Raw genomic sequence first — 72089 nt, forward strand, 5'->3', positions numbered from 1 at the left:
GAGCAGTATCTGAACCTGCCTGCTAGGGGATGTATAGACAGCTTTGGGTAAACTTTGGGTTTATTTTATTTGTGGGGTGCATGAGTGTAAGCTCTTAAAAACACATCTAACCATAATGCAACAGGTAGTACCTGCTGGATTGCATGCAGAGAGTGCTGCCAATCCAAATACTCTAGTGTTAAAGTGTTTTACTGCTAAGAAGCCCCATCCATGCATGGTTTGTTTAGTTCCTGTCTTTTCAGCCAAAAGCATCTTTAAGGATTTTTAAGTCCCTGTTAACAATTTTAAAAGCATGAGTAAATGTCCCAGAATCAACTTTCTTTTGGTATAAAACCAGGATAGCAAAAGTTAGCATGGATGACATGGGGCCATGTAGTGGCTATTGAAGTGAATGAAATCTAAAGCCTCTCATCGTTGATCCTACACAGTGCTTATTGGAAAAAGAATGAATTCTGCACAAAAATAGGAACCAGTCCACAAAATCAGTGCTGGTGGCCCTCAACAGAAAACACCAGTTCAAATTAAGCACTTGCTGTACAATTCTGCATTCTTTCCAACTCTTGCATTGACAGCATCGTCTAGATTCAGACAGAGAAACACAGACCTATCTTGCTAAAAACTGTTAATCACTCACTAGGCAAAGGGTCCACATAAAGTCTTCTCAGGGACGTCACAGATTTCTGAAGAAACGGTTAATTTAGCAAATGAGGGAGGAGGATTGATGCATTACCACATGGGCAATTAGACAGGATCTAAAATGTCAAAACAAGAATTGCAACCTGTCAAAACTAAAGGCAGTTAGATACATGCTCTCAGGGGCTACATTTTGAAGGAAACTGTTTAGGTTGTTTTCGAGGTTTTTCAGCTCCAGATTCATCATTAAACCTGTGCTATGTAACCTGGGCGTAGTTCGCGAAGTAGCACTACGCGAAGCTACGCAAAGTGCACTTCGCACTACGCGAGCTACACGAAGCACTTCGCGAACTGCGTAGTACCCTGGTCGCACTGTGCAAGATGTCAGATGTCGTTTTCAATGATTGCACAGTGCGGACAAGCAACCGGCACTGTGCAATCATTGAAAACAGCATCTTGCACAGTGCGAGCTGTAGTTTTCTGCTGGGTACATTATATATATATATATATATATATATATATATATATATATATATATATATATATAAATAGTACAGTCTCCACACTCTCACGAAGTTTCTGCTTCCACTCGCGAAAAAAGGAGAAACGGACCCTCACGGCTCAGGCAGGAAGATTTTATTTCATTTAACTCCCTCTGCGACGCGTTTCGAGCACTGAGTGCCCTTGATCACACACAGGATATTACATCCGCCATTGTTTTTAACCAGTTGCATCATACATCACGTGACCATCACCCAATAAACATAGTAGAGATACTTCGCATCTCACATCATATATTATCACGAGGTTGGTGTTTATACCATTCATGAGCTGAAACAAACTTAATTGCATTTATGTACTGTTATTTTAGACTGCGTAAAATGCAGTATTGTAAAATTCATTTTTGCAGTGGATAATATAAATATAATAAATACATAGAAATATCACTAAGAACATTTTCTGTATAAAAATATATATATATATTTTTTTATAAAAAAATATAAAATCACTTAAAACTGCAATGCGGGGCATAGTTACTTATAAACATTCTTATTTTATATGTAAACAAATCAATTGTGCAAAATAGTTCAAATGTGCAAACTTTCGCAAATTATGTAACTGCCCCTTTCCTATATTTTTCATGCATAAGTTTGGTTCATTTTTCCACATAGGATTTTATATCAACATTAATGCTTGACACCTTTAACCTCATAAATCTATCTGTTGTAGCGAGATCAACTTTCTAGTTTAGTATCTGTGTTTGCTTCTCCTGACTAATCTCAAAAAATTGTGGGGTATTTGATGTGTAATCAAAAAAAACTTTATTGATACACATCCATCACCGTTTAATACCAACTACCATCTCCCTACAGAGAAAAGCAATGAATTAATGAAAAAGAAGTGTATGTGAATTGTGACTGTTTGCACTATATCTAAAACTATAACTATAAAGTGAAAAAAAGATGGTTTTTATGAACGGGAAGTACTAATCTGATATCAGAAATTCCAAAGTTTCCAAAGAAAGGATTTAGAAAAAGAAGTGAAGCTAGTGAGATAAAAAGCACTTAATCCTTAAGCCTACAGAATCTAATCCTCTGAATATTCATCCATTTATCTTGGGTAGCCACATCAATCTTCATGTTATGTTTAGTTTATAAAAAATTATACATATCTTCAGTGGTGTTTAACCCATTTGGATTTTTGCTGTCCAGTTCTAATATCATGCGCGTTTCCAACTTCCTTAGAATTTTTTCTCTGTTGCCTCCCCTTCGTAAGGGACCTACTGCCTTGATGACATAGTATGATAGACAGTTCAAATCATTGTTGTGAACTGACTTGAAATGTCTTGCGACCGGGTATGCACCATCATTGTTTACAATGGCTCTGAGATGCTGCAAGATTCTGACGTGCACCTGCAGCTTGGTGCTACCCACATAGCGTAAGCCGCAAGTGCACGTCAGAACATACACAGCATACTCCGTCTTGCAGCTATAACTACCCTCAATCGCAACTGGAGCATCAGAGAAGGGAGTTGTATAGTGTGTAGTATTCGTGCCAAATTTACAGGCACGGCATGATGGACATTTAAAAAAACCTGTTTTGGGTTTCAGCCATGTAGTTACCACACTGAGTTCAGGACTTGTTTTTACTAACTCAGTTCTCATGGATCGAGATTTTCTATATGTAATGGTAGGTAATTCAGGTAATCTACCGCCCAGGACACCATCTGTCAAAATAATGGGCCAGTTCTTTTTGATGATTGCTTTTACCCTTCTTTCTTGTTTGCTAAATGTGGTGATGAAACGTGGACATTCATCATCATTGTTAGCAATTGGTTCTTTGGGGGCTAGTAGTGATTCTCTGGATCTTTCATCTGTCTTCTTGAGTGCTCTATTGAGGGTGGAATTACTGTATCCTCTTTCTCTTAACCGCCCTATCATGTCTTCTGAGCATTTTGTATATTCCTGTTGGGAACTACAAATACGTTTAAGTCTTAGTAGACTTAAACGTATTTGGCGGTCGCCAGTAGATAGTTATAGATAGGACTGTGTTTCTGTAGGAAATCTGAAAATTCTATTTTGAATAACTTTGGCGCCGGTTGACGAATCTTCGCGAACTTTTCAAAACTAATGGGGCGCTCCGTTCAGCTCCTACCCTGAAAGTCTCTGGGTGATTCGTCAAGCGGGGCCCGAGAAAAAAGGGGGGTCCCAAAACGCGTTTTCCCCATGCATTTTCCCATAGGACATTTAGTCGAAGGTACAGCCCGAACGGCTGAACAGATTTACGTGAAATTTGGCACAGAGGTAGTCCTTAGGTCAAGGAAGTGCCTTTTGCATATCTGGTGTCAATCTGTTCAGTATTTCCTGAGATATTTGCATTTAAAAGTACATATATATCTATAAGCACGCACGGTGCCGTGCGCGAGCGAAATTCTGATTGGCTGTTAGATGTCAGTAAACAATCGAATCGGTCGAAATCAAGAAGTGTCGGCCGCCATTTTGTCTGTCGCATTGTGTGACAGAGGAAAAACAAAGTCGGAGAACGAGAAAAGGATTTTTTTTAAATCGCTGAGTGCACGCACGGTGCGCACACCCCGCGACTTTTACAACAAAAAAAACACTATGAGAACGGTAAAAGGGGGCAGGGTAGAGAGTTCCTGACCCCTTAACCTTTGTCAGGGGGTCCCTGAAGGACAGTGAAAACCCATTAAAAAAAAAAAAATTTAAAAAGTTTTGAATTTTATAGAAGATATTAACTATGTGTTCAACTTTATCCAAGTGCAAAAAAAATATAAAAAAATCTGATACATACATAAATTAGCATTTACAAAACCTTTGAAATTCACTAAAAAACCATAGGTTTCACACACGTTATAGTAACTATAACTCACGCGACCGCAAACCAATGCTGATGACGTCAGATATTACATCACTGATGACATATGTGTTTTTCTGTAAAATATATGTTTGTTATATATATATAGCAAAAGGTTAATGGAAGAATAAATGAGTAAATAAGTGTCTAAATACAGTGATGTAATATCTGACGTCATCAGCATTGGATTGCGGTCGCGTGAGTTATAGTTACCTGAACTAACTATAAAGGGGGAATTTCATTGTTTTTTTACGAGTGAAATGTCCAGCTAACTATAACATGTGTGAAACCTATGGTTTTTTCAGTGAATTTGCAAGGTTTTTTAAATGCTAATTCCTAACTATAACGTGTGTGAAACCTATGGGTTTTTTCAGTGAATATATATATATATATATATATATATATATATTTCTTTACAAAGGACCAGCGCTTCGAAGTGCACTCAATATTCAGTCAATTAACCGCTCGGCGGCTTCCCTTCCCTCAAGGAAACTAGTTCAGCCTTACGCGTTTCAGAGCCATTATGTTCCTTGTTCACAGGCATGCAGGGGAGGTACAGGAAATCAAGAAGGCATCTTACCAGCACGTCTTTTATTTCGCCGTCAGTCGGCACTTGATGACACAGTGGTGCATGCTGGTATTTCAAGTCTTTAGTAATTACCTATAGTAGGTTTGAATGCCCATTGTACAATTTTTCACCATAGTGGGTCCCGCATTTTCTCATGCATTAGTTACTTCATATTAAAACAGCCCTCCAGTGGGCCCCCCAAGGCGAAGGTTCTCCGACATTGACGCTGACTGAATTCTCCAATTAAGACTTCGCACAGTTCAATAGTCTTTGTGGCCCCTAGTACGGGTGGTGCATCTTCGCGACCTTGGACTGCCGCTTAATTTATTTCTTTACAAAGGACCAGCGCTTCGAAGTGCACTCAATATTCAGTCAATTAACCGCTCGGCGGCTTCCCTTCCCTCGAGGAAACTAGTTCAGCCTTACGCGTTTCAGAGCCATTATGCTCTTTGTTCACAGGCATGCAGGGGAGGTACAGGAAATCAATAAGGCATCTTACCAGCACGTCTTTTATTTCGCCGTCAGTCAGCACTTGATGACACAGTGGTGCATGCTGGTATTTCAAGTCTTTAGTAATTACCTATAGTAGGTTTGAATGCCCATTGTACATTTTTTCACCATAGTGGGTCCCGCATTTTCTCATGCATTAGTTACTTCATATTAAAACAGCCCTCCAGTGGGCCCCCCAAGGCGAAGGTTCTCCGACATTGACGCCGACTGAATTCTCCAATTAAGACTTCGCACAGTTCAATAGTCTTTGTGGCCCCTAGTACGGGTGGTGCATCTTCGCGACCTTGGACTGCCGCTTAATTTATTTCTTTACAAAGGACCAGCGCTTCGAAGTGCACTCAATATTCAGTCAATTCCCCCTGTTATAGTTAGTTCAGCTAACTATAACTCGCGACCCCGCAATGCACTGCTGATGACGTCACATATTAAATCACTCATGACAATGTCAGTGACATCACTGATGACATCACTGATGACATCTCAAATGACATCACTGATGACATCACTGATGATGTCATCCATTGAGTATGTGTTTCTGAACAGTTTTAATATGTTTAATATATATAGGGAAAGGCCTGTTGAACAATAAGTGGGTGTACAAGTGTGTGAATGGATGATTTTCTAGATGCGTAGCTGACTCTATAAGTGAGTCATTAAATGTATCTTACTGTAGACTAGTGACTAAACTGTGTGAATGTCTGTATGTGTCTGCGTGTTGGTGTATAAGTGGCTGCATGGTTTTGTGAATAGCTATATGAGTGTCTATATGGGTTATTGATTGGTTGTCTGAGTATCTGTATGGGTGCCTGAGTGTTTGTGTGGGTAGGGTGTGTGTGACTATGCATAGATGTGTGAGTGGGTGATTCTATGGGTGCATGGTTTTAAGAGTGCATCTCTGATGGACTGTATGGTTGGGTGAGTGTATGTATGGGTGTGTTAGGGATTGAATGTATATCTCAGTGGTACATGTGTGACTAACTACATATGTGAAAGACAGTATATATGTGTGTAAGAGTATATAAGTGGGTATATATGAGAGTGTGTGATTGTGAGAGTGGCTGTATGGATGAGTGTGAGCTTGTATCAATGATTGTATAAGAGCGTAAGAATGTGGTACTATTTTTATGAGTAAGTGAACTTGAGTGTGTTTAACTATATAGGTGAGTAAATTGACTGTGTTTAATTACTTGCACGACTGACTAGGTGTGTCAGTACCTCAATGGATGATTGGCGGTGTGTGAGTGTCTATATAGGTGTATAAATGCATATGATAGTCTTGTACGGAGTGACTGTAAGTATGAGTGACTGTACAGGTGAGTGAGTGGAGGTGTATGTAGTCCTAAGAGTTAATGAGTGGGTATGTAGTTATTGGTATTGGAGTATCTATGGTTCTCAAAATAGTCGTCCTCTGAAATTTTGAGTCGGTGTATCAAAGGTTATATTAGGGTGTGAGAAGATGCACTAATTTATCACATGGATGACGTCATCAGTGATGTCATCAGTGATGTCATTTGAGATGTCATCACTGATGTCATCAGTGATGTCACTGACCATGTCATGAGTGATGTAATATGTGACGTCATCAGCAGTGCATTGCGGGGGCGCGAGTTATAGTTAGCTGAACTAACTATAACAGGGGAATTTCTAGAGTTTTGTACGAGGGAAATGTCCAGCTAACTATAACGCCCCTGAAACCTATGGTTTTTTCAGTGAATTTCAAAGGTTTTTTAAATGCCAATTCCTATCTATAACATGCATGAAACCTATGGTTTTTTCAGTGAATTTCAAAGGTTTTTTAAATGCTAATTCCTAACTATAACGTGCCTGAAACCTATTGTTTTTTCAGTGAATATATATATATATATATATATATATACAGTTTTTATTTTTTAAATATATTAATTTGAAATATTTCCAGAAACATTTAAAAAGCATATATACAACCCAAACAAATGTATATCCTGCAATATTTAAAAGTCTTTTGATATAACCATTGTTTTATATCAAAAAGTAAAAAAAAAATATAAACAGCATAGTAATTATTATCTGAAACTTTTTACTTCTTTTACCCTGGCATATAGATAGTGTGTAATGGATGATAAATAGTGGGCACTAGTTACATATCCCTGCTACAGCCAGGTCCATGGTCGCCACTTTTGCACACAGCAGGAGGTTGGATAAAACATTAGTTTTTTTATTGACTGGGTTGTGCTGGGCCCAGAATTCAAACAAATGTATAATCAATCCCCATTGGACTTGCATATTGCAACAAGGTCAAAGGGCTAAACTCTGAGGCCAGGTCTTGAGGCCAAACCCATTGTGCATAGCCAAGGGCCATGCACAGTGAGGCTTGACTGCCTACTGGTCTTGGCCATGAAGCAAAATATTGCTACTCTCAGGATGTGGATGCAGTACACTAAAAACTAAACAAAAGATCAATGACAAAATCATTATTGATGGCCAGCAATTGTTTATTAGATGAGAACTTATGTTATAAAATACAATTAAAGTAAAGTTATGATAATGCAAGTAATCAAAACTCACCATTAAATTGATAAAGTACAGTTAACTCTACAAACTATAACTTATGTCCCCTGAGAGGCACGGTGGAAGCTGTGGACAATATTCATTACTGACATCAGGAGTAGGGGCTGTACATTCAGGATGTTGGTCATCTCTGGTGTCAGCCCCAGTGAGCAGGGGTGAAGGCTGAGAGCAGCGGCGGTTGGAGGTTTAGGAGCCTGATGCAGAATATAAAAAGAAACACCACCAAAAAAATTGTTACATGTGACTTATGGTTTAAAAAATATATTTTTTTTAAATCCCTGCATCAAAGAGAAGTTATGGTTGGGATATAAAACTGAATCCAGGTGATGTGCTCAAATTATGGTTAACCACACAAACTTTGTTTTTTCACCCTTGCCTTTAAATCCATAAATCACAAACCAAATGGCTGCCTATGTCCACACAAAACTAAGGACTTACCAACAAAACATCAAGAAGTAACAATATATTACCAAATTGTACCATATTCATTAATTGTCATGAAATTCATTATGTTAATGATCAGATGATATGGAAAGTCATGAAGTCAATGGCGCGGGCCATAGAGTACAGAGTCAGCGTTGATCGTAGATGATGCACTTAGAATGTTGGACCATAATGAGGCCTGCCTTTTGATCCTTCTCAACCTGTTGTCAGCCTTTGATACGGTCAAACACGATAACCTAACTGACCTCCTGGAACACAGGATGGGGTGGTCTGGGCCTGTACTTATTTGGTTCTCCTCTTTCCTTCACAATAGATCACAATGTTTCAAGGTGAACCAATCCCTGTCTCACCCGGCTCCGGTTACTCTTAGTTTTGTATAGCTCACATAATTTCAAATTTCCTTAATTTGCTGATGGACACGTTTGAATTCTTCAGGTGAAATGATGTTTGTAATTCTCAAGTTAGTTCACTGGTGTGTAAGTTGCTAGTTTTCCTGTTATTATAAAGCTCTGCAGTATTTTTGGATCATATGCACAAGTTTGATTCATTTATGACACTTTTTTTCCTGAGGAATATTTTATACTAAGTTATGGCTATTGTGGTTCATGTTTGTGAAACAAAATGAATAATCCATGTTTATCTTTCCTTTCAGGTGTTGGAAGTAGGTCAGAAATTGCAATATGTTGGAGAAGCAAAGTTCTAAATCAGCAATGTACAGGAGTTAAGAAGATATTTGCATCTTCCAATTCTGTTGGAGGCCAGTCATCTCACTGTGTGGGTATTGATGGCTTGTGAAACAAAACAAAGTTGTGAAGCGAGGTGGCTCATGTACTTCATTACGATGTTCAGGGAAGAAAAATTACATGGTGGACTTGTTGCAGCATTAAGTCATAGTAACAGTAAAGTCTCTTGAGGTATAAAGGCTGTAGGATCCACGGGAGCAGGTTTGTGGGCACCTCGTGGGAGGCTGACACAAATGCTGAGGTCAAGTAGGAGTAAGCCTTAATGCACATCACATGACCGAGTGCATCAGTGAGGGTGACAATGTTTTTCCAAAAATTATGAAAAACATTTGAGTGAGTGCAGGTTTAAAAGAGATATAGTTCCATGCAATAAGAGACGTTTGGAGATTGTACCTGCCTGGTGGTACAGAGGCAAAGGCACCAAGAATGCAATGGGTGAGCAATGCTGCACAGGTTATGCATAGAGACCTTTCTAATGATAGAAAGCCTGCCCTAATGTGGTTGGTTGAGATTTTAAATTTTTAGTAAGCACTGGCACCAATTGAAAGCCATGGACTGTGTACGAAAGCTGGAGACTCACTCCAGTGCACAAAAACCACCAGCACTTCCTGACCATGGAAAAGTGAACTGCGTGCTTCCTCAAGGCTAGGAATGAGACCAATGCCCAGCTTCTGCTGCTGACCTTGCACAGGGAAGAACCAGAGTATCAGGGAAATCCAAAGAGACCTTTCTAATCCTCCCCAGAGACTTGAGCTGGATCCAAGGGTCATGGAAGTCCAGCTTGGCTCTTTGGTATGTTCTTTCCTCCTTTTTGCTCACTCCCATAATTACCTCAGTTCTCTGTGTGACCCCTTTGAGTAGGCCTGGTCTAAAATTTTGTTCCAGTCGTGGAAATTGCGATAATTTGACATTTTTGCGTTCCGCGGAAAGCGCGAAAATGTCAAAATTTCTGCATTCCACATCTTAGCGATAATTTGTTTCTTGCTCGCGCTGTAAAATAATACATTCTCGCGTGCGCGCGATCGCCTTACCTGAATCCCCGCGTTCGCCGACAAGTTTTCCCCATCCGGTCACGTTCTCCATGAGATGTTGGATTGTTGGTAGCCATTTGCGCTGTCTCGCGACAGTTCGCGCCCGGAGTGACGTCATGCGTCGCGCGATCACGTCTTTATTCTCGCGATCATGCACCGCGAGACAACTGAAAACAAGATGGCCGCGCCCGCGAGCAACCGCATGGGTAAGTCGGCGTGCCGCAACCATGCAGAAAATACCGCGAAAGGGCGGGAAAAAAACTTCTGCATCTTCGCAATATTTCTGCGTGTTTGCGGAGATTTTTAACATTTTCGCGATCATTTGCGAAAGTGAATTTCACAAATTCCGCCCACCCCTACCTTTGAGTACTAACATCTGCCCTTCATTTATATGTAGCTGTTGAGCAAGTGTCACCTGCTGTTTGATACACATGATTTGCACATTTAAAGGGACTGTGAATACACTTATTCTGCATTTCTTCTATTTCCTCTTCCTAGAGATTGAGATCAGTTAGTAGCCTCGAACAGTGTAATCGGAGTCACAGTTTTTGGCAGTACGATCATACTCTTTGTGGCCTTCACACAGGACTGAGAGTAGCACAGTGATGATGACCAACATAATGAACGTGAGCAGCTTATTGAGATTCCAACCTAAGTACAGTGTTGGTACTTTTACTAACTGAATATTTTGTGTGTATTGTGCTGACATTTTCTATAATCATGTTTAACTGAGTCCATATCTATGTATTTCCATGGTGTTATTAATGTGGTGTTACGGCGGGGATAACTGGATCTTACTGCATTGAATCTTAACAACGTCATCACTCACTTTAAGATATTTACTGATTTATCAGCTAGACCTGAGAGTCAAGGAGAATTTGGAGGAAAATGTTCTATTATACAACCAGTACCAATCATCCTGGTCAGTATGGAAGACCTACACTCCCACCTCTGATTATAATCTTGCATCCCTGCACCTACAAAGGTATGGAGATAGCCTGATAGTTCTTCTGAATTCTCTACCATTGATAATATTAGGATTGGGAAGTGTATCAGGGAGGTACAGAACTCCTTCCCCTGGAGTTATTTTCATCTTTCCATACATCAATGGGTAAAGGCAAGTAAATGGCCTCTCCCATGTTATGGCAGTGTGAGCTTTGGAGGTCATCTAAGTGAGGCTTTGTCCGGCAACCAAATTGATATGTCACATGGTCATCCAGGGGCTATTAATTTCAAAACCTGTCAAAAAAATGAATGTGTCCCTTATACTCAGGCAATACCGGTGAGACAATTGATACATAATTATTGTAAACATAACCACAGACTTGAAGGACATAATTTGCCTCCTGTCCTGAGAATTGTGCATCAATGACAAGGAAACATCATGCTAATTCTGATAGAAAAATAATGACTATCACATCTGAAATGTTTTGCAGGTGTGGATCTGGCCCTTGTAGCTCCAGGGACGGTGTCTCTGAGGAGCTTCCTGCAGAGTGAATGCTGCCTCAGCTTCATATAAGCGGATGAGAAAAGAAGGGGGAGAGAGGATGGAAAACACATCATGGTGAATGCCATGGATGCTGTCGACCCTCTTCTGTAGTGTGCAAGTTTACAGGTATTGTGGCCTCATAAGAGTATGTTCCTCCTACTCTTCCTCTTCTATGTATGCCTCCTCATCCCTGGAAGATGTACGACTTCCCAATCCTTTGACGACGGTGTTCGCACAGTAAGTTTTTGAAATCAGTTGTAGACAAGACAGTAACCTCAACAACAACATGCATTATGCATTGATTATTTAAAAGTGGTATTCAAAGTAGGTTTAAATGTGTTCCAAGTTATTCAGTGCTGGTCTTTATCATGTCAGCACCCATACACATCAGGCTGATGTCCTCCCACCAACTGCAGGGCATCAATGCCACCAGTAAATTCATGATTAGATTATTTTGGATCAGGTTCCTTTCCAGCAAAGTCACTAATGGCATCAATATGGTGCTTATTAAACTTGAATTCTGCTGAGATCTTCAAACAGGTGCAGCACAACACAGTATTTGCTTATCGGATAGAGCCAAGAAGATGTGTAAAAGGTTTCTTCCAGTGCTGTGATATAGCCGATCTGTAAGCCATGAGACGCTGCAAACCGTGTGCAAGTGACACAGCATATACAATTGCACCTGCAGCTGCTGGTGTGACATTGGCACACCAACAGAACCTGCAGAGAAAATGTTAGCAAGCAAGCAGGTCTCTCTGACACATGTGTTTTCAAAACATAACCAACAATGAACTGGGGACATGTGCACCACTGCGTTCATGCATTGTGCCCAAGTCTTAAGCAACAATCAGGTTCACACCATTCACCGGAGTCACAAAGCATCACTACTCTTAATCTACATTCCAATCATCCCTCTATGCAGGGTTCTGTAGAAAGGAATGTGTACTGGGGAACAGTGTGCATCTGCTGTAGCCCCTGTCACTGGGATTCCTTGATATTCAAGATGTGGGTAAATACATTAGCAGTTATGTGCATGTAGTCAATGCTTTGACCACTTCTCTGTTTGAAGTAGCACAGAAGTGATTGCATTGTAGACAGTCAGCTCATACTTTGACCCTAGTTTTGAGAGACCTCAGCTGGGAAATACTTGTTTGTTGCCTCACTATGTTTTACTGCAGATAATGAGTTAAACTCCCCAGAACGGGGAATAACCCGCTCGATCTATATTTACCAGGTTCTTTAAGGCAGAGTTTCCCTGACATTGGGGAGTTAAACAGAGACATTTACCACCTGCGATGAGTAGGTGATGTATATCTGTGGTAGAGCCGGTACAGTTTTGGGGTGTTTGATCTGGTGACAGAGTCTGTGTGGGTTCCAAGTGGCAAGGGCATGGGTTGGGATGATGCCTTTGAAAGCAGCCCTTGCCCCTCTCTACCCGTGGTTCCACCGTGAGCACATTTAAAACTGGTTAAATTGCTTTTGGTGAATCAAAACTGGACACTTCAGATTTGGAAACACATGAACACTTGCAGCTGCACATGCCATTATCCCCCTTGGGTTCCACTCTGGGCAATTTGTTTTCTGAAACATAACACTATGCTCCTCAGCAAAGACCTATGAGAAAAGGTGCCGGAATGGCATGGTGAGCAAGAAACGATGGATTTAGGCCCAGATCTCTGTACTGGGGTGAATGTATGACATGGTTCTGCATTCTGTCCATCAGCTGTTGTTTTTGCACTCAGTAGCTCTGCAGGTGTTTCTCTCATCAGGCATGCTCTATTCTCCTTGATGTGACAGTTTTAACATCACTCGTATGCATCACATGTTACACTGGGACGCTAATATGTAATTCTGTTTTGACTGTCAAGCCTACAGCTTAGGGGTGGTTAATGTACAAGATACTTATATGCAGACAGGATATTGTCATCATAAAATAAAATGTAATAGCAATGGTTGAACCTGTGCCATTCTCTGGGCTGCAAGAGCTGCCTCTGATGGTTCCTGAATGCAGGAAGGGAACCACATATATGAGGTCCACATGACCTGGCTTCTCACTGCTCCCATATTCGATCATTTGAGGAAAGTGGTAATACGCTCCAGCTGTTTGTCCTGCAAGAATAAATTCCAGATGGTTTATTGGTATTCCCATTTTACCAATGTTGGTTTCTGCTCACCAAGAGTCGAGTTATTCACTCCCCGCCCTTCCATTGTGAGGGCGGCTTTGCCATCCATGGACTATGCATCTCCAAGTTGTAGCGTTCACAGAAGCTACTTGCTTCAGTAACAATTTATTGTCTCTCTGTGAAGTAGAGACGGCCAGGATTTCCATATTTTTGGGAACTGGCATCTGAAAATGATTGAGTCCTGTGACCAGTGGAGTTACACAGGACTCTCTCTCTTGTATGTGTAGGATGGACTCTGTCTCTATCCGTGCATCACTTTCTGCTCGCTGTTTTGCATCATGGGGCATCTTATCTGTGATACCTGCGTGATCCCATGACATGATCCATGATTTTCTAGGCAAAGCCTTATCGACTAGCATATGTAGATAGAGATTTGCTCCAAAAATGGAAACCTCTTCTTTCCCAATCTTTTCAAACGTCGCTTGTGTGCTGTAGTATGTGTTACAGGGACAGTGTTGGAAACATTTAAACTATGTCCCTGCATAGTATGTTGATTTGGAAGGGTACGTTAAAGTGCACCCACGCTTGGGGAGAGCGCAACAGTGCTGTATCTTCGTACAAGTGGCACTGGCCCAGCTCTCCTTTTCATAATGCAGTGCAGCAGCTGTGTTTACTGCATTGTGTGACATTTTAGTAAACTTGCCCCTGTGTTGTCAATGGTCATTGCCCTGGAATTTTGGGCCTGATTTGGAGCTTGGCGCAAGTGATATTCCATCACAAATGTGACGGATAGTCATTCCCAGATATTTCAAGTGCATTATATCCTATGGAACTCGTAATACGGCGGACGAGATATCCATTGTGCTCGTGATGGAGTGACCCATCAGCCGAACTCGAGATCAAGCCCTTATCCTGCTAGATAATGTGACTTTTGATTTCAGGTTGAAGACTACCAAATGCAGATCTGACCGCGCCACACACAGGTATTGTTTCACCACAGTATGCAGAGGCTTGTGTTAATGGATAACCACACAACCAGTCCACCACTCGCTCAACCCATTGATAGTTTGATTGATGGCGACATTGTGTTGGCAATTGGTCTCCAGAGTGTAAAAACATAGGTATTTCATACAGTTAGATTCTCCTTCCTTGGCAACCATCTTGCAATCTTCTCAAACAGATTCCAGATCCTTCTCCCAAGTTCTGCCCTGCCATTCCATCCTGTTTCTCAGGCGCATTGCTCTTTTGTATGATTTAAATACAGTTATGGTCGATTTCAAGGCAATGCACTGACTCTTAATGTGGTAGGCTGCTCTCACTTTGTGGGGCAGCTCCAACCCTCCCAACATGTCCGAGTTGTGGAGGGAAACTCTTGGTGGCAGTGGCATAGCTAGGGGGGCGATCCCTTGATTGCGACGAAGGAGGTGAATTCTGCCCTCGCTGCTCGACTGAATACATTTACAAAGGGCTTAGGAGGTTGAAAGCCGGGCTCTCTCTTCAGGTTCTTAAAGCTGATAATTATGTTTGAAATGATCTCTTCATTCCTGCGACAAGTGAAGAGTTTCTTACCATGTTTTATTTATTTGTAGGGCATCTTTTAAAGGTTTTTAAAGTTCTGACTAATGTGGTGCATGTTTGTAGTTGCGTTTTAATATTACGAATCATTCTTGAATATAAAACATGTATAGCTCTCATTACAAGTTAAATGGCATTGGGTGAGGTATTTTCCACATGAGCATTACCCTGGAGTGAGGTACTTACCACAGGTGGTAAATAGCATTACCCTGGAGTGAGGTATTTACCACATGTGGTAAATAGCATTACCTTGAAGTGAGGTGTTTACCGCATGTGGTAAATAGCATTACCCTGTAGTGAGGTATTTAACACATGTGGTAAATAGCATTACCCTGGAGTGAGGTACTTACCACAGGTGGTAAATAGCATTACCCTGTAGTGAGGTATTTACCACATGTGGTAAATAGCATTACCTTGAAGTGAGGTGTTTACCGCATGTGGTAAATAGCATTACCCTGTAGTGAGGTATTTAACACATGTGGTAAATAGCATTACCCTGGAGTGAGGTATTTACCGCATGTGGTAAATAGCATTACCCTGTAGTGAGGTATTTAACACATGTGGTAAATAGCATTACCTTGAAGTGAGGTGTTTACCGCATGTGGTAAATAGCATTACCCTGTAGTGAGGTATTTAACACATGTGGTAAATAGCATTACCCTGTAGTGAGGTATTCAACACATGTTGTAAATAGCATTACCCTGGAGTGATGTATTTAGTACATGTGGCAAATATTCCAAGGCTTTAGCTTGCAAATGAATAATAAACATTTAACACGCCAAGTTCCCCATATTTGGGGTGTTTAGGGGACTTTGACCTGCCTGAATGTTTAGGGGGAACTGGGAGGATGTAATAGTTTCCACACATCTCCTACACAAGTGTTTGCACAGGGACATGAATGTATCTCTGCACTTGTAATAAGACACAGAGACTAGAACAGAGTGAAGGAACGCCTTCAGATTTTTTCATTTGCCTCAACTATTTTATATTTAAGCCAGCGTAAATTACTTGTTAGTGTATTGTCTTTATGCTTTATCTCAGCTCCTCCCCCATTCAGAACCTGCAAATGGGAACACAGTAAAAAGTTAAACAGATAAGTGCTTTTATGAGATGAAATCGCATAATTTGTAATCGTGTATTGATTATAAAAAGGGCAAGGAGGTGACACGATGCGGGTTAGTGTTTCCAGATCACCATGGCTTCCATTCCCCATAGACTGCTCCTGAATCTTCCATGTGCTCAGGACACTGGGGCTTCGGTGGGGTGGCCAACCGCAGGGAGGCTTACCTGCCGGGGTTTTTGGACCAGTGGTGCAGCCCCGTGCACATTTGGGCTCTTTGGGCTACCTTTTTGGGCTGGAGGAGCAGAGGTTTTATAACCGGACATTTTGTCTGCCATGTCACCATTTTTGTAAGGTGACACGGCAGCTGGTTGTAGGTTGGGGTAGGCAGGACGCTTGATTTATTTTCTGACCTTTACCTTGTGCGTGGAAGGTGGGAAGTTCTGAGGTAATCTGATGTCTCTCCTAATCTTCTGCATTTCCCGTCTGCCGCTCTGACACACACCCCTCCAGGAGTTGTTAGCAATGTGGCACTTACACTTTATTAGTCTTTTGTCTTTTTATCTCTGGGAAATTCAGCCCAGTCCCTAGAGGATAATGATTAATGGGATACGTTTTAATCTCTTTATTATATGGGCTTGCCTGTGCCTGACCAGTGATAAAAATGATTTGGAATTAAAACTTCCCTAACCACTTGGGCTGCAGTGTCGAGGGGTGTGCGGTGCGGCTCGTGAAATGGGGAGCGGGGTGTCCCGAACTCAAGTCCGCGAAGGAGAGGGTGGGGTTACGAGGAAGTAGGCTGGTTGAAGACCACCCCCCAGCGCCAAAGCTTCAGCTGGGGTGGTGAAATGACATGAGCAAAACCCCTGGTGGGGGTGAGGGGAGAGAGGCCCCACAGCGTTAGCTGGGCTAGGATGGCTCCCAGCAGCAAAAGGGGGGGGTCGCAGCCAGCATTAGAGCAGGAAGCCTCAAGGGGAGGGGGACATGTGGGTTTACGGATGGGGTTGGGGGGATAAAGCAAGTCTCAGGGAGGGATAAGGAGCAGGTTGGGCAGGGGTCACCACGATAGGGGGGAAGGCCTGAGGCGGGCCCACGGGGGGATTGAACCCATGGGGGGTGTAGTGAGAGGTGGAATCGGCCGCTGAGTGGGAGAGGGGAGCAAGGGGATCGACCACAGCCCATGAGAGTGGTCAACAGGGGAAGATGAGGAGAAGGCACATGGGGGCCCGACATGGAGAGGGGTGGGGCCACTAACACCGGTTTGCGGGACCTTATGTTTAAAATTACAGGGCAGCAGGCCTGAAAGGTAATGGTCTGGGGTGAGTCGCAAGCGGCTCCATGTGACCGAGAGGAAGAGATGGCAATGGCAGAAGCAGACAGCCGGAGTATCGAGGTAGAGGCAGGACATAATGAAACGGCGATCAGAGGAGTTTGCGGTGGTACAGCAACTCCCAAGAGGTCGATGAGGCCACAGGGATGGTGGCAGGGGATACTGGGCAAAAGCCCAGGATCAGAAGGGCGGTTTGCCCAGAGATATACAAGTTCAAAATTAGAGTAACGATTTAGCAGCAGGAGGAAGGGGAAAGGAAACAGGGGGTTGGGGGGATAGTAACAATGTGCATAGTACATTTCAGGTTGGAAAGAAAAAAACGCAGCTGGCCCAGGACAGCGTGATGGAATCCAGGGACGACTGGTTAGGCGGTGCGATCCAGTGTGGACGCCGACCTTGACGCCAGGCAAAGGCAAAAAAGGGAAAGTATTGTAAGATTTTGCAGCGGCAAAGGTCAGCGGGGATGGGAGGAGTCACAGTGGCTTAGTGGTTAAGGTCTCTGACTCTTACTCCAAATGCTATGTGTTAAAATCCTGGTGTTTCAAGGGTGGTGGAGTTAAAAGTATCAGGGGTAGGTACTGGAACGCAAATGGGGACGGTGAGGGAACAAAAGGTAGGGGGTAGAATGCAACAGGATGAGGAGAGGGCGACAGCGGCTTCTAAGGTCGAGACGAAAACACAAAGAGACACTTGAGGTACAGCGCTACGGGGGATATATGGGGGAGTGACGAAGCTTTGAGGACCTCAAACCAGGGAGGAGGTGAATTTAAAGATTTGGAGAAATGTTTTCATAGAGTCGATGGGGTACAGTACAGGGAGCTTATGATGAAAGAGGGTGCAAAGGGGGAAGAAGTGGAATTGTCAAGGACCTAAGGTAGCCAGGATAGTGGGGAAGGGGCTGGCAGGGGTTTTGAGTTTGCGAGCTAGGAATGCGCAAAGTAGCCAGACGATAGACATGGACGGGTATCAGCAAGTAAAGGGGGGCATTCAGGTAGGAGAAGACTTAGCACACAGCCAGCGGTTTTCCGTTGGTATACTGCCCCCATTTGTTTGTTTTCAGAAGCACCCACCAGAGGGGAATGGGGAGATTACGCATATGAACTCCAGGGGGGAGTACAGGGGTCCTTTGGCGATTTTAATAAAGGGATCATGCACAAGGGAATACAAAGGACTCAGCATAAAACAGGGGCCATAAAACAGAGGATGGCAGGGGAAGAAGAGCCCAGGGAACAGGGCACTATACAGAAAAGGCTTGTACAACCATCAAACAGCCATGTGTAGTCTAATGGCTGGCATACTATCCCTAACGGAAGGATGCTGCCTCATTAAGCATGGGGGCTAAATAAGGGGTCCGGCTGGGTACAAGGGGCCGCGGTATGACAGGGGGTGGACAACTTAAAGTCAGTGAGTTTACACTAGACATCAGTGCGGTGATGAATACAGGCCCCAGCTAGGCCCGCAGAATACAAGGGTTCGCTCTCCTGTAACAAAAGCTAGAAGGAAGTTGGCACGGAAACTGCAAAATACAAAGACAAAGTTTATTAACCCTTAAGGGTGGTCCTACAACCCATACAACACTCTTCAGTATTGCATAGAGTAGCACAAAGAACTTGCGTACACAGTCCCCTTTTATACACAACAGAGGGGCTCATAAGTGGGTGGATACAACATGGAGCAGAATTCATTACCTTTTATGGTCATTTTCGATACAGAATCAATATGTGGGCGGAGTTAACACACTCCTAAGCCCGCGAAAACATGGTTAAGCAAGGACTAACTGATAACAGATGTGGTCAAGTCTGGGCATGCGCTAGACGGACAAAGGAGCTATTTATAGACTGTTACTAGGCAGATTACAAGAGCAACTGACACGAAGATAGGACTCTTTTCATGCTGAGCACGTGGAGACATGACAGTACAAAATGGAGTCCGGACATTAGGCAACATAAGACGGAAAACATGTTTTAACTAGAGAGAATTCATGTCTTTAGTGAATGCTTAATCATATCGCCGTTTTAGTTTTCAACAGACGACCCTTTCAGCATTTACTGAAGACATCCGACTTATTAGAATAATCATCATATATGTCAATTTTCATGATCTCTTCCACCTCTTTGGTTAAATGTTTCTGATAGGTGACATTGGCAATAGCTTTCTTATCAGGAATACAAAATGAAACACATAGAGAACAGAGTAAAGGGCCACACTGGACACAAATGCAACAAGAAAACAGAATTGCTACAATAATACAGAGACCAGTTAAAACCTTCCATCCCCATGTAGTGATCAATGCCCAAAACCATCCAGAAAAGGTCCAAGTGCCATTTTCTGTATGGATTTCTGCTGCAATGTTATGCAATTTATTGATAGCATTATAAACTGATGGCGTATGATCAGGAATAAACACACAACAACTACTTCCGATAATTTTACATGCTCCACCTCGATTCTGTAATGCAACAATTCTAGTAATTTGTAATTCTTCCGTAAGATTCCCAAGAGCAGCAGCGGTTTGATTTGTAACAGCCTCTACAACTGTTGTTAATCTTCGAACTTTCCTACTATTTAGGGCAGCTCCAACAAAGAAAAACAATCCTAAATTAAAATCAATATACTGCTGCAAGCTAGTATCAGTTCGATCAACATCATCAATAGATAGAGTACGTTTATACCTATTTACAGTCACATTATTCAACAAGTTCAAATCTTTATGATAAGATGCAGGTGCCAAGAATACAGGAGGTAATAGGAATGCTACATAACATACTCCGGACTAACCAGCTGGCAAACGATAATAACCCTTATTACCACATACGAAGTATGTGTTATGGGAGGCTAAGAAAGTACTATTATTCAACCCGTCTATGTTCAATACAATAATGCAATCGCTAACACCAACAGGAATATAACCCACACTCTGGACACACAGGTCCGCTTGAGCTTGTGCCACTTGAATCACAAAGTGTTCATTCCTTGTAGTGTCTCTGGTGTTCGTGAAAATGTAGGGGATCGATTCATTGTCTGGTCGATATTCTTCCCATTCCCATATTGTCCCATTCGCTTGTGGATAACCATCTTTACCTTGATGACATTCCTTATTGAGTCTGAAAAGTAGTCGTCCCACTGTAGGTTTCCGAGTGGCAAAAAGCAAAGTGTACCATGCTCTACAAGAGCCATTATGAGAAAAAGGAAGAGGTATGAATGGCGTTCCTCCTTTCTTCTGATGAGCTGGCATCATACCACATATCCAACAGTTCGTAGCATTTGTAGCAACATGGGTATGATGCAACATCTGGATGAAAGTGTTATTCAAATAAGACTGACGATGCTTCAATTCTTGATACGGAAGGGTATAAAAATAGTGCTCCTCAGGCACTGGAGTGGTCAAAACAAGCAACTCACGTGCAGGAGTCACATCCTCAACAAACCATGTGGTTATACCAACAATAGCCACAATGATAATAAAACTTGTCGCACAAAGAATCTTCTTCTTCTCCATGTTGTAGTAAAAAGTCAATATCTTCCTGAAACTAAAAAGGTTGTCAGAACTCTTCCCCTTAGGCAGCCGTTGATTTCTTCACCAGCGGGCCAAGACGGGTGTCACTACACTAATGCAGGGCTGATCCCCCCCCCTTGCCTCATTGGCTCTCCGTTTCACTAACCCAAGGGTCGTTCTGACAACGTCTTTGGATACAAAAATCACTTCCTCGGTCTGAGATGATATCTTCTTCCTCCAGGAATCGATTGGTCCGGGAAGAGCTCCTCAGTGTCATTCGGTTCCACAGCACGGCCTTTCTCCGCAGTCAGGATTTCTCGATGGTCGGTCAACACAGCAGGCTCCACCAATCCAGGCGGCACTTTACGACAGTGCAAGGAGTGGATCCAGTTCTTCTGATTAGAAACCCGCACAGCTGTCCTCGTCGCGAGCAAGACTTGCTCAGGACCAACCCATCTCGGCTCCAGACTGTTCGTCCTTTCGAAGACTTTCAGCATAACCTGGTCTCCAGGTCGGAGATTATGACCTTCACCTGTGGACCGATCAGGGAGCGCTTCTCGGACCTGTTGATGAATAGAAACCAAATTATCCGTTAACTGCGCCAGATAATCATTCATCATTACACAAGGTACATCATACACTGACCTCGGTTTTGGTGGACCCCAAATATTCATTGGGCGTCCGAATACAATCTCGTAAGGTGTGAGACCGGTCCGAGAATGCGGTATCGATCTAATTGACAATAATGCCAGCGGTAAAGCGTCTGGCCAAGTCAAAGAAGTCGAAGCTTGAATCTTCGCGATCTTAAGCTTCAGAGTACCATTATATTTCTCAACCAATCCCGCAGACTGAGGGTGAAACACTGCATGAAATTTTTAGGTAATTCCCAGGCCTTTCAGGACATACTTGATAACGTCTGCTATGAAATGAGGTCCGTTATCACTCCACAACAATCTGCAAACACCATATCGAGGGAAGAACTCCTTCAATAGCATCTTGGCTGTAGTCATTGCAGTATTATCTTTCGTAGGGTATGCCTCAACCCATTTGCTGAAGGCACAAACCACTACTAGAACATACTTCAGATTGTTACAGCGCTCAAGCTGAATGTAATCCATCTGCAAAACCTCAAAGGGTGCAGTAGGTGTCGCAAATCCTCCTGCTGGAGTTCGTGTACCCTTTCCTGGGTTATACCTCAGGCAAATCATGCAAGTCTGCACTACCCTCTTTGCCGTACTATCGATCTCCGGATGCTCCCAAACTCGTGTGAGTAATTTAACAATTGCGGAAGCTCCGACATGCGCTAGTCCATGTGCCATCTGAACCATAGGTTGTACAAAGGCTGTGGGTAACTTCCATTTATCCATCTGCTTACTTCTCCAACACCCTTCATCATCCAATTCTCCATCATTGGACCATTGCTCCCGTTCCTTATCGGAAGCGGTCCTCTGTATTTCCAGCACTTCTCTCCTAGCATCCTAGCATCGTGCCATCTTTCTGCCTGTGACTTCACAACATACATTGCAGTAGCACCAGGCTGCATCGCAGTCTCTCGTGCCACCCGGTCTGCTAAAGCATTCCCTTCTCCAACTTTATCAACCACTTTCTTATGGGCACTACATTTAATTATAGCAATCTTCTTTGGATATGTTAATGCAGTCAAAAGGTTGTGAACTAACTCCCCGTACATTATCTGTGCTCCATGTGACGTTAAAAACCCTCTCTCCTTCCAGAGTAGGCCAAAATCGTGCGCTACTCCGAAGGCATAGCGGCTATCTGTATAAACATTCACACACAATCCTGCACTGAGCTCACATGCTCATGTTAATGCTATCAGTTCCGCTGCTTGGGCTGATTTCTGCGGTATGCGTGCTGTCTCCACTATTGTTTGCAATGTGGTAATTGCATACGCTGCTGAAGTCGTACCATCTGGTAGCTTCAGGCATGATCCGTCCACCCACAATTCTCCATCTACATCTGTAAAGGGCGTATCCTGGAGATCAATACGACCCTTTGTCTGTTCCTCAGTCACAAGAATACAGTCATGTGCTTTTCGTGCTTCAGACTGAGTTTCCGGGAACGGCAACAATGTGGCCGGATTTAACGTTGCACATCTCTTCAACGTAATATGAGGAGCCAAAAGCGTCAACTCATATCCCGTTAAACGAGCACTGGTCAAATGCTGCGTCTTTGTCTGATTAAGCAGGGCATCAACAGCATGGGGAACTAATACCAACAGTTTGTGAGATAACACAATTCCCTCACTCTGACGTATTGACACAGCTGTCGCCGCAACCGAGCGAAAACAACCAGGCAATGCTCGGGCAACAGGATCAAGTACAGCCGAAAAATATGCACAAGGGTGCTGCTTGTCACCGTGCATCTGCACTAAAACTGATAATGCACATCCATCTTTCTCATGCACATACAGTGAAAAGGGCTTCGTATAATCATGGGTACCTAACACTGGTGCTGAACAAAGGGCCTGTCGCAATTGCTGGAAGGCAATTTCACACTCATTTGACCAGGGAAGAGGAATTGGTGTGTCTTTTGTCAAAAGGGCTAACAATGGTTTAGCTATGTGTGAAAATCCCAATATCCATTGCCTACAAAAAGAAGCAAGACCCAAAAATGCACGCACATCCTTCTGTGTGGAAGGCACTGGCGTGTCCAAAATTGCTTGAATACGATCTGGTGTGAGTGCACGCCCCTCCTTAGACAAAAGGTGACCCAAATAAGTCACCTTTGGTCTACAGAATTGCAATTTCTTCTTCGACACTTTGTGATTGTGAGATGCGAAAAAGGAAAGCAAGGATAACGTACTCTTCTCACACAGCTCCGGAGTGTCGGCCGCCAACAAGATGTCATCGACATATTGTATAAGGGCGACACCCTCGGGCAGAACAAAGGAATCCAATTGCCGATTCAATGCTTGATTGTAAATGCTAGGGCTTTCTGTATAGCCCTGGGGGACTCTACAAAATCTATAAGACCTATTATTCAGAGTAAAACCGAAAAGGTATCGGCTATCAGGGTGAATAGGAATCGAAAAGAAGGCATTTTTCAAATCAATAACTGAAAACGTGGTCGCCGTTGGCGGGACCAAAGTGAGTAACGTCGTGATATCAGAAACCACTGGATACTGAGGTATCACTATCTTATTCACTTCCCTTAAATCAATGATAAACCGATAAACCCTGGTATCTGTATCCTTCTTCAAAATGGGTAAGATAGGACTGTTGCAAACATTATAGGGAACTTCTTCCACTACCCCCACCTTAATCAAATCCTGCACAATCTGTATGAGTGCCTCCTCCCCCTCCTGGGAAATGCGATACTGAGGGAGGCGCGGTAACACCGCACCCTCCTGGACACTAATATGGACAGGCGGAATCACCATCTGTCCCACATCAGTATCCGAAGTAGCCCACAAAGAATGAGGGAGGGAAGCTAATACAGTATCCTCTGCAACCACACACATGCGGTCTGTCATAGGGTGATTATCGTTTAAGATCACACGTACTCCAGTAGGGGAGCAGCGGATCGTTGCTCTGAAGTACTTGAGCATATCAAGACCCATAATGTTGTTGGGCGTGTTCGGGGCAAGCAAAAACGGACAGGACGCAGAAAGGTTGTCAACATGGAACGCAAGAGGTCGGGAAAGAGGGCTTCGAGAGAGTGTACCATCAAACCCTACCGATGTAACCATTAAGCCAGATGGGGGAGCCCTCGGAACCAATTGTTTGGACAGTGCACAGCGAGTAGCTCCTGTATCAACTAGGAACCGATCAGTAGAACCCAAAACATTTGCTGAAACATAAGGACCCTTCTGATCAACCGGTACTTCAACTGATTCCAACCCCCATCCGACGCAATCCTATGCATGCTGCGAATCATGATACCCAGAGCGGTCAGTCCCAGACATCTGATACTGATTTTGCCGATCAAACACATTAGGTCTATCTCGTTGCTGTGCGTTAGGTTCAAAGCGAGCACGATCATTAAAATTCCCTCTGAAATTCGAAAAGCCCCCTCTACCTCTCGGTGGTCCCTGACCACGTCCCTGACGAGATGCATACAACACCGGACAATCTCTGGCCCAATGACCCAACTGTTTACAATACGCACATTGATTTCTATTTACATCTGACCGACCCGAAGGGGGACCATAGAATCCTCCCCTACCTCTTTCTACACCCCGACGAGGCGGACCATATTTTTGTGCTAACATCACCTTAGTTTTCAAATCTTTCACTTTCTTCTCCTCATTCCCCTTCGCTTCATGTTCCTGACGCTCATAATACTGAGCCATAGTCAGGAGGGATGCCGGAGACGAGGTGGACCAAGAACTTTCACTCGCTTTTAAACGAGCTGCTATTCCCGGTAATAAATTCGCCACATATTTATCCACAAAAAGATGTCGACCCGTATCATCCGTAAGTGACTGACCACTGAAATCATGAAATGTCTCCTCAAAGCGTGTAAAGAAATCTGAGACTGATTCATCAACCTTCTGTTTACACGATGCTAACATATTCCAGTCAATCTTTTTAGGGGGAATAATCGTTTTCAACTTGGTCAAGATAGCAGCAGGAAGATCTAAAATAATCCGCGGTGGTTTTTGCGCGGGTTTTCTCTCCCTATCCTCATCCTCAATCTCAGACCATTTGGCCTTAAAAGCGTCCTGATCATCCAACTTCCGCACAGATCTCCACATATCCGGTGGTAAAATAAGCCCAAAGAACAGGTCTATATCTGCTAACGTCATAGTACAAGAATTCAAGGCCCCTTCGACCTCTTCATAAAAGGCCGCTGGATTCTTGCGGGGGTCAGGCAATGCATTCTTTAATGCCAAAACATCAGCCCTATGCCAGGGAGTATAGACCCAATTATACACAAAATATCCCTTAGCATCAGCGGAAGTAATATCCGAACTAGTTCCCGCTCCTTTAGGAGGAACATACAAAGGTGCCGCCTCTCGCATCGGTTTAGCATGCACTAATTCGCTCTTATCTGAGTGGGAGGTAGATGATTGGTCATCGCTGACACGTGGATCCGACTGCTCCTCCTCCCCTGCCTTTAGGCGCGCTCTCTCTTTAAGGTCACTCGCCGCATCCCGCAATGCAAACAGCCGTCGGACCGCATCAGGCGCCTTAGAGGGAGAAAAAACACCATTACGTAATGCTTTAGCATCTAATACTACATCATCAGGCTCAAAAACTTCTGAGTATTTCCGAAAGGCAGTAATCACTTCATCAGAAAAGGTTTCCAGAAAATACAACTTCTCTCTATCCCGCCACTGTTCCAAAGAGTCCAATAATTCAGCAAGGGACAACTTGCCCTTAAGTGCACGAAGATAAATTTTCCGAAGCTCACCCATACGCTCAACTGATAACATATACCGCGTATCTACCTTATCCGAAACCAATCCAGACTCCTGTGATCTCGGGGCGGACGCGCCAACATAAGGGGGCGGAGAACGATCTAATAAATAAAAATCATCTTCAAGATTAGTAAGGACAGGATAAAGTGGCTGGCGGACAGCATATTGGCCCGAGACTTGCAACCTACGCTCTTTCTCTTGTCTCTCCGCCAGTTCTCTTTCCTCCCGATGCTTCGCTTCCTGTGCTCGCACATGATCATTTTTCCGTTGCTCTTTATCAAACAGCGCTTTCTCACGTTTCTCTCGCTCACGCACTTCCTTCACCCATAACCGTACACATTCAAACATGTCTTGCCGAGCACGCCGTTTACACACACACTGTTCCACATACTCAATCTTACGCATATCAAACGATCCATACAAAGGCCAGCGCAACTCAGGATCCTTTTTGGTGTATTTCCTCCATACTGTGCTGTACATTATAGAAGAAAGACCATGCTTCACATACATATCCCTATCAGGAGTCCCCTCTGGGGGGGCTGGAGCAGATTCCTCGAGGTTCAACCGGTTTCCAAAGCAGCAGCACCACTTACGGAGTGCGCTAAAAGCAGGCATGCTCAAAAATAATGCAAAATATGCAGTATTATCAAAAAAATGGCACTTAAACTTTGCGCCGTTCAAATTTACACAACTCCGGAGAAATATTTCCACATTACCTGCCTATATGTGTTGCAACGCATATATTCTCACAGTAAGCAATACAAGATATGACCGGTCATCACAAATCAAACTCAAATAGCCAACCCAGGCTTCAAAACTCGGAGCAAGTACCGTACAACGGTTCTTACCAATCAAGAGTGTCCAGATTCCAACTGCCAAGTTCCAAAATTCCCCCAAACGGCTGTCACGGCAAAACCGACAGAAGAGGTCTCAGTCGAGGACCGGCGCCACCCAGAAGGTCAGTTCGGAAGGGAAGGAAGAAAACCTCAGGATGCCAGGACTAAAACGCCACTGGCAGTGATCACATCCCCGGCAAAATTCCTCACCTTCGTCACGACCAGTCCTTCGAGCATCCGAGTCGCCGATGAGCCCCACGTGACGGGCGCCAATTGATGAATACAGGCCCCAGCTAGGCCCGCAGAATACAAGGGTTCGCTCTCCTGTAACAAAAGCTAGAAGGAAGTTGGCACGGAAACTGCAAAATACAAAGACAAAGTTTATTAACCCTTAAGGGTGGTCCTACAACCCATACAACACTCTTCAGTATTGCATAGAGTAGCACAAAGAACTTGCGTACACAGTCCCCTTTTATACACAACAGAGGGGCTCATAAGTGGGTGGATACAACATGAAGCAGAATTCATTACCTTTTATGGTCATTTTCGATACAGAATCAATATGTGGGCGGAGTTAACACACTCCTAAGCCCGCGAAAACATGGTTAAGCAAGGACTAACTGATAACAGATGTGGTCAAGTCTGGGCATGCGCCAGACGGACAAAGGAGCTATTTATAGACTGTTACTAGGCAGATTACAAGAGCAACTGACACGAAGATAGGACTCTTCTCGTGCTGAGCACGTGGAGACATGACAGTACAAAATGGAGTCCGGACATTAGGCAACATAAGACGGAAAACATGTTTTAACTAGAGAGAATTCATGTCTTTAGTGAATGCTTAATCATATCGCCGTTTTAGTTTTCAACAGCGGGGCGAAGGGCGTAAGGAAGTGAAAAGGGGAGAAGGAAGGGCCAGACTTGGAGGGGCATACAAGTGTGGAATAATTTCCCCACTAGGAGTTAAGCCCCAGAAAGGAACCAGGGCAAGATCAATGGAGGCAACAATAGTCACGGCCGAATGGGATGACAATAAAGGTTGATAGCGGAAGAATGGACATCAGGTTCCCATTGGTCAGTAGACATACCAGAGGACTGGTACAGGGTTGGATAAGGGGCCATTAGGGCAAAAGGACATAAAGTCTGCTTACCTTTTACTACCGGTATACCCCGAGAAATTTTAGGGCACAGTAGTCAGTGGAGGGCAAATAAGTGCAGGTATGAGCTTTTCAGCTTCTGTTTGCAGCGGCCCTTTCGGGGTAGATGAGAAAAGAGACGGTGCAACATTACCTTGATAACTTCTTCCTGGGGGGTCTAACCTGGTTCTGCAGGCTGTCAGAAACAGCTCACAAGTTTAAAGAGCTCATGGGGCAGTGGGGAGTCTCCTTGGCACCAGAGAGGACACTAGGTCTGAGCACGGTGTTGTCATTTTGGGTTATTGATTTGGACTCGGAGGTGATGAAGGCACACCTGCCAATGGAGAAGAAGCGGCATATGGTGAAGGGTAAACAAGTGTGAATACAGTGCTAACAATGGGCTGCGCAGTATACTGTGCATGTGATTGAGAGTTTCAGCTTCTTTTGGGCAATGGGCTTTCTGTAGCCAATGGGAAAAGAGGCGGTGACACACTACCTTGATGACTACTTCCTGGTGGGCCAAAGCCGGGTCAATAGGTAGGCAGCAACAACTGACCAGTTTACGAGAGCTTTTGGATCAATCGGTGTCTCCTGTGCACCAGAGAAGACACAGGGTCTTAGTACGGGTTGTCATTTCTAGGTATCGATTCGGACTTGGTGGTGAGGGAGGTACACCTACCGATGGAGAAGAAGTTGCATACAGTGAAGGTCTTAAATAAGGGTAGACAAAGTGCTAGCAAGGGGCTGCACTGCATATTGTGCATGTTTTTAGCATAATAGTTTTTTTGTGAGGGGCTATTCGTGCAGTTGGGAAAAGAGACGGTGACACACTACCTTGATGACGTCTTCCTGGGTGGGCCAACCTTTTTCGGCAGACTGTCCGCAGCAGCTGACAAGTTTACAAGAGAGCAATGGGGGCCCAATTGGCACCAGAGGAGACATGAGATCCGAGTGCGGTGTTATAATTATGGGTAGTGGTTTGTCTCGGAGGTGAGGGAGGCACAACAACCGATAGAGAAGAAGCTGCAGATGGTGATGGTGGTAGGCGACATGCTGACTAGATGGGAAGTGAGGGGTAGAAAGGTAAAGGTGCCTATGGGACAGTTTAAATGAGCAGGTAGGGTGGTACAGACAGGAAGGACACTATGAGTTGATGGGGTAGGTCGTTAAACGGATTTACGTTGACACAACATGAAATGCCCCGGACAGCCGGGATGAAAGGAGGAGTTACACAGGTGGCAAAAAGTTTGCGAGGGGAGGGAGGGGATGCACAAGGGGGTAAAAGCAATATGGCAGTGATGCAAGTGGATGATATTCAATACCTGCAGGTTTTGACAGGCACTCAAGATATATTGAGGGCCGGTAGTAAGATGTCTGAAACACAATATTTGGTGTCAAGCCAAGTAGGGTCTGAGGTGGTAGTACCCGGAGAGCGTGGGGCTAAGCATGGGGAATATTTTTAGAGTGGGGCTCAGTAGTTGCTGCACAGTGTAGGTGTCAACGATTGACAGGTGGTTGGAGGGCACTACTGTAGGCAAGTTGGCAAGGATGGCTTTCACAGGGGAAGTCGTAGTGGGGGTATCCCCCCCTCGGGATGACGGGGCAGGCGCAGGTCAAGGGTGGGGGCAGAGAGAAGGAGACTGGACCTCGAGTGAGGAAACACGTGGCTAAGGTTTTAGGTGAGCCTGTTCGCGCATTCAGATGAGTCACAGGTTTCATGGGGATAATGTATGGCCTCCCTCTTTGGGGCTATGGAGGTTCAAGGGGCTCTCTTGGTTCTAGAATTGCTGGGTAGGAAGGGACAGGCAGGTGAATAAGAGGGTGAGGGGGATCAGGCAGCAGCTGGTGAAGCATGCCGATTGATATGGGGCTGCTCAGCATAAGAAGGGTCCAAAAAGGGGAGTCTTTTTGGCAGGTTTTTGGACAACAGGATGTCTGCAGCGCAGTTATGGTGGGCTATGCATAGAGCATCAGTATTTTAGGGGGGCTTGGGCGATTTTGGATATTCATCCTCGCCGGATCAGTGGATGAATGGATGCAGCAATGAGGGCTGGAAGAAGGGCAGGTTTATGTGTCTAGGGCGAGAGAGAACTGGTGATAGTCATACACATTAACTGGGGAGATCTAGGTGGGGGACAGTTCGTGTGCATATATTTATGCTTGTGTCTTTTCAGGTCCAGTGGCGAGGCCAGCGATGGTGGAAATGTCCACGGGGATAGTGGACTTTCCGTTGTAAATGGGCAGTGCGTTATGAAGTAGAAAAGGAAAAGGTTTGACCTGGGTCAGTACGCAGAGTCAAATAAAGTTTGTTGGCAGATGAAAGGGGGCATGTGTTTGCTTTGATGGTTTACTATATTAATAAGTAATAGATGAAGTTTGCTTATATTTCCCTGGGGGTGTTGGACTTTGAGGTGACTAAGGGGCCTTTCCCTGTTTGGGTAAGAAATGGTAGGGGTCTTTTGGTAGGTAAACACCAGGGATGGGGTGGTGTGTCATCTGGTTGGGAGCTGTTTCTTTCCCAGGCGAGAGGACTACAGCAATAGACAAAGCTGGGGAACAAATTATCAGGGACAAGAGCCTTTTGCGATAAGGAGGGTACTGGGGGAGGAGAACATAAGGAGTCAAGGTACGCTGCAGTAGACTTTTGCAGTAATGATGGGGTACGATAGTCTCTCCTCGGGATAGATATATGCCTGGTACAGAGTGAGGAGATTATAGAGGTAGGTCTGAACATTACAAGGTATCCTATAAAGCCCTAGGTTGGGGGGTCAGCAAAGTCAGACGCAGGTAAGGACTTTTCTGAGTGGCATGTGGTAAATAGTTTTTATGTGTTTACAGGTTAAGTTTATGGCTGGGAACAAGTTACTCTGGGAGCAGACGATAGGGGGAAGTTGGACCAGTGGTGCAGCCCACAGCCCAATTGGGCTCTTTGAGCTACCTTTTTAGGCTAGAGGAGCAGGGGATTTATAACCGGACTTTTGACTGCCGTGCCACTGTTTTTGTAAGGTGACACGGCAGCCGAACGTAGGTTGGGTTAGGCAGGGAGTTCAAAAAATGTTTCCCACCTGCCCTCCATTTCTGCTGGGGGGCTCTGGAGGAGGATTTCGGGGTAGCCATGATAGTAATGGTGAGGTTTGACAGCTTTGCTGGACTTAGCTACGCTGGGGAGGAAGTTGTACTTTGGTTGTCGCTTGAAGAAGGTGCATGGCATGTGGTAAATAGTTTTTAAATGTTTAGAGGTTAAGTTTATGGTTGGGAACAAGTTACTCCAGGAGCAGTCAATAGGGGGAAGTTGACACAGGAAATGGTTAGTTAGGTAGATGTTTTGGGAGGTAAGTAAGAGGTCACAGGGTTATAGTTCAAGAGTCAAAGACTGAGTGGGGGTTTATAAATTGTTACATGGAAAGGAAAAAAGGGAAACCTTAGGGGTGGGGGTAGGAGGCAAGGTAGCTGAACAAATGTGTAACCAAGGAAAATGTTTGTGAAGTGCACCTATCTTTAATAAAGTGGCCTTTTTCACACATATAGAGCATTTTTTGATCTGTGCTGCGCCCCCCCCCACCTCTGGCCCAAATCTTCCTTGCCTGGAGTCTTTCTGTCTGTCAAGGGGTTCGGTGTTATGTTTAGGAGATTCACCAATAGTGCTTTTACTTTAGAACAACAGTGCATTTTTGAACTTGTAGTTTTATTTCTATTTAGATATGGGCTTCAAAACCCAGCAAGCAATGTGCTGAAGGATAAAAAGCTAGGTTTGACTGGAGGTGCCAGACATCACAAGGGTGCAACTGACAGCTGTGAAATGTGAATCATGGGATTTTTAAACCCTTATGTATGAAGGAAGTAGTAGGGGCAAAAGTATTAGGATGCTAATTGTCCTTTGTTACATTCAGAACTAGCTGAAGGTATCACAGAACAGAGAACAGCTTGGCAGCCATGGATATGTAGTACGGAGTTTGCAAGTCTAAGATGTTTGTTGTGATTGTACTACTGCCCACCCTCCTTCCGCGTTCTAGTCATGAGGACACAATGAGCCACAGGCAGCAGCAGGCACTAGGGCACAGGGCCACTGCCAATACTATGTACTTTTCCTGTTGGGTGGAGGCTGTGGTGGCTGCTTTCAGGGCTGGAAGGACTGTCCTCCAAGCCCTGTAAGGAATCCTAGAGAAGAGGTGCTCCCCAGCCTATGCCCAACACACATGAATTACACTCAATAAAGACCTGCACACTGTCAGTCTTTCTCTCCCAGACAGCAAGAGCTGCAACCCAATACCTTTTTTCACATCTGCAGTTCTCATGCTCTGAGTGAGTCAAACGGGCACAAGGGATAGTGAAGGGAGGCTGCAGGATCCCGCAGGTGACAGGTGACATTCTGCACATGGAAAAAGAGTGTAGGTAATGACTAGAGAAAATGTGTGTAGTAAGAGAAAGAGAGGAGGAAAGAAGAGATGCTAAGAGTGACAGAGAATGATTGATGGACAGTGAAAGCTAGGCATTGGCTAGATGTAGGTATGAAAATAATGATGGAGCAACTGAGCCACAAGAGAATCGGGAGCAAAAGGTATGAAATGAGACAGAGTGACATAAAGTAACAGGAAAAAGGAAAAGAGACAAGAGGACTGGAAGAGTAAAGTTAAGTAAAACATGGGTGAGACCGAGAAAAACACAGTAGTATACAAAGTGTGGGAAAGAGAAGTTTGGGTGACAGAGAGAAAGAAGAAGATTGCCTCTGTAAAACAGAAGGCAAGACAGAGTGAGAAAATGAGATACTGGCCTAGCAAGAGTGCTTTCCGTACTGGAGACTATGTGGACTGGCATTTAACCATTGGGGTATTTGAAGATTTCTTTCTTTCTTCTTCACAACTAATTGCAAAATCTATTGCTCTATGGATGTTTAATACTTTGTACATTTTTGCCTCTGTTTGAGTTGTGGGTGCTTTGAGGACGGACCAGGGCAAGGTTGTAGTCCCAGTGCATAAGGCAGGTGTTGTTTCAACAACATTCCTAAAGCTGCCTCTAGGAGAACACACCTTTATCTGAAGTTCCTTATAACGTGTTTGCTGCAGACTCCTCAGAATAATGTGTGTGTGGTGCAGACTCTTCAGAATAACATGTGTTTGCTGCAGGCTCCTAAGAGTACCATGTGTGTTTGCTGCAGGCTCCACACAATACCATGTGTGTTTGCTGTAGGCTCCTCGGCATACCATGTGTATTTGGTGCAGGCTCCTCAGAATAACATGTGTGTTTGGTACAAGCTCCTCAGAATACCATGTGTGTTTGGTGCAGGCTCCTAAGAATAACATGTGTGTTTGATGCAGGCTCCTCAGAATAACATGTGTGTTTGATTCAGGCTCCTCAGAATGGCATGTGTGTTTGGTGCAGGCTTCACAGAATAACATGTGTGTTTGCTGCAAGCTACTCAAAATAACATGTTTGTTTAGTACAGCGTCCTCACAATAACATGTGTGTTTGATGCAGGCTCCTCAGAATAACATGTGTGTGTGTGTTGCTGCAAGCTCCTCAAAATAACATGTGCGTTTGGTACAGGCTCCTCGGAATAACATGTGTGTTTGATGCTGGCTCCTCAGAATGACATGTGTGTCTGGTACAGGCTCCGCAGAATAACATGTGTGTTTGCTGCAGGCTCCTCAGAATAAGGTGTGTTTTCTGCAAGCTCTTCAGAATAATATGTGTGTTTGGTGCAGGATTCTCAGAATAACACTTGCTTGGTGCAGGCTCCTCAGAATAAAATGTGTTTGGTGCAGGCTCCTCAGAATAACATGTGTTTGGTGCTGGCGCCTCACAATAATGTGTGCGTTTGGTACAGGCTCCTAGGAATAACATGTATTTGGTGCTGGCTCCTCAGAATAGCATGTGTGTTTGGTGCAGGCTCCACAGAATAACATGTGTTTGGTTCAGGCTCCTCAAAATAGCATGGGTGTTTGGTGTAGGCTTCACAGAATAACATATGTTGGGTGCAGGCTCCTCAGAGCAACGTGTGTTTTCTGCAAGCTCTTCAGAATAACATGTGTTTGCTGCAGGCTCCTCAGAATAACATGTGTGTTTGGTGCACGCTCCTCAGAATACCATGTTTTTATCATTATAGATGCAGAACTATAATTGCCTGAATGCCAAATGAAAACCAGAACCTAAAAAATGACTGTAATGGGACATTTGGAGACCTGAACTTGTGTGAATTCTTTAGAAGGAAATCTGTGGAGACTGTTCTTCCAAGTCTCTAGATTTTCTTGTTTATTTGGGTGTTTTTCTACTTAGGTGGGTTTTGTGATACAGATTGTATTCATAAACACAAGATGACAATACTGGACATATGTGTCCATGCAGCTTGTGTTGAAATAATGACTATAAATAAAGAACTACTTGAAGATGCAATATTGACACCAGACAATTGGACCAATGTATGTGATGTCATCATTCAGCCAGGCTTTATATATAACACTGAGCAGGCTTAGATTTGTATCCTAATACACCTAATATTAATGATAAATCTACAGTTCCAAAATGTGCCATGCAGTTTTTAGAATGCCAGGAGAGGATGAATGTGTACCATACTGTATTGAACCATTTGAAATAGGAATGTTAATGAAATTGATTTTGTTTGCAGGGTGGGTGGGTGAGGGCAAGCTCCTAAAAGCCCATCTAGACATATTAGAACTGGCAGTACCTTTTGGAGAGCATGCAGAGAGTGCTACCATGACAAGTGCACTGGTAATAAAGTGCTTTGATCATGCATGGCTTGTTCAGTACCTGGCTTTTCAGTCAACAGCTTTGTGCAAGGATCATTCAGTTCATGCAGAAAATCTTTAAAGCAAGACTGCATGTCCCAGACCACAACTTGTTGTTTGTGTAAAGCCTGGACTGGAGAAGCTAGCATGCATGACATGGGGTCATGTAGCATCCTGTGAAATGAGTAAAATCTGGTAAGGCCTCTTGTTGTTCACTCTTCAACTAAACCATCACTCCAACTGATGCGTTGGCTGTATCTTCTGGTGGCATTTTTCCTTCAATTGTTTGTTACTGGATTGATAGAGAGAACCACGGACCCAGAGTTCTAAAAACCCTATACCGCTCTCTAGGCACTGGCACAGAGGTCTAGTCCTAAGGTCTGCTCGATGGATTCACAGAATCCAGAGAAAAAGTTTAATTTTGGAAATGTGGGAGTAGGATTGATGCACAACCACATAGGTAATTATGCAGGACCTCAGTGCACTGCATTAACCGGGCTGCAGTATTAGGAAATCCCTCTTTCCAGGCAGTGCCTCCTACCTGTACCCCTTTTGTAACACTGTAAAACATGGAGTACTCTACTTTCTTCTATACATTTCTCTGATAGGCCCATCTGTACTGCTCAGGGCTTAAAATTAGAGCCGGCACGGAGGACGCAAAGCAGATACACTGATGTCAGAGCATGGAGAAGAGGCATCAGGGCCCTTAAAGGAGGCCAGTCAATTAATTGCTCAATTTGTGAAAACAAAGTCAGTGCCATGGCCCTTGTCAGCAGGTCACTGCATCTTGCACCACCCACATCCTATGCCAGCTATGCCAATAACTAACCCTGTGAAAGTCTGACAATTCAGACTATTTGAGGCTCCCCAAACTTTTAAGAATGGATTTGGCAGCACATATTAGTTGTTGTTATTGCATATTGATTAACCCCTTCGCTGCCAGGCATTCCCCCTCATCCCCGCTGTTCCATGCCCTTTTTTGGCTATTTGGGGTAGTTTACTCTTAGGCAAATACCTTTTTATCCACATAAGGTATCCACGCCAAATTTGCCTACTTTTCTTCCAACATCCTGAGGACTCTAAAGGTTCCAAGGATTTGTGAATTACCCTGGAGGTGACAAAAAAAATATGAAAAATACAGTTAGATTTTGAGAATTTTGGAAAAGATTTGAAAAAAGAAAGCCGCAGAACACAACGCCTGATTTTTTTTCCTGCAAACGGGATCAGCAAAGAATTTATGGTGCTAAAATTATCATCTTCCCAGCTTTCAGTAACAGGCAGACTTTTGTTATAAAACTAAAATTTTATGCACAGTTTTGGCATTTTACTGGGATATAGCCTATTTTTCCTCTAGTTTGTGCTTTCAACCTCCTTCCAGTTAGTGGTAGAAATGGGTGTGAAACCAATAAGGGATCCCGGAAAGCTATACATTTATCAAAAGGAGACAACATTCTGAATTCAGCAAGAAGTTATTTGTGTAGATCTCTCAAAGTTTTTTTATAACAGTTGAAATAAAAAAAATATTGAAACTGAGTTGAAAAAAGCCATCTGTGCTTACATCTTGTCAGGGGAACTTAACGAATCACACAGGAGCAGAATGACGCTAACTCCCAATGCCCTTCTCAGGACCCCCCCTGCTAGGTTTGTTTTAATCCATCGCAGGTAAGTTCTGAGGGGCGAAAGGGGATGGGACAGAGAAGAGACAGCTCCAAAACACTGCTGGTCCTGCTTGGTCTACTTCTTCAGATTGTTAGGCTAGAAACATTAAATAGTCAGATATATTGGTTACCTTAACAACTGCTTTCCTCAATATATATATAATAACTAATCTCACCAGTGAGTAGTTTTGGACGTGCCACTTTTCTTACTTCTCTAGAGCGTTGTGTGCGTTTACCCAGAGAAGCCTTCTCTCTAATCGCTTGTTCTTTTCCTTGTAGGTCGTTCTATTCTAAGGGTCTCTGTCTTGATAGAAGAAAAAAACAAGGTAAGTTATTTTTCTGTTCTGTATGTGTGTAATGTAGTTCTATGTTTCCTTCCCAACTGTATACTCACTGGACAAGTGATTGAGATGATTATGATTAGTTGTCTGAAGTCTGAGAACTTCAATTAAATAGGGACAATATGAACAAATGCACCTGCCTAAGATTTTTCTTAATGGAAGATTTGCTGATTTATGCTTCACAGCCAATTAGAGAAGGTGCTTTTAATCACTTTAGTTTGACTATTAATCACAGTTTTTATGGCAGCTGCCAAAGACGTCTGCAATTTAATTATTTCCTTCTCACGGAAATATGTAATGAAGCGCGAACAGTATTCTCACAGGAAATACAATACTGAATATTATCAATTGGGTAAGTTGATAATAAACTTCTTCTCAGATTTATTTCAATTGTTAGCGCTAGAAAGACTTCAGTCAGAATTATGTTTCTACAGCTTATAGCCCGAAAACTTGGATGTGAAAAGAAATAATACTTAGATGTTGACACTAACCTTTAATCTTGGATATTGGTAGTAACCGACGAAGCTAAACCCGAATATTCCGCCACTACCCTGACTAACTTTCGCGACGCATGAACAACAGGTGCTGCTCAGAAGAATCTTCAGTGAAGTGCACAGTAGAATTTTGGAGCACACCTCACCAACTGTCATTTGCAGAAAGACTAGACTTCTAAACAGCGTTATGCTGTTGCAATGTCAGGATGTTGGCGGCCATGTTGGAGTTTCTACGGTGCCAACTAGCGCTCCAACTAAAGGGATTAGCAACTCTTTGAGTTTGTAAAGAGAGAATAGTAGCTACGGAGGAAGTAGGAGGAGGAAACCTCCTGTGATTCCTGACAGTACCCCCTCTCAAAGGGGTTTCCTCCAATCTGGGTTTGGTAGGAAATTTAGCATGGAAGGCTTTAATTAATTGAGGGGCATGGACATCAGTACTTTTTTCCCAGGAACGTTCATCAGGTCCATAACCCTTCCAATCAATGAGGTAAAAGAGTTCATCACGGATGAGTTTTGAATCTAAGATCCGTTTAACTTCATACGCAGCCTCACCATGCAGGATTAGAGGATAAGGAGGGGAAGACCTACGCAACCCGGGGTGAATTGGTTTCAAGAGAAAAACATGAAAGACCGGGTGAATTTTGGTGGAACCAGGAAGAGATAATCGATAAGTAACTGGATTAATGACCTTCTCAATTGGATAAGAACCCATAAAACGAGGCTGGAATTTATGGGAACCTTTGAGTCTAAGATTTTTTGTACACTGCCAGACAATCTCCCACATGAAGCTCAGGTGCCTTTTTACGTTTTCGATCAGCGAAGTGTTTGTAACAAGCCTTTGCTATCGACAAATTCTGGGTTACAGTGTGGTGGATCCTAGCTAACTGTTGGGCAATATTCTGAACAGCAGGAATGTTAGTATTGTCAAAATTAACATGGGAATTAGGATGCCTGCCTGAATTTATAAAGAAAGGTGAGCAACCTGTGGAAACATTAAGGGCATTATTATAGGCACTATATCAACAAAGGAGGGGGGGACGAGGAGCTATTAGAAAAGGTCCTGTACCAGGGCTCCCAAGTTAAATGCAACAGCAGTATGATGGTAACAGTTCCTAAAGAATAAAGTAAGAGAGATTCAGAAAGCCAGTTAGGCTTTTGAAGAATGTGCAGTGTCTCCAAGATGGTTAGAGTGTGCCGAGAAAGAGTGAAGGTACTCCTATGTGGATCTGTAAGTGCCCTCACACACCCAAACAGGTGTATAGCATCATCATCGGGCTGGTGCTCCTCGTGGGGGTGGCGCTGCAGTCCCTCACGGGCCCGTTTGACGGGGCTCTTTGCCGGAGATCTTCAAGGAGTTTGCCGCATTTGTGCATGGGGGTGTGTGGGGCTAAGTGTAAGTGGTGTGGTGATTGAGTTCTAAAAAGAGCCCAAGGACACTTGCAATTTATTAAGGGTGTCCTCGGGGTCCGGATAAAATATATCACGGGGATGGAGAAGCAATCTCAGTTGCCTGTGTGAGAGGGGAAAATGAAAAAATACAATCCCTCTTCTCTCACCCGTGTAGTGAATAAAGTGAGTGTGTCAAGGGGTCGACATGTTTCGCGCCATAGATAGTCCCTAGTGGATCTGGGGCGCTTCATCAGGACCAAAAGAGTAAGGTATGTCAAATGGGAGTCGGGAAAGAGACACCCTATAAACCCATGAGTCCTAATTGTAGGAAAGGTAGTTGCAAAACAAGAGATAAGAGACACGTCGTCTAGCGTGTCCCTTGTTACGGCCTATAGAGGAGACAAAAAGCACACATAGGGGGAGAGAAGGGAAAGAGAACACAGTCCAAGGCCGTTAATAACAGTCTAAAGTCATGTGGATAGTATATCTCTGCATGCTGGTGTGTCGGAAAGTGCCTCGGTGGGGAACCTAGCTAGACACAAGCATGCAAGTGGATGGAGAGGGGCAAGGATGTCCCTGGAATGCTTAAAACTAAAATAAGTAGTGGTCAAGTGGTCCATGTGTACGGCTAGACTAGGTGGCAAGAATGCTCACTAAAAAGTGACATCGCGGGTCTATGCTGTGACTAGTGTGCATACGGGAGAGGTGTCCAAATATCATTAATCATGACTCATGAGTGTGATCAAAAGTAATCTGCTGTGCTCTTAAAGCCACATGTACTATGAGGGTGAGTATGCCGTAAAACACAACAACGCTGTGCCTACCCTCCCTAGTTCCAGGTCAGGCCTCGTCAGCTTAGCCAAATAGCAGTGAAGGCAGCTGTGAAAAAACGGCCCGCAAATCGGGACCGATGTCGTTAATAATACAGTATGCCAGGAAGAAATAAATAAATACACACAAGCGGTATGGCTCTGATATATAGGCCGCTCAGGATATGGTTAGTGGCTATGATCTTTGGGGCCGGTCGATGTGGAGACGGCTGGTTAACCGGACCGGTACCGGTAACAGTACAGAGAAATACTCAAACTGCCCTGAACAATTAGCAAGAACAGTAACGGTGCTTAAAGCCCCTCGAGATCGAGGCGGTCAGGAAAGGAGGGCCGGTATCGATCATTGTACACTATGACGGATAATGTCATTCTAATTAGAGAAAGTACTCACTGCGTGCTCTTCTTCTGTGCTCCGGAACACCTACCCGGTAGCTTCGGCTGCTGGACGGCAACTCGGGGCAGCGGTATCCATAATATACACGTCCTACGTGATTGGAGCAGGGGGGTGCACGTGACATGCGTAGGAACGTGGTGACGAAGTAGTCGTCTGGCGTTCTATTAGTGCGGCCATGTTGGAACGGGATCAGAAAGTGAGATTCCGGCAGTAACTCGGGGCAGCAGTATCCAAATATAAGCGCCCTACGGTATTGGAGCAGGGGAGTGCACATGACATGTGCTGGAACTACGTGGCGATACTGTTCTCTGGCGTTCTTAAGGGGCAGCCATAATGGACAGGGATCGGATAGTGAGATAGCCAATGTGACGGGGATGGCAATATCGGGGCAGCAAGTTGTATCAAAGTCCTGTTTATGAGCTAGTATTAGAGCCAGACATTAGACAAAGTGGTAAAGATATCTCTCATATATATATATATATATATATATATATATATATATGTGTAGCAGGAGACATAAAGATCTATTGACTGTAATGAAAATTGGAGATATGTGGTCAATATCTCCTGGAAGTTTTGTAAGTGTCTAGTCTTAGTAGTGGAGTAGTACACAAAAGGAGATGGTGGAGTGGAACCGTTATGTGAGGGGGTAATATTTTTTATTGTGTATATTGTATGGTTATAGTAGTAGTAGTCTCAGGGAACATATTATGTCATACATGTTGTGTCTAAGACAGATGATGTGTGTGATGCTCCCACTTAGGGGTTCACCTAGTGAGATCGACCCAGGGTATGTTATCGTTGAGACCACCACTGTCACTTTTAAGTCTGAAGACCCATCGTTGTTCACGTTCAAACAAAGTAGTTATGGACCATTGAGGGTTAGATTCTATAATGGTCCACTTTAGGCTGTCTGGGGGATGATTTTTCTCCAGAAAGTGAGCCTGTAGTCTTGTTGCTGACCGTTTGCAACGGATCGTACTTTTATGTTCTCCTATGCGTATCTTTATTGGTCGAGCTGTCATACCTATGTAATGTGAACCACAGGGACACGTGATCAAGTATACGCAGTTCTTGGTATTGCAATTAGTGTGGCGATTTTGACGCCATGGTCTCGAAAGTCCAAGTTCCAGTTCTTTGGTTGCCGTCGTCTGAGGACAGACTGTACATGTGCCGCATGGGTGATGGCCCAACACGGGAGGTAGTGTCCAGAGGGTTGGTTGCGGATTGTTTTTTTTGTTTTTTGGACGTGTATGTACCAAAATGTCCCTCAGATTTTCAGTCCTTTTGAATGCGAACAGTGGTATTGGTCCTGGTGATACATTGCCTGTTTCTAATATCTTCCAGTGTTTTTTGACAATTTTTGGAATTTTATTGGAGTAGGAGGTGAATGATGTCACACAGGTTAGTTTGTCAGTTTCCTTCTTCTCTTTTACTTCAAGTAGAGCTCCTCTGTGGTTGTTTCTTGCTCTCTTGCGAGCCTGTCTTATGATGTTGGATGGGTAATTCCTTCTGATCAGGTTGGTAGATAGAGTTTCGGCTTCTTTCTCGAATTCTATTCTGGTGTTGCAATTTCTCCGAAGGCGGAGGAACTGGCCTACAGGTAGGTTCTCCCTGAGTGCTTTAGGATGGTGACTTGAAAATAGGAGCAAGCTGTTCCTATCTGTAGGTTTTTTGTAATTGGTAGTTTTTAGAGTACCCTCTTCCAGTGATATCAGAAGATCCAGGAAAGGGATGGAATCCGGTGACAGTGATCCAACAAATTTCAGAAAGGGGTTGATCGTGTTGATCCATGTGAAGAAAGAGCGACAGGCATCCTCATCCCCTTTCCAAAAGATGATAATATCATCTATATACCGGCGCCATAAAAGGATGTTGCCGGTAAACGGATTGGTGTCAGTGAGGATATGTTCTTCTTCGAACCTGGCCATGTAAAGACATGCCAGGCTAGGCGCAAATGTGCTGCCCATACAAGTGCCTTGCACTTGGTGATAGATCTTGTTTTGAAATGCAAAGAAGTTTTCTTTCAATGCAAGTGAGGCACAATCACAGATGAAACTGATTGGAGTAGAGGATGGCCAGGGGTTGAGCTGGCGTAGGGCACTTTCCAAAACCGTCAAGGTAGCATCTTGCGGAATATTGGTATAAAGTGCCTCTACATCTAGGGTGACAAGCAGTGTGATCGATTCTGGTTCCTCAAATTGTTCTATTAAATTGAGTACTTCTGTGGTGTCCCTTAGATATGTTGGAGTCTTAGTGACCAAAGGCCGTAAGAAAACATCACAAAATTTGCTCAGTGGTTCGAGTAGTGAGTTGATGCCTGACACTATAGGGCGTCCAGGTGGAGGGTTAATGCCCTTATGAATTTTGGGTAGGCAATAAAAATATGGCATCCGCGGGTCATCATTTCTGAGGAACACAGCTTCGTCCTTCGTTATCCAACCTTCTGTTTCAGCTTCATACGTTAGACAGCGTATGGCTGCAGCAAGTCGTGAGGTAGGGTCTTCTCCGGTAGGTTCGTAGTATCTTACATTGGATAGTTGTCGTAGACATTCTTCATCATATGCATCTCTGTCTTGTATGACAATTGCACCGCCTTTATCGGCCGGTTTGATAATAATGGAGTCGTCTTCCGCCAGATCTTTGAGCATGGATCTTTCCTCCTTAGAGAGATTGTCAAAGGGGCGGTTGGTTGTGATATTGTCAACATCTTTGAGGATTGCCTGCTCGAACGTCAGAATCTCGTTAGGAGTCATTGCTGCAGTTGGAGTGAATCGGGATCTGTTCTTCAGTCCACTCCCTTCCGGTGGATTGGGAGGTCTGTCATGGAAAAAAGCTCTTAGTCGTACTTTCCGGAAGAACTGATGTAATTCTTGATGTAGTTTGAAGTCATCAACCTTCGGTGTCGGGACAAATCCCAGGCCTCTCTCTAGAAGTTTATTCTCTCCTGTGGTCAGAGGTCTTGATGACAGATTGACCACTAGGGTCTTGTGGTCTTGCTCCGCAGGACCATCTGTTCCGGTTCCTGCCAGTGCACGTTCTTGATCCCTCCTCTTCTTTTGCCTCTTCCTCTGCCCCTCCCTCTGTTGAGAAAAGGGGGGTTCGGGAATGATTGATAATTAGGCAGGGGATTCTGTGCTGGTGGTCCGTTCCACATTGGTTGGGGACCCATCCACGGTCCCTGATAGACTGGTGTGTGAAAAGGATGTGGAGGGAAACCTTGGAACAAGGGTGGTGGCATAGGTTGGTATCGGTATCCTCCTCTGGATCTCTGCTGTCTATTACCAAAGTTGGATTCGCTGCCAGTGGATTCCGATCTTCCCGAGTTGTTACTGCTGGTATCCTCTGATGTGGTGTCATGGTTGGGGAATACATAATCGTCTTTAGTGTACGGGTAGACTTTTTCTTTGTCAAACCTTCTTACATCTTTTTGAAGTTGAGTGATCTTTTGTTTAGTTAGATACTCTTTATGATCTTGCATTTCTTGATTAATTTCTGTCAATCTTGACTTAAATGCTGTCACAGAAATGCCAGTTTTGAGTCTATTTGAGATCACACTCTCCGAGAATAGACTCAAAACTGGCATTTCTGTGACAGCATTTAAGTCAAGATTGACAGAAATTAATCAAGAAATGCAAGATCATAAAGAGTATCTAACTAAACAAAAGATCACTCAACTTCAAAAAGATGTAAGAAGGTTTGACAAAGAAAAAGTCTACCCGTACACTAAAGACGATTATGTATTCCCCAACCATGACACCACATCAGAGGATACCAGCAGTAACAACTCGGGAAGATCGGACTCCACTGGCAGCGAATCCAACTTTGGTAATAGACAGCAGAGATCCAGAGGAGGATACCGATACCAACCTATGCCACCACCCTTGTTCCAAGGTTTCCCTCCACATCCTTTTCACACACCAGTCTATCAGGGACCGTGGATGGGTCCCCAACCAATGTGGAACGGACCACCAGCACAGAATCCCCTGCCTAATTATCAATCATTCCCGAACCCCCCTTTTCTCAACAGAGGGAGGGGCAGAGGAAGAGGCAAAAGAAGAGGAGGGATCAAGAACGTGCACTGGCAGGAACCGGAACAGATGGTCCTGCGGAGCAAGACCACAAGACCCTAGTGGTCAATCTGTCATCAAGACCTCTGACCACAGGAGAGAATAAACTTCTAGAGAGAGGCCTGGGATTTGTCCCGACACCGAAGGTTGATGACTTCAAACTACATCAAGAATTACATCAGTTCTTCCGGAAAGTACGACTAAGAGCTTTTTTCCATGACAGACCTCCCAATCCACCGGAAGGGAGTGGACTGAAGAACAGATCCCGATTCACTCCAACTGCAGCAATGACTCCTAACGAGATTCTGACGTTCGAGCAGGCAATCCTCAAAGATGTTGACAATATCACAACCAACCGCCCCTTTGACAATCTCTCTAAGGAGGAAAGATCCATGCTCAAAGATCTGGCGGAAGACGACTCCATTATTATCAAACCGGCCGATAAAGGCGGTGCAATTGTCATACAAGACAGAGATGCATATGATGAAGAATGTCTACGACAACTATCCAATGTAAGATACTACGAACCTACCGGAGAAGACCCTACCTCACGACTTGCTGCAGCCATACGCTGTCTAACGTATGAAGCTGAAACAGAAGGTTGGATAACGAAGGACGAAGCTGTGTTCCTCAGAAATGATGACCCGCGGATGCCATATTTTTATTGCCTACCCAAAATTCATAAGGGCATTAACCCTCCACCTGGACGCCCTATAGTGTCAGGCATCAACTCACTACTCGAACCACTGAGCAAATTTTGTGATGTTTTCTTACGGCCTTTGGTCACTAAGACTCCAACATATCTAAGGGACACCACAGAAGTACTCAATTTAATAGAACAATTTGAGGAACCAGAATCGATCACACTGCTTGTCACCCTAGATGTAGAGGCACTTTATACCAATATTCCGCAAGATGCTACCTTGACGGTTTTGGAAAGTGCCCTACGCCAGCTCAACCCCTGGCCATCCTCTACTCCAATCAGTTTCATCTGTGATTGTGCCTCACTTGCATTGAAAGAAAACTTCTTTGCATTTCAAAACAAGATCTATCACCAAGTGCAAGGCACTTGTATGGGCAGCACATTTGCGCCTAGCCTGGCATGTCTTTACATGGCCAGGTTCGAAGAAGAACATATCCTCACTGACACCAATCCTTTTACCGGCAACATCCTTTTATGGCGCCGGTATATAGATGATATTATCATCTTTTGGAAAGGGGATGAGGATGCCTGTCGCTCTTTCTTCACATGGATCAACACGATCAACCCCTTTCTGAAATTTGTTGGATCACTGTCACCGGATTCCATCCCTTTCCTGGATCTTCTGATATCACTGGAAGAGGGTACTCTAAAAACTACCAATTACAAAAAACCTACAGATAGGAACAGCTTGCTCCTATTTTCAAGTCACCATCCTAAAGCACTCAGGGAGAACCTACCTGTAGGCCAGTTCCTCCGCCTTCGGAGAAATTGCAACACCAGAATAGAATTCGAGAAAGAAGCCGAAACTCTATCTACCAACCTGATCAGAAGGAATTACCCATCCAACATCATAAGACAGGCTCGCAAGAGAGCAAGAAACAACCACAGAGGAGCTCTACTTGAAGTAAAAGAGAAGAAGGAAACTGACAAACTAACCTGTGTGACATCATTCACCTCCTACTCCAATAAAATTCAAAAAATTGTCAAAAAACACTGGAAGATATTAGAAACAGGCAATGTATCACCAGGACCAATACCACTGTTCGCATTCAAAAGGACTGAAAATCTGAGGGACATTTTGGTACATACACGTCCAAAAAACAAAAAAACCAATCCGCAACCAACCCTCTGGACACTACCTCCCGTGTTGGGCCATCACCCATGCGGCACATGTACAGTCTGTCCTCAGACGACGGCAACCAAAGAACTGGAACTTGGACTTTCGAGACCATGGCGTCAAAATCGCCACACTAATTGCAATACCAAGAACTGCGTATACTTGATCACGTGTCCCTGTGGTTCACATTACATAGGTATGACAGCTCGACCAATAAAGATACGCATAGGAGAACATAAAAGTACGATCCGTTGCAAACGGTCAGCAACAAGACTACAGGCTCACTTTCTGGAGAAAAATCATCCCCCAGACAGCCTAAAGTGGACCATTATTGAATCTAACCCTCAATGGTCCATAACTACTTTGTTTGAACGTGAACAACGATGGGTCTTCAGACTTAAAAGTGACAGTGGTGGTCTCAACGATAACATACCCTGGGTCGATCTCACTAGGTGAACCCCTAAGTGGGAGCATCACACACATCATCTGTCTTAGACACAACATGTATGACATAATATGTTCCCTGAGACTACTACTACTATAACCATACAATATACACAATAAAAAATATTACCCCCTCACATAACGGTTCCACTCCACCATCTCCTTTTGTGGACTACTCCACTACTAAGACTAGACACTTACAAAACTTCCAGGAGATATTGACCACATATCTCCAATTTTCATTACAGTCAATAGATCTTTATGTCTCCTGCTACACATATATATATATATATATATATATATATATATGAGAGATATCTTTACCACTTTGTCTAATGTCTGGCTCTAATACTAGCTCATAAACAGGACTTTGATACAACTTGCTGCCCCGATATTGCCATCCCCGTCACATTGGCTATCTCACTATCCGATCCCTGTCCATTATGGCTGCCCCTTAAGAACGCCAGAGAACAGTATCGCCACGTAGTTCCAGCACATGTCATGTGCACTCCCCTGCTCCAATACCGTAGGGCGCTTATATTTGGATACTGCTGCCCCGAGTTACTGCCGGAATCTCACTTTCTGATCCCGTTCCAACATGTCCGCACTAATAGAACGCCAGACGACTACTTCGTCACCACGTTCCTACGCATGTCACGTGCACCCCCCTGCTCCAATCACGTAGGACGTGTATATTATGGATACCGCTGCCCCGAGTTGCCGTCCAGCAGCCGAAGCTACCGGGTAGGTGTTCCGGAGCACAGAAGAAGAGCACGCAGTGAGTACTTTCTCTAATTAGAATGACATTATCCGTCATAGTGTACAATGATCGATACCGGCCCTCCTTTCCTGACCGCCTCGATCTCGAGGGGCTTTAAGCACCGTTACTGTTCTTGCTAATTGTTCAGGGCAGTTTGAGTATTTCTCTGTACTGTTACCGGTACCGGTCCGGTTAACCAGCCGTCTCCACATCGACCGGCCCCAAAGATCATAGCCACTAACCATATCCTGAGCGGCCTATATATCAGAGCCATACCGCTTGTGTGTATTTATTTATTTCTTCCTGGCATACTGTATTATTAACGACATCGGTCCCGATTTGCGGGCCGTTTTTTCACAGCTGCCTTCACTGCTATTTGGCTAAGCTGACGAGGCCTGACCTGGAACTAGGGAGGGTAGGCACAGCGTTGTTGTGTTTTACGGCATACTCACCCTCATAGTACATGTGGCTTTAAGAGCACAGCAGATTACTTTTGATCACACTCATGAGTCATGATTAATTATATTTGGACACCTCTCCCGTATGCACACTAGTCACACCATAGACCCGCGATGTCACTTTTTAGTGAGCATTCTTGCCACCTAGTCTAGCCGTACACATGGACCACTTGACCACTACTTATTTTAGTTTTAAGCATTCCAGGGACATCCTTGCCCCTCTCCATCCACTTGCATGCTTGTGTCTAGCTAGGTTCCCCACCGAGGCACTTTCCGACACACCAGCATGCAGAGATATACTATCCACATGACTTTAGACTGTTATTAACGGCCTTGGACTGTGTTCTCTTTCCCTTCTCTCCCCCTATGTGTGCTTTTTGTCTCCTCTATAGGCCGTTACAAGGGACACGCTAGACGACGTGTCTCTTATCTCTTGTTTTGCAACTACCTTTCCTACAATTAGGACTCATGGGTTTATAGGGTGTCTCTTTCCCGACTCCCATTTGACATACCTTACTCTTTTGGTCCTGATGAAGCGCCCCCAGATCCACTAGGGACTATCTATGGCGCGAAACATGTCGACCCCTTGACACACTCACTTTATTCACTACACGGGTGAGAGAAGAGGGATTGTATTTTTTCATTTTCCCTTCTCACACAGGCAACTGAGATTGCTTCTCCATCCCCGTGATATATTTTATCCGGACCCCGAGGACACCCTTAATAAATTGCAAGTGTCCTTGGGCTCTTTTTAGAACTCAATCACCACACCACTTTCACTTAGCCCCACACACCCCCATGCACAAATGCGGCAAACTCCTTGAAGATCTCCGACAAAGAGCCCCGTCAAACGGGCCCGTGAGGGACTGCAGCGCCACCCCCACGAGGAGCACCAGCCCGATGATGATGCTATACACCTGTTTGGGTGTGTGAGGGCACTTACAGATCCACATAGGAGTACCTTCACTCTTTCTCGGCACACTCTAACCATCTTGGAGACACTGCACATTCTTCAAAAGCCTAACTGGCTTTCTGAATCTCTCTTACTTTATTCTTTAGGAACTGTTACCATCATACTGCTGTTGCATTATTATAGGCATACTCAGCAGTCCACAAATGGTCAGGCCAGTCACCCTCCTCATCTAACAAGTATAACCTAAGGTGTTGTTCTAGTTCTTGATTAATGCGTTCGGTCTGACCATCAGTTTCAGGATGAAAGCTGGTAGAATAACGGTGGTCAATGTTAAGCCCCTTCATGTAAGCTTTCCAAAAGTGTGATAGAATCTGGGAGCCCCTGTCTGAAATGAGTACCTTAGGAATCCCATGAGGGCGAATTATGTGTAGATTGAAAAGTTGAGATAGCTGCTTGGAAGTGGGTGCACCCTTAAAGGGTACAAAGTGTGCCATTTTACTAAATGTGTCAACCACAACCAGAATACTGTCATAACCATGAGAGGAAGGTAAATCAACAATCAATTCTAGGGAGACCGTGTGCCAAGGATATGGGGGGGTTGGTATGGGTTGTAAGAGGCCCTTTGGGGCTTGCCTGACCGATTTCCCCCGTGCACATAGTTCGCAACTCAAAACATATTGACGAACATCACGGCACATGTATGGCCACCAAAAGTTTCGTTTAAGTAAATCTTCAGTTTTTAGGATGCCCTAATGACCAGCCAGTGGATTGTCATGACTTTCCTGCATGGCTTTTAACTGGAGTTCCTTAGTGGGTAGATACAAGGCAGAGTTGTGGTAGGGAAGGCCGTTGTGAATGGAATGTAGTAGATCTTCTGAGAACCAAGTCTGCATACCCAGATCTGACATCAAATTGCGAACATGATGTTCAAAGGGTTCCAAGGAAATCACTGCAATGAATTTGTCATCAGGTATAATTGGTTGATTTTCAATGACTGGAGTTTGATTTTCTGTATCTAAGCGTGAGAGGACATCAGCCTTTCCATTCTTGGATCCGGGACGAAAGGTAATAACAAAATCAAAGTCTGCAAAGTACAGAGACCACCGCAATTGACGTGGTGTGAGTGTACGCGCACAGAGCAAAAAATTTAGATTGCAGTGATCTGTGAACACAGTTACAGTGTGTTTAGCCCCCATTAAATAATGCCTCCAATCCTTGAAGGCATACTTAATAGCCAGAAGTTCTTTTTCCGTGATAGTTTAGTTACATTCTGCAGGATTGAGTTTGCGTGAACGATATGCTACAGGATGCAGCTGCCCAGTGTCTTTGTATCTCTGCGAAAGAATTCCTCCGATGGCTAGGTCTGAAGCGTCCGTCTCCAGATAGAAGGGTTTGGAGGGATCTGCGTGAAGTAAAACTGGGGCTATGGTGAAACTGGTTTTCATTAATCGGAAGGCCTCTCCAGCTTCATCAGACCAGTGGAAAGAGATGCCTTTCTTCAGAAGACGAGTTAAAGGAAGTATTTTAGAAGAGAATCCATGGATGAATCGTCTGTAAAAATTGGAGAATCCAATAAAGCTTTGAAGTTCTTTGATACTAGTAGGAGATTTCCAGTCTGTTATTGCTTTCACCTTCTGTTCATCCATTTGAACTCCACTAGGCGAGAGTACAAAGCCAAGGAATTCCACTGTGTCGGTGTTAAAGAGGCATTTCTCCAGTTTTACATATAGAGAGTTTTCCCATAGGCATTGTAGAACCGCTCTGACCTGGTCATAATGTTCTTCAGTCGTATTTGAATAAATTAAGATGTCATCAATGTAAACTATTACGCATCGATCAATGAAATCACTTAATACATTGTTGAAAAAGTATTGGAAAGCCGCAAGTGCGTTACACTGAACATACGGCATTACAAGGTACTCATAGAACCCAAATGTAGTTCTGAACGTGGTCTTCCATTCATCGCCTTCTCGGAGTCTGATTAGATGATATGCTCCACGTAAGTCTAGGCGAGTGTAAGTTTTAGCTTCTTTCACCTGGTCAATCAATACCGAGATGAGGGGTAACGGCTATCGGTTTTTGATAGGGATTCTGTTGCTTGCTCTAAATCTATGCAAGTCCTGAGATCCCCCCCCCTCCTTTGGTACGAAAAAAAGGGGGGAAGAGACAGGGGACTGGGATGGCCGAATAAAGCCATTTGCCAAGTTCTTGGTCAAATATTCTTTCAAGTGGAGATTTTCCTTTTCCGTTAGGGCATAAACTCTACTGCAGGGTAGGTTGGCTCCGGGTTCCAGGTCGATCTTGTAGTCATAAGACCTGTGTGGAGGTAATGTTTCGGCTTTAATTTCATCAAAGACATCTGCGAATTCTCGGTAAGGTTCTGGTATTTCAGGTGTTTGAATGACACTTATCGAATTTCCATTAGTGCAAACTGAGTGACCGCACTGGTTACGGTAGGATGAGCCATACCTTCAAAACAATGTCTTGCACAATATTCCGAATTTAATTGAATAGTCCGGGCTCCCCAATCTATCAACGGATTGTGTTCAGTCAACCAAGGTAGGCCCAAGATTAGTTGAAATTGGGGGGCGTCAATTAAATTAAACTGCAAGGTCTCTTGGTGTCCCTCAATGGTGGTCATGTGTACCGATTCTGTATGACTGATTATTGGTCCTGAAGTTAATTCAGTACCATCAACTGCTCGGACCTTCTCACTTTTTTCCTTTTTAATGGCTTGTAATCTAATTTGATCCGTAAATTTATGGTCGTAAAAATTACCTGTTGCTCCAGAATCAACCATGACAATAACTCCGGTCAAATTTGTACTTCTAAATCTTAATGTTACTGTCATTACCAAATGGGGTGAAGAGACTTGTAACGTGTTCGCTACCTGATGATCTATTGGAGTTGTTGCTCCTTTCGCAACCACGGGTCCAACTCCGCTCACCTGTGGTGCCTCTAGTTTTCCTTCTCCTTTGCTGGTAATTTTGGTATTTTTAAACAGTTCTTGACAAAATGTCCACTTTCTCCACAATACAAACACAACTTGTTCAATCTTTGTTTCTCTTTTTCCTCCTTGGAGAGTGGACCTCTGATTACCCAAATTTGCATGGGTTCTGCTCCTGTGGAACTTTCCGCTGTTCGTGTCGGTTCTGTTTTAACTCTATCAAAACGTGGAACACTAGGTCGAAACTCCTGTGTACGTTCTCCTTTTCGCTCAGTTTGCCGATAATCAATCTCTAGAGTCAAATCCACTAGGGAAGAGATGTCAGTAGGTGGATTCGGGATTTGGGAAAGATCATCTTTCAATTCTTCTCGCAATCCCCTGTAAAATACTGCTGCTCTTTTATTTTCTGGCCAATTCGTCTCTACTATTAATTTATTAAATTGGGCTAGGTAGGCCACGAGTTCTCGGTTACCCTGTTTTAATTCTAACAGTTCGTTGTCAGACGCCTGTGATGCAGTTCTACGATCAAAGATGCGAAGGAATTCTTTCTTGAAGTCTTCAAGGTTATATAAAATTGGATCATCTTGAGACACTAGTGGCATGGACCAGGAAGCGGCGTCCCCACTAAGGTAAGACAGGATGAACGCCACACGGGATTGGGCATCAGGGAAAATGGTTGGACAGCACATGAAGTGCAATGAACACTGGGTCAAAAGAATTCGTGCCTTTTGCGGATCTCCATTGAACCTCTCTGGTGGAGCAAGAGGAATTACGGGGGATAATGAGTGAATGACTTGGGTGGTGGCAAATTACGGAGTGCTAGCATTTGGATTCTGTGTAGTAAAAGATGTGGAGGCTTGACTGGCAACCTGAACTGGTGTTCCCGTTTTAAAGGTTATAATCTCTTGTCTTAATACCTTATTTTCCTCCCTCACTGCCTCCCTCACTGCCTCTAAGTCCCTTTGTATATTACTTAAAATCTCTCCTAAATTTTTTAGATCCAGACCTTCCGTCATTCTGCTCAGGTGCTAGTACCAACGTGGGCACTTCACTCTGTCAGGGGAACTCAACGAATCACACAGGAGCAGAATGACGCTAACTCCCAATGCCCTTCTCAGGACCCCCCCCCCCTGCTAGGTTTGTTTTAATCCATCGCAGGTAAGTTCTGAGGGGGAAAAGGGGATGGGACAGAGAAAAGACAGCTCCAAAACACTGCTTGTCCTGCTTGGTCTTCTTCTTCAGATTGTTAGGCTAGAAACATTAAATAGTCAGATATATTGGTTACCTTAACAACTGCTTTCCTCAATATATATATAATAACTAATCTCACCAGTGAGTAGTTTTGGACTTGCCACTCTTCTTACTTCTCTAGAGCGTTGTGTGCGTTTACCCAGAGAAGCCTTCTCTCTAATTGCTTGTTCTTTTCCTTGTAGGTCGTTCTATTCTAAGGGTCTCTGTCTTGATAGACGGAAAAAACAAGGTAAGTTATTTTTCTGTTCTGTATGTGTGTAATGTAGTTCTATGTTTCCTTCCCAACTGTATACTCACTGGACAAGTGATTGAGATGATTATGATTAGTTGTCTGAAGTTTGAGAACTTCAATTAAATAGTGACAATAAGAACAAATGCACCTGCCTAAGATTTTTCTTAATGGAAGATTTGCTGATTTATGCTTCCCAGCCAATTAGAGAAGGTGCTTTTAATCACTTTAGTTTGACTATTAATCACAGTTTTTATGGCAGCTGCCAAAGACGTCTGCAATTTAATTATTTCCTTCTCACGGAAATATGTAATGAAGCGCGAACAGTATTCTCACAGGAAATACAATACTGAATATTATCAATTGGAAAAGTTGATAATAAACTTCTTCTCAGATTTATTTCAATTGTTAGCGCTAGAAAGACTTCAGTCAGAATTATGTTTCTACAGCTTATAGCTCAGCTAGCACCTAAAGAAAACTGGCAAAGCTCTACATTTGTTTTAAACTAGACACCCAGGGAATTCCTGGATAGGGTGACTTGTATGGCTCTCTCCAGGTTCTGTTACCCAGAATTCCTTGCAAACTACAAACTGTATTATAAACAATTATTATCCTCACATTTCTGCGATGGAAAGCTCTAGAATCCATGTGGAACCACAAACTTCCTGCCACGTAGCATTTCCCCCAGTCTCCTGATAAAAATGGTACCTCACTTTTGTGCGTCGGCCTAGTGCCTGCAACAGGAAACGTCCCAAAACGCAATGTGGACACCTAGGGCCTCATTTATGAGTTTTTTCTGTAGGGCAGCACTGCAGGCCTTCTTGCAGTGCTGCCCTACAGCAAATAAAATAAGGGCAGGAATGCAACATATCTATCAGATATGGTGCATTTCTTTCCTTTTCCCCTGCGCTTGTGCACAATGGGCTACCATGCTCCAACTCCTTCCTACACAAAAACAATCACAAGAGGTTTTTTTCTCTTTCTATGTGTACTACCAAATGCAGCACACATAGAAAAAGGAAAAACAAGTAAAAATAAAGATATTTCTCCTTGTTGTGCCTCCCTTTTGCCTCCCATGGGGAGGCGTACGTTTTTCGCACTGCCTTAGGGTTACAATTTCTCATAAATCTGGAGCAGTTTAAAAAAGCCATGGATGTTGGTGGGAATGCCACCAGCAACACCCATTGCACACCCCTTTAACACAGAAAACTGTATTAAAGAGAAAAATATCACAAACAGGTCACTCCTCTCCTAGTCCTATTCATTACTTTTGGAGAGAATTATCTCCCAACAGAAAAAAAGAACAAAGGAATACTGGGACTGGAAGAAAGTGCTGGTGCTGCTCTTGCTGGGCACGGTTGGCAGTCTTTGGTGGTCTCCAGCTGGTTGCTTGGCTATCCTGGAAGGGGTGTGCGTCCTGGACTGCTGGGCTTGCTGGGAGCAAACAAAGCAAAACCAAAGGGGATGATGGACAGTGTTGAACTTTGCAAGCACTCACCCCCAGTCAACTGATCTTGGTTTAATCCATCATCATTCTTTAGCTCACTCCGCCACCCCAGTTCAGACATGGCCATATGCAAATCAGTCTGACCCTGTGCCTCATGGGAACATTCCAGCCCGAAATGCCAAGCCATATCTTCCCTGGACCGGAAACAAGCATCCTGGGACCGGTTTCTGGCTAATCAGCCGTCATCACCCAGGGTAGCTTGAATCCAGTGGCAAAGTGAGCAAGGGACCCACGTCTGGGCATACCCTGCCAACTTAGGGCAAACAAAGCAAAATCAAAGGGGATGAAGAACAGAGTGTTGAACATTGCAAGTACTCACCCCCAGTCAACTGATCTGGGTTTAATCCATCATCATTCTTTAGCTCGCTCCACCACCCCAGGTCAGACATGGCCATATGCAAATCAGTCTGACCCTGTGCCTCATGGAAACATTCCATTCCGAACTGCCAAGCCATGTCTTCTCTGGACCGGAAACAAGCATTCTGGGACCGGTTTCTTGCTAATCAGCCATCATCAGCCAAGCTAGCTTGAATCCAGTGAGAAAGTGAGCAAGGGACCCACGTCTGGGCATACCCTGCCAACTTAGGGCGAACAAAGCAAAACCAAAGAGTATGATGGACGGAGTGTTGAACATTGCAAGCACTCACTCCCAGTCAACTGATCTTGGTTTAATCCATCATCATTCTTTAGCTCCCTCCCCACCCCAGTTCAGACATGGCCATATGCAAATCAGTCTGACCCTGTGCCTCATGGGAACATTCCAGCCCGAACTGCCAAGCCATGTCTTCCCTGGACCGAAAACAAGCATCCTGGACCAGGTTCTGGCTAATCAGTCGTCATCAGCCAGGCTAGCTTGAATCCAGTGGCAAAGTGTGCAAGGGACCCACATCTGGGCATACCCCGCCAACTTAGGGCGAACAAAGCTAAACCAAAGGGGATGATGGACGGAGTGTTGAACATGGCAAGCACTCATCCCCAGTCAACTGTTCTGGGTTTAATCCATCATCATTCTTTAGCTCACTCCGCCACCCCAGTTCAGACATGGCCATATGCAAATCAGTCTGACCCTGTGCCCCATGGGAACATTCCAGCCAGAACTGTCAAGCCATGTCTTCCCTGGACCGGAAACAAGCATCCTGGGACCAGTTTCTTGCTAATCAGCTGTCACCAGCCAGGCTAGCCTGAATCCAGTGGCAAATTGATCAAGGGACACATGTCTGGGCATACTCTGCCAAGTTAGGGCGAACAAAGCAAAACCAAAAGAGATGGTGGACGGAGGTTTGAACATGGCAAGCACTCACCCCCAGTCAACTGATCTGGGTTTAATCCATCATCATTCTTTAGTTCACTCCACCACCTCAGTTCAGACATGGCCATATGCAAATCAGTCTGACCCTGTGCCTCATGGAAACATTCTATTCCGAACTGCCAAGCCATGTCTTCTCTGGACCAGAAACAAGCATTCTGCGACCGGTTTCTGGCTAATCAGCCGTCATCAGCCAGGCTAGCTTGAATCCAGTGGCCAAGTGAGCAAGGGACCCACGTCTGGGCATACCCTGCCAACTTAGGGCGAACAAAGCAAAACCAAAGAGGATGATGGATGGAGTGTTGATCATTGCAAGCACTCACTTCCAGTCAACTGATCTTGGTTTAATCCATCATCATTCTTTAGCTCACTCCCCACCCCAGTTCAGACATGGCCATATGCAAATCAGTCTGACCCTGTACCTCATGGGAACATTCCAGCCCGAACGGCCAAGCAATGTCTTCCCTGGACCGAAAACAAGCATCCTGGGACCAGTTTCTAGTTAATCAGCTGTCATCAGCCAGGCTAGCTTGAATCCAGTGGCCAAGTGAGCAAGGGACCCATGTCTGGGCATACCCTGCCAACTTAGGGCCAACAAAGCAAATCCAAAGGGGTTGATGGATGGAGTGTTGAACAATGCAAGCACTCACTCCCAGTCAACTGATCTTGGTTTAATCCATCATCATTATTTAGCTCAGTCCGCCACCCCAGTTCAGACATGGCCATATGCAAATCAGTCTGACCGTGTGCCACATGGGAACATTCCATTCCGAACTGCCAAGCAATGTCTTCCCTGGACCGAAAACAAGCATCCTGGGACTGGTTTCTGGCTAATCAGCCGTCATCAGCCAGGCTAGCTTGAGACCAGTGGCAAAGTGAGCAAGGGACCCACGTCTGGGCATACGCTGCCAACTTAGGGTGAACAAAGCAAAACCAAAGGGGTTGATGGACGGAGTGTTGAACAATGCAAGCACTCACCCCAGTCAACTGATCTGGGTTTAATCCATCATCATTCTTTAGCTCAGTCCGCCACCCCAGTTCAGACATGGCTATATGCAAATCAGTCTGACCCTGTGCCTCATGGTAACATTCCATCCCGAACTGCCAAGCCATGTCTTCCATGGACCGGAAACAAGCATCCTGGGACCGGTTTCTGGCTAATCAGCTGTCATCAGCCATGCTAGCTTGAATCTAGTGGCAAAGAGCAGCAAGGTACTCACGTCTGGACATACCCTGCCAACTTAGTGCGAACAAAGCAAAACCAAAGGGGATGATGGACGGAGTGTTTAACATTGCAAGCACTCACCCCCAGTCAACTGATCTGGGTTTAATCCATCATCAGTCTTTAGCTCACTCAGCCACCCCAGTTCAGACCCCGGTCATAGGATGCTTGTTTCCAGTCCAGGGAGGACCTGGCCTGGCAGTTCGGGCTGGACTGTTCCCATTGGGTGCAGTTTCAAGACAGATTGGCATATGGCTGTGTCCAAACTGGAATGGCATGGTGAGCATAAAAACGATGGATTTAGGCCCTGATTTCTGTACTGGGTGAATGTTTGACATTGTTCTGCATTCTGTCCATCAATTGTTCTTTTTGTACCCATTGGGCGCAGGGTCAAGACTAATTTGCATAAGGCTGGATTCAAACTGGAATGGCATGGTGAGCAAAACAACTAGGGATTTGGGCCCAGATCGCTGTAGATGGGTGAATGTTTGACATTGTTCTGCATTCTGTCCATCAATTGCTCTTTTTGTATTTGTCACCCCGAGTGGAATGGGTATGCACAGACATGGAGTCAAGCTATCCTGGCTGATGAGGGCTGAAAGCCCGAAACTGGTCCTAGGATGCTTGTTTCCAGTCCAAGGAGGACCTGGCCTGTTCCCATTGGGCGCAGGGTCAAGACTGATTTGCATAATGCTGGGTCCAAACTGGAATGGCATGGTGAGCAAGAAAACTATGAATTTGGGCCCAGATCTCTGTACTGAGGTGAATGTTTGACATTGTTCTGCATTCTGTCCATCAATTGTTCTTTTTGCATGTGTCACCCCGAGTGGGATGGATATGCCCAGACGTGGCTCCCGTGCTCTCCATGCCACTGGAGTCAAGCTATCCTTGCTGATGAGGGCTGAAACCCCACAAACGGTCCTAGGATGCTTGTTTCCAGTCCAGGATGGACCTGTCCTGGCATTTCGGGATGGACTGTTCCTATTGGGCACAGGGTCAAGACTGATTTGATTATGGCTGGGTCCAAACTGGAATGGCATGGTGAGCAAAACATGATGGATTTAGGCCCAGATCTCTGTACTGGGGTGAATGTTTGACATTGTTCTACATTCTGGCCATCAATTGTTGTTTTTGCATTTGTCACCCCGAGTGGGATGGGTATACCGAGATGTGGGTCGTGTGCTCTCCATGCCACTTGAGTAAAGCTATCCTGGCTGCTGAGAGCTGAAAGCCTGAAACCAGGCCTAGGATGCTTGTTTCCAGTACAGGCGCACCTGGCCTGGCAGTTCGGGGTGCACTGTTCCCATTGGGTGCAGGGTTAAGACTGATTTGCATATGGCTGGGTCCAACCTGGAATGGCATGGTGAGCAAAAAACGATGGATTTAGGCCCAGATCTCTCTACTGGGGTGAATGTTTGACATTGTTCTGCATTCTGTCCATCAATTGTTCTTTTTGCATTTGTCACCCCGCGTGGGATGGATATGCACAGACGTGGGTCCTGTGCTCTCCATGCCACTGGAGTCAAGCTATCCTGGCATATGAGGGCTGAAAGCCCGAAACCGGTCCTAGGATGCTTGTTTCCAGTCCAAGGAGGACCTGGCCTGGCAGTTCGGGCTGGACTGTACCCATTGGGCGCAGGGTAAAGACTGATTTGCATAAGGCTGGGTTCAAACTGGAATGGCATGGTGAGCAAAAAAAACTAGGGATTTGGGCCCAGATCTCTGTAGATGGGTGAATGTTTGACATTGTTCTGCATTCTGTCCATCAATTGTTCTTTTTGTATTTGTCACCCCGAGTGGAATGGGTATGCACAGACATGGGTCCCGTGCTCTCCATGCCGCTGGAGTCAAGCTATCCTTGCTGATGAGGGCTGAAACCCCACAAAACAGTCCTAGGATGCTTGTTTCCAGTCCAGGGTGGACCTGGCCTGGAAGTTCGGGCTGGACTGTTCCTATTGGGCACAGGGTCAAGACTGATTTGATTATGGCTGGGTCCAAACTGGAATGGCATAGAGCGAAAAAACAATGGATTTAGTCCCAGATCTCTGTACTGGGGTCAATGTTTGACATTGTTCTGCATTCTGTCCATCAATTGTTCTTTTTGCATTTGTTACCCTGATTGGGATGGGTATGCCCAGGCGTGGGTCCCGTGCTCTCCATGCCACTGGAGTCAAGCTATCCAGGCTGATGTGGGCTGAAAGCCTGATACCAGTCCTAGGATGCTTGCTTCCAGTCCAAGCAGGACCTGGCTTGGCAGTTTGGGCTGCACTGTTCCTATTGCGCGCTGGGTCAAGACTGATTTGCATATGGCTGGGTCCTAACTGGAATGGCATGGCGAGCAAAAAAAACGATGGATTTAGGCCCAGACCTCTGTACTGGGGTGAATGTTTGACATTGTTCTGCATTCTGTACATCACTTGTTCTTTTTGGGCTTGCTGGGAAGCTTGGATTTTGCCAACAGACAATTTGCCATGTGCGTAGGCTGGTCCTCTACATCGGGTGTGCCAGCCCATTCAGTTCCTGGTTACAGGGCGCTTCTTCCTGGTGGCCGGGCCGATGTATGGCTGCTCAGGGGCTGTCCTGCTGTGCCCCTGGGATGCCTGCCAGAGAATGTGATGTCCTTGCTTCTGCCTAGGTTCTGAAGTTGCTGGTACGCACATGGGATGGCTTGTCTGGGCATGCTCTCAGCAGGCAATTTGGTCAGGAGCGTCTGCCTGCCCCGGGGTAAAGACAGCATATCAGCGTTCCTGTTTCCTTGCTTTCTGGTCCAGTAGATTGTGTGCCAGGGCTCTACTTCCAGCTCCTTCTCCCGTGAGGGGTGCTTGGTGGTTGTTCTTTTTTCGTGCTGGTGGTTGGTGCTAGATGTTCCTGCCCTGGGGCCTGGTCCACCTCTGTGGGGTTTCAGTGGCGATGTCCTCTGGCCTCTCTGAGGGCCAGGGTCAGTCTGGCTGGGGGTGGGCTGGAGTTTGATCGGTGCTTCCTCCCTTTCTGTTTTGTTGTGCGTGGCTCTGCCTTTGGTTGGTTCCTTGGGTTTGTGCCTTTGCCCTGTTGGCTGGCCATCACCTCTTTTTTTGGGGTTCCCCAATGGTTTTGAGGTTTGTCCTTTGGTTGACCCATTTGCCCTTCATGCCTGACGCTGGTGGGGCCATGGAGTCTTCCCTTGCATCCCCTCATCTTTCTTTGGGATGTGTGTGTGTATATTTGACTTTAAGAGTGTCCCTCACATTCCTTGCTTGGGCTCGCTCTGTGTTAGTTCTTCCGCCTGGTCAGCATGGCTGATTGATGGTGCTGAGCTTGTTTGCATTTTGTCCAATGGCGCCCATGCAGATTTGTCATGTTCTGTTGAGGTTTTGTCTTTTCTGGTCCACTGGGTGGCCGTGGTATTGTTTGCTTTGCCCCCTGTTTCCCTTCCGGGGATTCACCTTTGGGATCTCTGTGGGTTGCATCCTTTTGGCCTTAGTTTTCTAAGCCTTTGTGGTGTGCTCCATTCTGCTTGACAGTTTGTGGGGTGCCTTCGGTCAGGCCTGGGTGCCCTGTTTTTCCTTTTCTCTGGTTGACTGCCTTCTTGGTGCCGCTGGTGCCCTCTGCTTTGTGGGGTTTTGGTTTACAGCCCTTGGTTGTGTACATGTCGGCCTGTTCTTGGCTTGCTGGTGTATCTGCCCACTTTGGGCCTCCTTACTGTCCTTCTGTTGTTTGTGGCCTCTGGTGCTTTCTTGGCAGGTGGTCCTCCTCCCTCGTTGTTTCAGGGGATTCCTGGTGTGTGTTGGCTTCCCACTGGGTGGAACATAAGCCTGGGTGGCAAACTCCTCTCTACGAGTGGAGTTTGTGGAGTTTTGCCAACTCCGCGCTCCGTTGGGAACACGGAGTTCAGGCAAAACTCCAACTCCTCCACGGAGCAGAGTTAGCATCTGCCCACGACCAATAAACAGGAAAACAAGTCACCTACCTGCTCCTCCATGCGCAGTCCTTGCAAGACATACAATGTAAGGGTCTACAGCCAGCGACGACGAGTACGGTGAGGAGGAGAGACCATGGCGAAGAGGAGGGCAGCCCGGAGACGCCATAGCAGGTAAGTGTTTTTTCTTGTTTTTTGTTGCAAAGGGTGTAGCAGAGCAGTGTTCCATGATTTTTCAAATTGGTGGATCTCTGCATAGCAGCACTCTGCCAACTCCACTCAGGTTTAGTTTAGAGGCTGTTGATGTTCCTATTTTTTGCGTTGGTCGTTTCCTGCTTGTTTTTGAATGAGCGACCCTGCGTTTTGTTGGGATGCTTTCCGAGCTGTGTGCCCTGTCTGTTGTTTTCTGCGATTCTCCCTTTTGCTCCACTTGTGATGCTGCTTTCGGTGTGGTTACCTAGGTATGCTTGGGAATTTAAGAAGGCAGGGTTTCTGGCTTTGGTATTCTGCACCACTGAAGCCTCATAAAAGGTGATGCACGGTGGCTCAAGGAACACAAAAATATGCCCCAGATCTTTTTTGCATTGAAAACTGACCTTTTTTTGCAATTTGCCTATCTGTGGATTTTGGACCCTAGCTCAGCTGACATGTCGAACAACCCAAAGGGGTGATTTGTGTGGCTTTCATGAGGTTGTGTTATCCAGAATCCCTTGCCATGCTCAAACTTTGCAAAACAACATAACATTTTCATATTTCTGTGATGGTAAGTTCTGGAATCTGCGTTGAGCCACAAAATTCAGACCACCCAGCTTTTTGCCAAGTCTCGCAATAAAAATGGTACCTCACTTGTTTGGGTAGACCTAGTGGCCGCAACAGGAAATGGCCCCAAACATACAGTGGGGACATCAAAATTATCTATCACAAAATGACCTGATTTTGGAAGGGAGCACCTGCGTTTTTTTTGTCCCTGTCTCAGCGGCCATCTAGGGAAACCTACCAAACCAAGACATTTCTAAAACCTAGACACCCAGGGGAGTCCAGGGAGGTGCTGTTTACCAAGAATCCCCTGCAAACCTAAAACTGTGCTAAAAAAATTACATTTTCCTCACATTTCAGTAAGGGAAAGTTGTGGGATCACTGGGCCGACACAAGTTTCCTACCACCCAGCATTTTCCCAGGTCGCCCGATAAAAATGGTCCTTCACTTGTGTGGGAGGGCTAGGTGTCTGCCACAAAGATGAGCCCAAAATGAATTGAGATACATAAAAATTAGCTATCTCAAAACAACCTGGTTTTGCAAGGGGGACACCTGTGTTGTTGGTCCCTTGATGTGCAGGAATCTAGGTAAACCTACCAATGATGCCTCTCTTATGTGGGTGCGCAAAGCAGAGTCAGCATGAAAACTTACAAAAATAAAACTGCCCTTTTGGACCCCCTCAGTTTTTAGTTTTATATGTTTTTAGGTTTTCTGCTTTCGGCACCCAGACAAATAAGGTATCAAATGTATCAAGAGACCGAGTGGAACGCTTGTTGGTGGGAAGTTTGTGCGGGCGCAGTGATCCCACGTCTTAACCACATAAAAGTGTGACTTTTTAGCAAAATTTGAGGTTTGCAGGGAATTCTGGGTAATAAAACACTGGCAGATCCAAGCAAGTCACACTGCCAACCAAGTTCCATCTACACACACCACCACTCAAGAGCCATCCACACAATCCATCTGCACACCACAAGCCATGCAAAAGTTCCATGCACACTGCCAGCCAAGTGCCATCAATGCACACCACCAGCCAAGCACCATCCATGCATACTACCAGCCAAGTGCCATCCATACGCACTGCCAGCCAAGAGCCATCTACATACACCACCAGCCAAGCAACATCCACGTACACCATAAGCACACCCCAGCCAAGCAACAGTCCATGCACACCACCAGCCAAGCAACATCCATGAACACCACCAGCCAAGTGACAGTCCATGCACACCACCAGCCAAGCAACAGTCCAGGCACACTGCCAGCCAAGTGCTAACCATGCAGATCGCTAGTCAAGCAACAGTCCACACATACTGCAGTTCACACACACAGAAACCTTTGCTAGTGTCTAGTGCTTTCTGTTCTACTTGGGGGTTGATGAGCGTACAAATATCTCTGATCTGCCACGAAAGGGGGCAGAAATGGCCAAAATGTGTGCACAAAATAAGGAGGAGCGACCCTTGCCTAAAGGGCCGTGCCCTGACATGCCCAAAAACATATCTCTGGTGCATAGTGGTCATTCTGCCCCACCTGGGGGACAGATCAGGGACTTTTGCCCCATGTGCCCCTGGGGGGGAGAAAAACTATGGCAATTTATTGGGAGGGCATTAGCATGCCCATTATGGGAAGCCCCCATCCCTAACATACGAACAATAAAGTCTCTGGTGCCTAATGGGCTTTCTGATGACTGGGAGCTATTGCCCCCAACTGCTCCCCGGGGGGTAGAAAGATTGTGCCTATCTCTTAGTGGGGTGGAGCCATTACAATGCCCTTTCTGGGCAGCCCCCAACAATAAATGTACATACTAATGGTTAATAGTGGGCTTTCTGCCCATCCAGGGGGGCATATCAGGGGCTATTGCCCTATTCCTCCCACTGGAGGGGGCAGAAAGATGGTGGGGTAGGTACATTAAAATGCCCATTCAGGGCAGCCTGTGCTCCTAAATTTATATCAAAAAAATCTTGGGGATAATTTTCCCTCCACATGCTCTGCTGACAGGAAAATTACTGCACTCCCTCTATGCCAGTGTGAAGAGTTCAACAAGAGTGCAAGAGTAATTTATTTCCCCTAAAGCAGCCTCTAGATTCACAGCGAGGAAAGTCACTTGTCTCTAAATCAGCTGACTGTTTTCTGACAGAATGAGTTGTGACACACAGCTCAGCTGAATGAACTAGAGACTTCAGGACTGCATTGAAGAACTCCAGTTTAAGTGTAATTTCCCAAAGCTGTGTAGATAATCCTTCTTCCACGAAGTCTTGTAGCACTACATGGATGCGGCTATTTCAGTTGGTGCCCAAACTCTGGACCCTGCAGGTAGGAGCAGTATCCGAACCTGCCTGCTAGGGGATGTATAGACAGCTTTGGGTAAACTTTGGGTTTATTTTATTTGTGGGGTGCATGAGTGTAAGCTCTTAAAAACACATCTAACCATAATGCAACAGGTAGTACCTGCTCGATAGCATGCAGAGAGTGCTGCCAATCCAAATACTCTAGTATTGATGTGTTTTACTGCTAAGAAGCCCCATCCATGCATGGTTTGTTCAGTTCCTGTCTTTTCAGCCAAAAGCATCTTTAAGGATTTTTAAGTCCCTGTTAACAATTTTAAAAGCATGAGTAAATGTCCCAGAAATCAACTTTCTTTTGGTGTAAAACCAGGATATCAAAAGTTAGCATGGATGACTTGGGGCCATGTAGTGGCTATTGAAGTGAATGAAATCTAAGGCCTCTCATCGTTGATCCTACACAGTGCTTATTGGAAAAAGAATAATTCTGTCACCCAAAGCTCTACTCAGGAGCCTTAAGTGAGTGCTAATGAATGTCAGTTCACTGAATGCCAAGGCTGCGTAGTAATGGCCTCTTTAATAAAATGGTTAATGTATTATGCACAAAAATAGGAACCAGTCCACAAAATCAATGCTGATGGCCCTCAACAGAAAACACCAGTTCAAATTAAGCACTTGCTGTACAATTCTGCATTCTTTCCAACACTTGCATTGACAGCATCGTCTAGATTCAGACAGAGAAACACAGACCTATCTTACTAAAAACTGTTAATCACTCACTAGGCAAAGGGTCCACATAAAGTCTTCTCAGGGACGTCACAGATTTCTGAAGAAACGGTTAATTTAGCAAATGAGGGAGGAGGATTGATGCAGGACCACATGGGCAATTAGGCAGGATCTCAAATGTCAAAACAAGAATTGCAACCATATCAAAACTAAAGGCAGTTAGATACATGCTCTCAGGGGCTACATTTTGACTGAAACTCCCTGAAACTGTTTAGGTTGAGGTCGAGGTTTTTCAGCTCCAGATTCATCATTAAACCTGTGCTATGTAACCCTGGGCGTAGTTCGTGAAGTAGCACTATGCGAAGCTACGCAAAGTGCACTTTGCACTACGCGAGCTACGCGTAGCACTTCGCGAACTGCGTAGTACCATTTCGCACTGTGCAAGATGTCGTTTTCAATGATTGCACAGTGCTGACAAGCAACCGGCACTGTGCAATCATTGAAAACAGCATCCTGCACAGTGCGAGCTGTAGTTTTCTGCTGCTCGAGTAGATTTTTACTCGAGCAGCAGCTTTCTCAATGCGGACTGGTAGTTTCTCATCGCGAGCGGGCGCGAGCATACGTGACCACTCGCAATGAGAAACATGACCTCCTCGCGTTGAGAATCTCGCCGGGAGGTTTATTTTCCACGCTCGCGATCGCCAACTTGATGTTGCTGATCGCGAACGAGGAAAAAGTCTCGCCGGGATGTCATTTTGCTTGCTCGCTGTTGCCAACTTGACGTTGAGGACTGCGAGCAAGCAAAAAATGACCGCTGCACTACGCAACGCTACACTACACGTGTTTGCACTGTGCTACGTGCAATTCGCGTAGTGCGAAGTAGCGCAAACTTCGCAAACTACGCGAGTGTAGCGTAGTGCTTTGCCATGGCTTAGTGCTATGCTTATTTTTCACAACATATGTTCTTACATGTGCATTTAATTCCCTATAGTCTAAAACTATCTTATAGGATCAGTCTAGTTTGGAGACAGAAAAAGAGGCATGTTCATTGTGGAAAGACAAGGCTCTATTGTGCTCTGATATTGCAACTGATTTAATATTTCTTTAATACCACACTTTGCTTCAGAATTTAAAGTGTATCAAGCTTGTTCTTGGGGTTTACTGTATAAGATAATGAAATGTGGAACACAAAGTTTATCTCAACTGGCTTTGAATCTGAATATGGCTGGAGCTTGTCTTATAGCCCATTCACTTGTGTAAATGTCCTTGATGTCTTTGGGTACTATGGGAGAAAAAGCTGTTCATTGTACTTCCTTCTCATGGGGCACATTCTTATTAAAGACTGGAAACCAGTTTTTCTCAGCTATTATGATGTTATAATTCTCACATAAATGTACCCAGAAGGCAAACTTAATAGAGTGTGGTATCTCCCCTTCAAGTTTTAGTTCTAAACCATAAATCCTATCGGAAGCAATTAAATGCTTATCTGGAGTTTCAGCTTGTATGAACTCATTAGATGGATTGGCACCAGAAACATTTGAAGCATCTGATGCATTATTGTGGCTTTTGCTGTGTTGTTTAGGAGGGCTCTCACCCAAGTCTTGATTTGTAGGAAAATCCGTGTTTGGATCAACAAGTTTCTCAGAAAGTCCTGTTGCTTTCTTATTCTTAAATAGAGACTTACAGTCAAATCCATTCTCTTTCCTCCTCACGATGAATTCAGTCTTTAGTCCTGTTTCACTTTTCCAGCTACATTCTTTCTTTCTGCGGTAAATGGATCAACTCTCCCTCTCTGCTCATTTACCATAAGTTACCTGCAGACATCAGAATACTGATACCATACTGTTCTTACAAATTTCCAGTGGTCCCTTAAATTATAACCATCCCTACTAGATTCCTGAGATATGGGTGACTAGTCTTTGCACTGTAGCCCTATGTTTCTTCATGAATTTTGTTGCAGATTTTTCTTTAACAGACCCCTCATCACTATTTGGTTTTAAATGTGGCTTAAAGGCTTGCAAACCTAAGGTATCATGATCAGTGATGTCATGAATGATGTCATGAGTGATGTCACTGACCATGTCATGAGTGATGTAATATGTGACGTCATCAGCAGTGCATTGCGGGCGCGCGAGGTATAGTTAGCTGAACTAACTATAACGGGGGAATTTCAATGGTTTTGTACAAGTGAAAAGTCCAGCTAACTATAACACCCCTGAAACCTATGGTTTTTTCAGTGAATTTCTGAGGTTTTTTAAATGCTAATTCCTAACTATAACGTGCCTGACACCTATGGTTTTTTCTGTGAATTTCAAAGGTTTTTTAAATGCTAATTTCTAACTATGCCTACAGAGATAGGACATGTGAAGAAAGAAGAAAAAATTCACAGAAAGAAAAAAAAGAAGTGCAGAAAGAAGCAACAGAAGTCCTCAAAGACGAAGAAAAGTGCAGGAAGAAGGATAACGTGCAGAAAGAACAAAAAGAAGAGCAGAAAGAAGCCTTGTTGCAAAATCATCCTGTACCCTCAAATTTTTCAGACGGATACTGATGGTAACTGAGTCTGACTAACCAGTCCTAGAGCCAGTGCTATGTTAAAAGACACTTAGAATACAGTGAAAACACCTACATACACTAGGGAACATTATGCGTTGGGGTCCCCCTGTGATTAGCATGACCTCCTCTGTAAGCCCCTAGTATATAATAGGGCAGGGGGATTAAAACTACCTCTTAAAACAGGCCACAGGGTGTTTTTGCACACGTTAACTCAGGCCCCGTCCCCTCCCTTCACCACTGTGTAAACACGCCCTGTGTCCGTTTTTAGTTGGGAGATTAAGTTCATTTGAATCCTGAGGGTCCCTAGGGTCCAACTAGCCCATTAGGTACCTCCAGTAAGTGCCACAGAGCTGCGTTGCAGAGAGGTGTAAAAAGTGGCACGGCCTGGACCACCTCTCTGCAATGCAGCTCAGTGGCGCTTACTGGAAGCACTTGGTGGGCTAGTTAGCCCCCAGGGGCCCTCAGTATTGAAGGAAAATTATATCTCCAATTTAAAACGTGCCATAGAGCGTGTTTGCACATGTCACCTCAGGCCCCGTCCCCTCCCTTCACCACTGTGTAAACGCGCCCTGTGGCTGTTCTAAGTTGAGAGATTAAGTCCCCTTGAATTCTAAGGGTCCCTAGGGTCAAACTAGACCACCAGGTACCTCCAGTAAGCGCCACAGAGCTGCGATGCAGAGAGGTGTAAAAAGGGGCTTGGCCTCAGAACACCTGTCTGCAGCGTTAGTTGGCCCTCAGGGACCCTCAGTATTGAAGAGGAATTAATTCCCCAACTTACAACTCGCCAGGGGGCGCGTTTGCAGAGTGCTGCAAGGAGGGGGCGTGGCCTCCGGCACGATGCCAGTCTTTTATTTATTTTAATATTTTAAGAAGGGGGGCTGTGTGGTTCCCCTTCTTATTCTAATTTATTGGCCCTGATGACCCCATCCCCCAGGGCATGTCTCCTAATTATTATTTTTTTTACCCAAATCCCCAGGGCCGGCCACTGTTTTTTATTATTTTTAAAAAATATATATTTATAGACACACCTAGGACATGCTGGACAAACCGTACGTACCTATCACCATGACGATTTGCGTGATATTCATTAAAAGGCGACTATGCATGCAATGAATCCACGTGGAATGTATTTACACCACTAGTGAAGCTCTGACATGTCTGATGCCCTACCGTGCCTAATCCCGGTAGACACCCTTGTTGTTTATTTATACAAACATGGGTAGCTATTGACGGGCACATTTAATACACATGCACACCAAGCCATTCAAAGAGGATTCGACAAAAATTCGACCAAAACTATGCAAGAAACCCCCCTCACGGTTAATAAAACACACATCCACTGCCGGATGTGTAATACTTTTTATTTTACTCTCTGGAAAGGGGATGAACATCACTTGAGAGTCACAGCGCGCTAATGGCAGAGCCCAATGCTGTGTTACACCCACCATTGCCTGCTGAGTGCCACACACCTCTGTGTTGTATTCCACTAGCTAGTGCATATGCTATGACACTCTCTAGCCCATGTGCACTGTAACACCACCCCGTGAATATGTCATGCCACACTTGTCTTCGCATTGGTTATATTGCCCCATCTAACGTGCCTTCCTCGATGCCTATGTTATAACGCACAGTGCTATGCCATACATATTACAATCTGGGATCCATATCTTTGTCACAGTGCATATACAACGTTACACTCCCCAGCACATTCTTTATATTACAACTTTAGAGACTAGTTAGGTTACACAACACCGCCCTGTGCATATTACACTCCAAGGCGCATATCACATAGCACGCGCTAGTGCCTGTGCTATCTCGCACTCTCCAATGAATCTGTCATTGCACACAATGTATTGCATATTATATTTCACGCCCGGTTCATCTTATATCACACTTTTTGGTGCATAGTTTATACCATACACTATATCTAGTTTTCATTTTCAATCGTGCTCTCAGGACTATGTTCTATATACCACTGTGTTCACCTACCCTTTTCACAGGCATTACATTTTGCGATAGGGGGTGGAGGGTCAGGGGGTGTTTCTGCCAAGTGAGCCCGGAGTCACAGTCACAAACGTCCTCTTGTTCCTGAATAAAAGTGAGATTATGCTGCATACTTTTTCATATTTTAAGTAGTTCGCACAGACACACGTTTTAAAAACAATAAAGTTCCTAATTCCTGCCTTCTCTGAACAGTTAGCTTGCTGCCCCATCCCCCTCCTCCCTATCCTCTGATGTGCTGCCACTGCCCTCAATTTAGTATGATGTACCAGTCCACTCCCCCTGCCCTCCATTGCCCAATTCAATGCCCCATCATTGACCTGCTTAAACTCTGTGCTTAGCTTGCTGCCCCTATTCTCCTTCCCCCTGCCCTCCGATGTCTTTGTGCATGCCCCTGCTCCATCCTTTTTGCCCACCATGTTCCATGGACCTGCCACTCCTATCTACTCTGAGTGTTCTGTTGAGCTGCCACTCCCCTCCCACCTGCCTAGCATTGTCAGATGACTGTAACCTGTCCCTGCCACCTCCACCCTTCCTGTCCACATGCCGTGCCCCTATCCTCTTCCTCCTGTCCTACATGGTCCATTGTACTGCCACACCCTTCTGCCCTCCCTGGTCTGTTGTGCTGCAACTGCTCCTCCTGCCTGCCCTGTGCGGTCTGTTGTGAGGCCCCTTCCCCTGAACTTTCTTGTCTGTGCACAGGTCCTGACCCTCCCTTCTATCCTCCATCGTCCTTTGTGCATGCCCCTGCACCCTCCTTCTTGCCCATCATAGCCATTGTGCTGCCACTAACCCTCCCACTTGCCATGCATGGTCTTCTGTGCTGCCATGGCCCCTCCCACCTTCCCTGTGTGGTCAGTTAGCTGCCCCTGAACCACTCCCACCTTCCCTCCATGGTCTGTGTGTATGCCATCACAGTCTCACTGTTGCTCTTCATGGTGTGTCTTGCTTCTAGTGTCCATCCTGCCTGACCTCTATGGCTATCTTGCTGCTCCTGCCCTGCCCCCTTGCCCCCAGCCCTCTGTTTACATGTGCAGACCCCTACTCCCTCCCTCCTGGCTTGTCTGTTCCATTGTAATGCCCCTGATCCGTCCCTCCTGCCCTTTATAGTCTGTTATGCTGCAGCTTTCTCTCCTGTCTGTCCATTATGGTCAGCTAGCTACCATTGCCTCTTGCCCCTCTGTTCTCTGTTGTCCATGTGCATGGTCCTGTCCCCTCCCTCTTGCTTTCTATGGATTGTTGTGCTGCACTCCCGTCCCGCATGCCCTGTGTGGTGTATTGTGCTGCTGCAAACCCTGATGCCTGCCCTGCAGGGTCAGTTTGGTGCACCTCTCCATGTCCCTCCTGTCCTCTGTTATCCAAGTCCATGTCCCTACCCCATTTCCTTCCATGATCCAATGTACCATACTTGCGAACATTTTGAACTTGGTAAGAGGGAGATTTGGAAAAAAAACTGGGGTATTGATTTTCCCCTTTGAGTTACATTGAAAAAGAGGAGATTGTAGACAGGAGACAGATCAAATAAAGCCCATTTGAGCTTAAAAACATTGGAAGTTTCCTGGCTGAATCGGGTCTGTTGGCATGTATGGTTGTACTACCATTGCCTCTTCCTTCTGCCCACAATGGTCTATTACATTGCCACAGCCTCTCTTGCAAGTCCTGTATTGTTGGTTTGTTGCCCCTGCCCCCCTGTCCACTGCCCTCCATAGTCTGTTGTGCTGCCACGGCCCTTCCTGCCTGCTCAGTGTGGTTAAATTGTTGCCTTTGCACCCTTCTACCTGCCTTCAATTTTCAGAGTCCGTGCCCCTGGCCTCTGCCTCTCAACAGTATCCTAATGAACAACTAGATTGCTAACATTCTATATTTATTACAAAAGTGTGGAACGCCTGACGTCATCTTGATGTAATCAAAACTGTAATACCTAGAGCATTTCCTTTAGAAATTACATATATGAGAGGGTCTTATTGGCATCAAAATTATGGTTAGTGCTCTAAAAGACTAAAATAAGGACATATTTTCTGAGTTTTCAAATAGCGACAAAGCACTTTTAAATTATTTGTTACCTTTATGTTTTTTTATCCAGTTGACCACTTGATTAAATGTTGCACTTAGGGGAGAGGATGTGGTGTTACTTCCAGAACTGCAGACTTTGCAACTGGGGAAGCAGGTTGGAGTTTCTGCTTCAGCTCGACATTCTGTGATTCTGGTCAAATCACTTAGTCTCCCCATGTCTACAACCAAAATGAATTTGTTCTTGTGTGATGTAACCAATGCTCATGTAAAGCACTCCACTACCTGACAAGTCTGCACTATATAACACTGCAAAAACACAAAATAATAAGTGTTTTGCACACTTCTGTCATTGGGCTATATTTGGGCTACATCTGGGTGATTTTGGGCTACATTTGGGCTCTTTTGTCTCCGGTGGCCATCTTGGGAGATTTATTTGTTATGAAGTTTCCTAATTTCCTCATGTACTGCAGTCTCCTCAGTAGGAAATGCTTTCAGTTTTTTACTTTGATTCCATCATGAAGGTATTCAGATATGTCACACATTTGCAATAAATTCTGAATGTTAGCACTCTAGTTGCTCATTAGATCACTGTAGTAAAACTACTGTTCACCATGGAAGTCTGCTCCTGGTATTAAAAGTGCATGTTTCAGTCTGCATGTCAGAATTTTTTAATGAAATAGAAGAAGATTTGAGAAGTCACTCAAAATGTGCCCTCATTTTCTTTCTTCAGCATTAATCATAATTTCTATGGCAAAATGAACCCCCTCATTGTGTTCCTTTTTAAATTAAATGTTTTAAGTGTTACCAGTTTATT

The sequence above is a fragment of the Triturus cristatus genome, chromosome 7, assembly GCF_964204655.1.
Source record: "Triturus cristatus chromosome 7, aTriCri1.1, whole genome shotgun sequence".
Lineage (NCBI taxonomy): Eukaryota > Metazoa > Chordata > Amphibia > Caudata > Salamandridae > Triturus > Triturus cristatus.